General features: G+C 37.6%; 1 protein-coding gene and 2 long non-coding RNA genes across 5 annotated transcripts in view; 2 read left to right on the top strand and 1 right to left on the bottom strand.

Annotated features, from left to right (window-relative positions):
- The first annotated feature begins 17,840 nt into the window (after positions 1-17,840).
- On the top strand, positions 17,841-19,766 carry LOC137489367 (uncharacterized). 2 transcript variants are annotated; one of them, XR_011008793.2, is made up of 4 exons: positions 17,841-17,861; positions 17,961-18,036; positions 18,111-18,287; positions 18,634-19,766. It is a non-coding gene; the product is annotated as an uncharacterized lncRNA (long non-coding RNA). The 2 variants fall into 2 exon arrangements; XR_012400445.1 differs by lacking the exon at positions 17,841-17,861 and having other exon boundaries at positions 17,932-18,036; positions 18,634-19,764.
- Positions 19,767-43,255: 23,489 nt separating this feature from the next.
- Positions 43,256-45,116, bottom strand: LOC141380998 (uncharacterized). The gene is made up of 3 exons (XR_012400444.1): positions 44,866-45,116; positions 44,726-44,768; positions 43,256-44,379 (listed from the first exon to the last, which is right to left on the bottom strand). It is a non-coding gene; the product is annotated as an uncharacterized lncRNA (long non-coding RNA).
- A 160-nt stretch (positions 45,117-45,276) lies between these two features.
- ciartb (circadian associated repressor of transcription b) overlaps positions 45,277-56,530 on the top strand; it is a 14,052-nt gene continuing 2,798 nt past the window's right edge. For both annotated transcript variants that reach the window (XR_012400443.1, XM_695543.11), the window contains exons 1-6: positions 45,277-45,419; positions 47,852-48,335; positions 48,852-48,927; positions 49,418-49,496; positions 55,572-55,707; positions 56,483-56,530. The exon at positions 56,483-56,530 is cut by the window's right edge. Coding sequence is in view for 1 of the 2 variants with exons in the window: in XM_695543.11 (XP_700635.5) it covers positions 47,892-48,335; positions 48,852-48,927; positions 49,418-49,496; positions 55,572-55,707; positions 56,483-56,530 (783 nt within the window). In the remaining variant the exon portion in view is untranslated. The remainder of the gene's footprint in view (positions 45,420-47,851; positions 48,336-48,851; positions 48,928-49,417; positions 49,497-55,571; positions 55,708-56,482) is intronic.

Below are 56,530 nucleotides of genomic sequence, written 5' to 3'. Positions count from 1 at the left end.
GTGTATAGGTATATGAAGTGTTAGCCTACAAATGTTTTTTAATCAGCACATTTTTTTAAAAAGTCAAACTATTTCATGACTGGCATTGTGTGTTTTAGGACCACATGAACTGACATCACTATAAAAAAAAAATAGTTTTTTTTTAAAGTGAAATAAGATATACATTTTTACTGTAAAATCCTACGTAAAACAGCTTTCACAACTTAATATTTAACTCATCCCAAATGTATCTTATTTCCTCTTTCTAAAAGTTACCTCTCGTCTGACCTGTCTTCCCCTGAAATCTGTGATGTTTGTGTATGGTGTATGGTTCACATTTTGCTGCATGTAAAAGTGTATGTGACATAAAGACTTCATCATCCTCATCATCTACATCATCATCCTCATCATTTAATCTTACATTACATCTGCAGGAAAAAAAACTGAGGGAGATATCTGTTTGCAATTAGTGTTGATTGAAAATTAAAATGGCTGTGCATTACAGCTAGCACAACTATTTTCATTACATGTTGACATTAAATCAACAAAACAATAGCTTTAACTAATTGGAATATAGACATCTAAAATACATTGGCTTGATAATAGCGAGATGGTCGAAGACAGTTGTTTAGCAATTGAATACCTCAAGTAAAAACAAATAAACTGAAATAAACATGCTTTGACAACAGTCAGTTGTAATTTAATTAATTCAGATTTTCATGGAGGTCTTTTTTACCACAGAAGCCACATTTCTATTGGAGTATGTTTTTTCTTTGGATTTCCTCCGTGCAAAATGGCATTTCAAGCCTTCTGGCCATGGTCATGGCTAATCAATTTTTACAACATATTTACAGAAATGGGCTCTTATTTTGAAAATCAAATAGTGTAGCGTGACACCAGGTGCTAAGACAGGGGTCACAAATGCTTTTTGAAACTGAGAAATGCTTCTTGGGTGCCAATTAATGTGAAGGGATACCAGTTTGATACACACTTCTCAAATAACACATTTGCTCAATTTACTTTTAATTATATGTTAGTATTAATAATTAATGATATTCATAAATGTGAAGAGACTGATCATGTTAATAATTTCTCACAATAAGGTAGGAAACAGATAAATATTTATTTGCAACATTTAAATTCTTTAAATCTCTACAAGTATTTACATTTTCAAAATGATCACTTCTACAATATTTTTACTAGCCATTAAAAATGTTTAACAAATCATGCATTACAAAGTACCATGTTTGTACAGATTATTAATTGTGTAACATAAATCAGCTTTCAGATTTTACTGAAATTATCACTAAATCTACAGTATTTTTAACATTGCCAACACTCTTCTAACCATTGTAGTTGCCCCGAGTTGGACATTGGAGAGTGGAAATTACTTCTATTCTCGTCTTTAAGCACAGTTTTGCCTTCCCGTCAGAAAAATGCATTGTTTTCTTATTCAAGAAATGTGTACCGTAGCTCTAAATGAGGCTTTGGTTGCTTTTTGGTGTTTTTTTTACCGGTCTCATGAAAAAAAATGCTGTTTTCACAAACCTTGCTTTAATTCGCTGGCTTTTTCCACTTGTAGTGCGCTGTTTAGTTAGCATTACAGCTTGCGTAACACATTTTAAAATGTCTCTTAACAGTGTGCTGCTTTCCCATCAGCAAATGAAGTAAAAATTAATTTTCCTCCTATTCACTGTAAAAATCATGTTTCTTTCTTTTTTCTGTCATGCTTTCAAATCATATCCTCCTCTTTATTGCACCCGTTATCAGTTTCCTTGGCACCTACAACCATTGCTGGGGAGACCAGCTATGTCATTTTTAAATTTACACCAAATGCAGGTGTGATTTAAAAAGAATAGCTACAAAAAGCACTAGATTATGCTTACTGGTAAGTGGCGCTATGGTATTTTTACAGTATATATTAAGAACAGGTCTTTGGGCAACTTGTGATTCTCTCGAGATACCTGATGCCCACGAGCACCATGTTGGTGACCCCTGTGCTAGGAAATTATGGATAGGCTAATCGTTCCCAATTTCATGCAAGAAGACAGCATTGTGATTTAATAATGTTTAAATGCTTTTTTTTCTCTGACCTTGGCTGAGTTTTAAAACAAAAAAATATAAGTGAATTTTAAATGTCTCTAGAATTATTACATTTCAAAATATTTATTTGTTTTTCCAAAGATAAATTGGTAAATTGCTAAATTGTTTATAGGATGTTAACAAAGCAGATTAATAAATAAATAACACCAACTAATAGGGTATATGCCGAGCTAGTGCTGTTCCCATGCTGATACACTTCCGGTGACCTGTTATTGTGAATTTTTTTCCATTTTATACGGTTCCTTATACAGCATCGATGTTGTAATGTCATTAAAATACATTCAGTTAAATAAACTTTAGCATTTATTTGGTTGCTCAAGCGTAAAACGAGACAAAAAGCTGTTTACTCGCACGTACCCGTCAGAATCGGCAGGCTAACGCAGAAGCTCCATTGAATATACTGGGGTAAAATAAATGCTCATATTATAAAGATATGGCGGGGGAAATGTAATTTAATGCAGTGATTCTTGTACAATCTGAGACCCACTTTAAATCGGATATTACTTAGCTAGTGGAGATCGCTGATTTTTTAAAGAAAACAGACCTTAAACGCACCGGATTTTGCATTGGCATTCAATTTGCCGGAAGCGCTTAACCCAGGTTACTGGCAAATTAAAAGTCCTATTAGCATGCTTCGGCATATACCCCATTGTAATGTAACATTTATCATTAACTATCTATTAAAAGTCCTGTTGAAATCTCTTATTAAAAAAGACTAAACCTTTTTTGGGCTGTTATCAAACCTTACTGCAGCAGCTTAGACCTCGCCCCCTGAAACTTAAAAAAAACAACACAATTTTTTGGTATCTAAATTATTTCAAGAATAACTCAAATGCTAAAAACATGTATTTGACATAGGATTAGTAAATATATAAATCTATGCTATTTATAAAATAAAGTGTGCTTGGTTTTATTAATGAATGTGCACATGTGATGAATTTTTTATAGTAAAAAATATTTTAAAAAAGCACCCCCTAATTTACAAATTTTTGTCTAACTAGTTCAAGTATAGGTCCATCGTTGTGCTCCTCCTTTTATTCAAAATCTTTACTACACAAACTTTTTAAGACACTATTAGTCTTAAAATTCTCTGGTTTCAAATTTCACACAATGCCACTTATAGACTTGCCACTAAGTTTTTTATTTTGCTTGAAACATCTGATCTGATTTTATCTGATTTTATCTGATAGATAAAAAGGTAGCTCTTTACAATAATACCGATCTACTACTTACAGTTAGTTAATTTATTTAGTACAAATATGAACTATGAAAAGCACTTGTAGAGCAATAATTAACCATAGTCCAACATTTACCCATACACTAATAAAATTGAAGTTGTGCTTGTTAACATTAGTATGCACTGCACTGTTAGTTAGCATGAACTAACAATGAAAACTTTGTTTTTATACTACCTCTCCAACTACTTTTTAGGCTACTACTACATTTCTTTCTACTACTTTATGCATATCTCCACAAGGCATTTTGCCATATGAAAAATGATTGTGCTTACTGGGCCAGGTTTCTCCTAAGGTTTTTTTTCTTCACTTTCGCCCACTGGTGAAGTTTTTTTTCCTTGCCACTGTTGCCACTGGCTTGCATAGTTAGGGACTTGTAGAGCTGTGCATCGATGGATTACTCTTCAGTGTTTGGACTCCCAACATTGAATATTAAAACACATTGAACTGAACTATAATCTAAACTGAACTGAACTTAAACTCTGAAAACTGAATTACACTGTTTCAATTCACTATAATCTTCAATGTGAAGCTGCTTTGACACAATCTACATTGTAAAAGTACTATACAAATAAAGATGAATTGAATAAAATTCTTTATTTTCAACTGACAATAACAAAAAAAAAAAAAAACTAACTAATGTATTGTTCCTTGTTTGTTTGTGTTTATAAATACAGTAAAGGGGCAATTGGTGATTGTCTTCAGAAACATTTTTTTTTCTTTGTTATGCTGGTTGAAAGTCTCTTCACATTCCTATAGTAATGATTAAAGTAAACAATCTAAATGTATTTATATGTATTTTTATATTCTGGGTAAGGCAGAAAACATAAGATGAAAATTATCCATCCAATTAAAAATTACAGGCGGAAAATTATGATCAGTAAATCTTTGCACCCTGTGATTTGTCATTTGTGCATGATCTTCTGCTGCTGACAGAGTGTGACAGGCAAACTCAGCATCAACCTGAATTTCTATCCATGAAAAGAAAGATTTTTTTTGAAGGGACTTCTGTCAAAAATGCAGAATCAAAACTTTTCCAGAATTATTTGAAGTAGATTTTGCACACTGGAGGGTAATATAGTATTTTATTTCTAATGTAATTAAATCAAAATATAGTCAGTTAAATAGACCTTATTATATGAGCTGCACAATTCTCCTTAAGTGCTTAGTGAATGTAAGTAAAGAAACAAGATGGTGGTCCTGATTTCAAGAAGGACATTTTCCTGGATTATCTATGTTGATCCAGGAACAACACTCTAATCAGCCAATGAGAATAAAGGGACATGTTTGTCGTTTATGATGTACCTCTTCCTCCATTGACAGCCGGCAAGCATATGGTACCCTGTAGGGCCGCTGTCGCACGATGACTCTAGGGGTTGTTATGATCTCGTGCTGAATTACATTGGTGCACTTGGGATGCTCCCTGAACACATCCGTAAACTGACCAGGGTTTCCATCTCCATCTTCTGGCTGGCTGAGAGCTGTTCACCTAGGTGTACAGTAGAATGTGGGCTTTCTGCAAAGGTCACGAGCTGGCTGGAAGGGACAACCCAGCGATTCAGTAGGTTGATATGGTAACTCTGCTCCTCTCTGATGGACGTGATAGTTGACCGGCCCGACTTTCTTGATGACCACATAGGGACCTTTCCATGACTCTCAAGAGCAGGTTAGTCGTAGAGACACCATTGGGCGTGCTGGGCTTCAGTGAGATGTTGTCGTACCAGGGGCATAACTTATTTAATCTGCTGCCTCATGTCCCGTACATGCTCAATTAAGGAGCACTGGTGTGCGGGATCCTGCTCCCAGGCTTGTCATGCCACATCTAGGAGGCCCCGGGGTTGTCGGCCAAACTGCAGCTCAAAAGGGAGTGAACGGTAGAGGCTTGGGGCATCTTACGGATGTCGAACAGCACGTACAGGATCATGAGGTTCCAATCATGCCCATCTTTTGCCACGACCCTGCAGATCATTCGTTTTAGGGTTTGGTTAAACTGTTCGACAAGCGAGCCCATCCGTCTGAGGGTGGTAAACGGTTGTCCGCAGCTGTTTCACCTTCAGAAAAGTGCTAGAGGTCTGCTATCAGCTGGGACTTTATTAAGGTACCCTGGTCAGTCAAGATCTCTGAGAGGATACCCACACGGCCTCACAGATCTTTTGTGCCAAATAATCTGAATTCACATCCAAGGGAGTGTTTTGGTGCGTTTTTTGTGGTTCACAGAAAAAGAAACCTTACTGAGAACAGCGTTGAAGAAAATGAGCTTTGGTTTTACTCTAATGACCTGCAGAAGCATCGCAAGCTCAACCCAGTGGTCAAAATAATGGCCTCTCTTGGCCACATATTCGCCTATCCTGCCCAGCTCAGATGATTACATCTGGGAAAAATCTGCATTTTTGATGATCAGAACTGAGCAAAATAATTTCTGGACTCTTTGCATGGGTAACATATAATTTAATTTCTCAGAGGATTATCTTTATATTTTGAACCCACTAAATTTCCTTTTGTTTCTTCTACTTTTTTGTATGGTTGTAGTAGGGTAACAGGCTTAACGTTACTTATGTAATTGTATTTTGTGACTTTCTGGTGTTATTTGCGCCCTATCGTTTGTTGATGGGGCCTGGGGGGTGGCTTTACTTAGGGTTATTCAGTGTTTAACCAGTGCTGTTCTGTTCAAATATGGTGTTCTCTATATGCCAGATTCATCTTTATTGGTCCATCAGCATCCTAACTTTTATGTTTTTTTTTCATCATTATATCATTGTCTATCATTAGGCTAGAAACTTTGAATGTGATGGGTATTGGCCATGTCATAAAGAGAAAGAAGATTCTGACATTCCTGAAAAAAGCCTGCACATCATTTGCTCTGTTGCAGGAAAATCACCTGTAAGGTGATTGTTTACAATTCAACAAGCTATGTACAAATCTGGGATTTTAGGTGGTGATTTCAATTGTATTATTAATAACAATTTGGACAGATCCTCCCAACAGACCCTGACAAGTCAAAAGTCCTCTTTTACTCTGCACCATGTAAAGATTTAGGCCTAGTAGACATTTGGAGGGAATTGCATCCAAAAGACAGAAACTATACATTTCATTTTCATCCCCACAGTTTCTATTCTAGATTAGACAATTTTTTGCATCATCTGAAATTGTATATACTTTTCAAGTAATGTCTTGCCATATAGGTCCGTTTAATCAGATCATAGTTCAGTTTACTTAGATTTTGAACTTAAAATGTCTATTCCCAAGTCTAATTATTGGCTATTCAATGTTTCACACATAAACAATGCAGATTTTTGTATATAACTTAATAAAAATTGCTTATTATTGGCAGGACAACCAAAACTCTCCTGTTTCTGCAGAAACAAAATTGGATGCAGCTAAAGCAGTATTACATGGCCATATAATTTCTTATGCCTCTTTAATGAGTAAATCTAAGACTGAAAGGAGGAGAGAATTAGAAGATGAAGTTGCAAATTTAGAAAATCTGCACAAACAAATGCCAAATCAGACCAACTGGATTTAACTGAACAACTGGATTCAGCTTTCATTCATTCATTTCATTCATTTTCTTGTCGGCTTAGTCCCTTTATTAATCCGGGGTCACCACAGCGGAATGAACTGCCAAGTTATCCAGCAAGTTTTTACGCAGCAGATGCCCTTACAACCATCTCTAGGAAACATCCACACACATTCACACACACTCATACACTACAAACAATTTAGCTTACCCAATTCACCTGTACCGCATGTCTTTGAACTGTGGGGGAAACCGGAGCACCAGGAGGAAACCCACGCGAAGGCAGGGAGAACATGCAAACTCCACACAGAAACAGCAACTGAGCCGAAGTTCGAACCAGCGACCTTCTTGCTGGGATTTAGCTTTCAATTTACTATAATCTTCTATGTGAAGATTACATCTACAATTTAAAAACGTTATAGAAATGAAGATAAATGGAATTGAATCATACAGAGCATATTAAGAAATTGTTATTTTTTTAGTAAGCAAAAATATTATGAATTTGGAAATAAACCTGATCGTTCACTTGCATATCAGTTAATAATGGCACAAGACAGCATTATAAAATCAATTAGGAGGGCAGAGTTAATTTTGATCCAGATAATTAATGACACTTTTTCAATTTTTATAGGATTTTATATAAAACTGATTACTGTAATTCAAAAGCAGATTTATCAAATTTCTTGAGTAAGATTGTTCTTCCTGCTGTTTCCGAAACTGAAATTCTTTTTTAAATGCCCCCTTTACCAAAGAAGAAATTTGGCAAGCAATTCAGAATATGGCCTCTTAGGAAATAACCCCAATTTTAATGCCTGCCATTAACAATCTTTTAGATTTAAACTCAATGTCTGACTCCTAGTTTTCTGCTGTTATTAGTCTTATCCTGAAAAAAGATAAAGACCCTCTCGACTGCTCTTCATATCGCCCGATTAGTTTACTAAACGTAGATTAAAAAATTGTTACTAAAGCAATGGCTCGACATCTTGAATTCTTTCTTCTATCTATTGTTTTGCCGGATCAGACTGGAATTGTAAAACATAGACATGGCACCGATTACATCCGCAGATTGTTAAATATCCTAGATTATGTGCACATGAGCAAAGAACCTACTTTAATTGTTTCACTTTATGCCGAAAAGGCATTCGATAGGGTGGAGTGGCCCTTCCTTTTTGCTGTGTGAGAGAAGATAAATCTAAGTTGTAATTTTATTAATTTGAATAAACTCCTATATTCTCTGCTTGTGACAATACGAATCGGTTCATTTCCAAAAAGTTTCCTGGCCATAGAAGCTGCCGCGAAGGCTGCCCACTCTCCCCCTCTTATTTTCCTTGATCACTAAACCTTTGGCAGCGGCAGGGCCAAAGGTTCAAAGAGGGCCAGTACAAATTTACACAGTATCATTATTGGATCAGTACAAATTTACACAACATCAGGATTAGGCCAGTACAAATTTACACAGCATCAGGATTGAATCAGAGGAGCATCGCATCTCACTCTATGCTGACGATGTTTTGCTGTATGTTAAATATTCTGAAACCTCTGTTAAGGCAATTCTTTATATTATTGGAGAATATAGCAATTTTCAGGATATAAGATTAATTTAAATAAATCTCAGGCTCTGTATTTGAATGCCCCTTCGGAAAATACTTTTGACTCTCTATTCTGCTTGTCTCCCTCAGGTTTTCAATATTTAGGAATAAATGTTACACCCAACTTGTGTGATTTACTCAAAGCTGACTACACCCTATTAATTTCTAAAATTTCACAAGATCTGTTTAACTGGTGAGATCTTCTTATATCATTTATTGGCAGGATTAATGTGATTACGATGAATATTCTCCCTAGGTAAGTTTTTTTATTTAAAAGTCTGCCCTGCTACATAAACCCTGTTTACTTTAAAAAATTACATTTCAACATATCAAAATGTATCTGGAATAAAAAAGCCTAGAGTTAAATTTTCTACTTTACTGAAACCCAGAGAATTAGGACGGCTCTCACTCTCTAATTTCCATTTATATTTTTGATCTGCCCAGATAAAAAAATATGTTAAACTGGTCTCTTCATAGAATGGATTCTCAGAGATATAGATTATATAAGAAGCTCCCCAAATTTGTTATGTACTTTACCATTCATTAATAGTGAATATAAACTACAACGTTCAACATATTTACAGTTACTCTCTTAGCGTGGAAAGATGTGGTAAAGTATTTGAATATTCCTTATACTCTTTCCTTAAAATCTCATATTTCGTGTGACCCTGATCTACCCCCTGCTACTCAAAACACTGGTTTTTGGTCATGGAGATAAAAGTTATTAAAACAGGAATTTGATTTACCAAATAACGACATTTACAAATTTTCACAACTACGAAATTTTCTAGAATCATCCCTTAAAGGGCACTTATGGTAAAAAATCTACTTTTCAAGCTGTTTGGACAGATCTGTGTGTTGGTTTAGTGTATAGACCGTCATACTGGGGTGATATGAACACACCCAGTCCTTTTTTTTCAATTTAACTACAAAAAAAAGGGTCGGCCAATTGGAGCTGTTTTCAAATCGATCGCACCATTACTTAGGTGTGCGATCCCCCCGCCCACCGAATTTATTGACAGCTGCGCGCATTAACATGTTGCGGTTGTCAAGTGTATATGTCAACAAGACCAGGCAGACATACGCAAAGCAACCGGGAATAAAAGGTCTGTTCTGTTCGCTAGGATCAGCAATCATCATCAAATGTGATTAAGAGTAAGTTTCACATGTTTAAAGTGTTTTAAAACAGAGTATGTGTGTAATTAATTACAGCATTTTACTTCAGCTTTACTTCATCAGCACAGCCGCGTGTCAGAACAATTATAAAAGAAGACGCTTCAATCCCGGTTTGTGGAAGTTAAATCAGGTTTATTTTGTACATTAGCTTAACAGATATCCACACAGTACTTAGGTTAGCCTTAACTAAGCTAAGCGCGCTCTGTCTGTCTGCCTCCCTGCCAGCCTGTGTGTGTGTGTGTCATCTGCGGTGTGAGTGTGTGTGTGTGTGCGCGTTAACTTTGTAACGATATTGTGTGTGACTCATCAATGCAACTTCACAATACTGATTAGTAAAGGTTAGTTCTTACTGTAGTATCTCACAAACGCTACGTGAGACCTTCTTCCATTAAGTCTGTCTGTTGTCTGACGCAGCTGAGGGAGGAGGCATGTAGAAACAGTAGGCGGGAAAGACTTGTCTTAAAGGCGCAGTACGACAAAACCACCCCCTGCTGGAAATCAGTATAAAACAGCATCTTGTAAAAGGTATAATGAAAAATCTGATGGGTATTTTGATCTGAAACTTTATATACACATTCTAGAGATGCAAAAGACTTATATTAAATCTGAAAAAAGGGGTAACCTAGGTGCCCTTTAAGGTATCATCCATCAAATGGAAGATATCTTTTTTTACTCAATGTTATCTAATGTAGGGTGTTCCTTCCTTACCTCCTTGAAAGTTATATGGGAGAAAGACTGTGAAAAAAAAACACTGAAGAATAATAGCTTTTTAGTCTGTTCTGGCCTATTGATCAAAGGTGCTACAATATCAAACAATAAGCAAAATTTTCTTTTCTTTTACTGAACTTTTTACTGATTTACCAGTTCATTTAAATAAGATATTTTCCAATGTTTTTCAATGTTGATTCAAGTGCAAATCCAATGTTGGTACTGTGATGCATGTATTCTAATCGTGACATGATTAAGACATTTATTCATTCATTCATTCATTCATTTTCTTGCCGGCTCAGTCCCTTTATTAATCGGGGGTCGCCACAGTGGAACGAACTGCCAACTTATCCAGCACATTTTTACGCAGCGGATGCCCTTCCAGCCGCAACCCATCTCTGGGGAACATCCACACACATTCAAACACACACTCTTACACTACGGACAATTTAGCCTAACCATTTCACCCTGGCACGTGCACAGATAGGGCTCAACCTGTGCAGTGCACAGATAGGGCTCAACCTGTGCAGTGCACATGCTTTTTTTAGTCCTGGATAGAAAGTGCCCTTCCAAAATCATCTGAAGTGCCCCCGCGACACCCTACCACCCCCATTTATCCCCCCCAAACCAACCCCCTCCCCCCCACTCCGCCATTCAGTTTGCGTGAGACATCCCCCCCGCTCTTTAATTCGCGTGAGACATCCCCCCCTCTTCAGTTCGTAACTACTTCCCCCTACGCTGCCACCCCCATAACCCCGATTTTGACTCGCTGACATGTTTTGTGATGTTTCTGACAAATGCCTGAAATAACAGGCAAATCGGTGCTCGTGCACGCGAGTGACAACCAGTATGACTTATGATCTGTAGTATGATGTGATCTGAAAGAATTGCCGATGCCTTTGAGATATTTGGCATGCTAAATATCTGGAGCTGTCAGCGATTCAAATCATGCCATGTGAAATGACTTTTAACTAATAATTACATTGGCAATCACCTACAGCCAATGAGAGAGCAGCATTCACTAGTGTGGTTACCTGCAGGCCAGAAGGAGGCTGGGGCAGAAGTTAAAAGCGCTCATTTTCAGTTTATTTGGAGTTTTGGAAATGGGGAAAAAACTAGCAGAAATTTGGCAGAAAAAAGGAGCAACTTTGTCTGTTTGACGTGTCATCTGAGCAAAACCGCAACCGGGTTAAAAAAAAAATTTGCAGAAATTATAATTCCCTTCAAACCCAGGTGAGCAAATGTACATTTTCTACCCTATTAAAGGCTTCTTTCTCCTTATGTAGTTAATATCAAAATATATACTATGGGTTTTTGGTTGTGAGACGTAGTTTGGACAAAGTTGTCTGTGATGCTTCCTATTTTAAAGTCATGCAATGTAAAAGCCCCTGTTGCCGATCTATCTTGCAGTGTAAACAAAGCATAGAAAAAATTGCTAACCGAGATAGTCATGCAGTGTGAAAACATCTGTGACACAACTACTTTAAAAATCATGCAGTCTGAACATAGCATTAGTCATGGACTAGTGTTACGAACCCCAGTTTTTAAGGCTCGTCTAGGGAAGGGGTTAGCAACATAAAAGGACACAGAAACCAGAAATACAATTCTCTATTTATTTAGAGACCAGAATATAGGTGTCCTAGTTAACTAAGGTTGCAACAGAAATATAAATCATTAATTAAACAATATCTTAGTGAAAGCAACTACTTTAACAAACAAACAAAACATAAATCATAAAGAAAATATAGATAAAGTATAAATAAAACACAGATCAAAGAAACGGCACAACACCAGCATGGCTCCTCAGCAGCGGCTGCACAATACGCGCACAGAAGTTTCAGACCTTCATCAGGGCAAGATACGGAGAGATTCTCGGCAAGTACGGGTCATACTCTCCAAAGAGAGACAAGATCGCGAGGATCAGTCAGACGCGCTGGAAATCAAGAGCCACCCCGACACTACTTCTTCTTCTTCTTCTTCTTCTTCTTCTTCTTCTTCGTTTTATGGCGAGTTGCGAACCAACTTTAAAGGTGCATATCACCACCTACTGTGATAGAGTGTGAAGAGGTTGAACTGGTTTCCTAAATTCTGCTGTATAATCCACTATTTTTATTGAACCTTATTACTGCCTTTATTTGTCTTCCTGAATCTAAACCATCTTTTAATAAACCCTTTATTGTGAAACCCTGGTATCCTAAACTATGCAATTCCTCTTTAAGGTTTCTTCTTTCATTTTTATATGCTTTGCACCTTTTTAAAACATGTTCTACTGTCTCATCTGTTAGACATGTGTTGCATAAACCTGTCTCATGTTTCCCCATTATGTGTAATGTTTGATTTAAAAATGTATGTCCTGTTCTTAAACGTGTTAAAATAACTTGTTCTCTTCGACTAAGATTGTGTGATATTTTGCTTTTCTTTACTGTTTTTTGGATCTTATGATAATGTCTACCTGTGTTATTGGACTCCCAAACTTTCTGCCATTTCCTATAACAAGCTTCTAAGATTAAGCTTTTTCCTTCTGCTCTGCTTAGTGAAATGTGTCAAATTGGTTCATTTTGTTGTAGAGATTCTTTAGCTATTTTATCTGCCTCCTCATTGCCCTGAATACCGACATGCGCTGGAACCCACATTAAATGAACTATTACTCCCATCTGTGTTAGATAATTAAACTTGATCATAATTTCTGTTAGAATGTCATTTCTTTTCGATTCCATTGATTTTAAACTCATCAAGACAGCCATTGAATCAGAACATATTAGAGCTTTATCAGATCTGGTTTCATATATCCACTCTAATGCCATCAAAATTGCAACCATCTCAGCTGTGTATACAGAAGTTCCATCTGATATCCTTCCAGGCTTCCTCACTTCAAGCTCTGGGACATAGAATGCCACTCCTGTCCTTCCTGATTCCATACTCTTTGAACCATCTGTATATATTTGTAGATATGAGTAATATTCATTAATAATGTAGTTCTTGACATATGTGTTTGTGTTAACAGCTTCTTCCATCTCTCTTTTGTTTTCATGTAATTTTAAATCTACGTTTGGTTGTTCAAGTAACCAAGGTGGAATTGGTGACATTATATTTATTGATGCAAAAGTTAATATATCTAGACCGTTCTCATTTACCCATTGTTTGATTTTCCAGGCAAAGCCCTTTTCTTGTGTATTTATAAGTTCCCAGGAATCATTCAAAACATTTTTTACAGGATGATTCTCACTTTGTCCCTGTAGATTTATCCAGTACGCCATAGCCAGTTTTTGTCTTCTTATATAAAGTGGTGTTTCTGATGTCTCTATTTGAAGAGCAGCTATAGGTGTTGTTTTCACTGCCCCTAAAATAATTCTTAACGCCTTAGTTTGCATAATGTCTAGTTTCTTTAATAATGGTAATGATGCTGATTCATATACAATGCATCCATAGTCAATACTAGATCGCATAAGTCCATCATAAATTCCTTTTAACGACTGTTTGTCAGCACCCCAGTCTTGTCCTGACACTGCTCTCATTAAATTTAATATCTTTCCACATTTCTTTAATATATAATCTATATGATTCTTCCATGTTAACTTTTGATCAAACCATAATCCTAAATACTTAAAATTTTCATCTTTCTCTAAACATGATCCATATAGTGTAAGCTGTTTATTCCCTGTTATTTTCTTCTTTGTAAAAATTTGATAACATGTTTTTGATGTTGAAAATTTGAAACCCCAATCTAATGACCATTTCTCTGCTGTATTTATAGCTTCTTGAATTTTATACAAATTAAATGCAATATTCCTTCCTCTTTTCCACATTATTCCATCATCTGCGTACAATGCTCTATTAATTCCTGGATGAACATTTTTAAAAATATCATTAATCATAATGTTAAAAAGTATGGGACTGATTACACTTCCCTGTGGTGTTCCGTTTTCTATATTCACAATTTGTGAAACTTCACTACCCACTTGGACTTGAATTGTTCTATCAAATAAAAAACTCAATACCCAATTAAACATTCTTCCTTCTATACCAATTGTTTTCATTTTAATTAATAATCCCTCTTTTCAGAGCATATCATATGCTTATTCCATATCAAAATAAATTGCTACCAATCCCTCTTTAACTGCTATAGCTTTTTTTTTTTTTTTACTTCTGTTTCCAATTTAACTAATGCATCTAATGTTGACCTTCCTTTTCTGAAACCATATTGATATGGTGCTAAAATTTCTTTAATGTCAAATATATAATTAAGCCTATTTACAATCATTTTCTCCATTAGTTTGCACAGGTTTGATGTAAGAGCAATTGGTCTGTAATTCTCTGCTATCGAAGCATCTTTCCCTGGTTTAGCTATGGGTATTATTATAGCACGCTTCCAAGACCTTGGTAATCTCCCTTCTGTCCAAATTTTATTATACAAGTCCAATACAAGTTTTAGTATTTTATCATTTGCTTGCTTAAGCATAATGTAATAAATTCCATCTCGTCCAGGTGCTGTATGTTTAATCTTATTCATAACTTGCTTAAGTTCCCACATTTTAAACTCCTCATCTAATGCTCCCTCTCCTTTTTGTCTTTTATTATAAATGTCTTCATGTTGAGTCAAAATTTCTCTTCTTTTCGTTCTATAATTCTCACTGAGGTTTTCTTTACGATGAGCTTTCTGAAAGGTATTAACTAGTAACTCTGCCTTCTCCTTTTCTGTAATAGCCGTTTTCCCTCTCCTGATATTACTGGTATATTTCTAGTTTTATAAACTCCAATCATCTTTTTTAACATATTCCATACTTCTCCTAATTGTGTTTCCTTTCCAATAGATGCACAATACTCCCTCCAATATTTCTTTTTTGCTTGTTTAATTGTTCTTCTTGCCTTTGCTCTCTCCCTTTGCTCTCTCCCTAGATATTCTATTACAGCTTCTGGTGTCAAAGTTCTTTTCAACATTCTAAATGCTTTATATTCTACATTCGTTATTCCACCAAGGCACAACCTTCTTTTTACTATTCCCATTAGTTTTCGGTATACATTCTTCTGCAGTTGTGATTAAAATTGAACTTAATTCCTCTGTACATTTGTCAATGTCATCTTCTGTAGTATAGTTCTTTACTTTTTCTTCACATATTTGATTATATTTTCCCCAATCAGCTTTCTCAAATTTCCATCTATTTTGTTTTATCAATATACTCCTTTGCATTTCTAATCCTATTGTACATATAATTGGAAATTAGTCACTCCCTACTGTTGACTGCTCTACTACCTCCCATCGGCATTTAACAGATATTGCAGCTGACACTATTGTTAAATCTAAACATGATTTTTCTTGTTTTCTAATATTAAATCTTGTTCCCCTACCATCGTTTAAGCATACTAGTGAATTATCTTCCATATAATCTTCCACCAGCATTCCATTTGTGTCTGTGTTCATACTACCCCACACCACACTATGTGCATTAAAATACCCACACACTCTCAGAAAAAAAGGTACAGTGAAGGTACAATTTTGTTCCTAGAGGGAACAAAATATATAAATGTACCTTTAAAGGTCCCATATTGGTCCTTAGGGTACAATTTTGTACTCAAATGGGCTATAAAGGTACAAATGTCCAGATTTAGGTTTGAAAGGTACATTTTTGTACCTTTTATAGCACATTTGGATACAAAATTGTACCGTAAAGGACCAATTTGGAACCTTTAAAGGTACAATTATATATTTTGTTTCCCTATAGGAACAAAATTGCACCCTCAGCTCATGATAAGATCAAGACACTATATAACACTAATTTAAATGCATTAATACTAAACATTAATACTAAAATACATAATTTATAAATATAATAAATAAATAAATTGATTGAATTAAATATTTTAATAATTAAATTTTTTTCATGTAATTAAATTAAAAAAATTCTCAAAATCGTTAATAATTTAATTTATAATTGAATGTAATTTTAATCATAAAAAACGTAAATACTGGTCTTTGCTAACTGTTTAATAGTATTTTTAATATATGTTTAATATATTTTAATAGTATATGGGATGTAGAATAAGAACCATGCAGAGTGACAGCATCTTCATACAGGTGGTGATGTTGCTGTCTCTTTAAGAATTTGGCTTGTTGAGACGTTATAGTAGTGTTTGTTACTGAGGCGGTATGCTATCGAGTATGCTGGCTGTTTACACAGAACTTCGCACGATTTTCAAAGAAAAATCTATTTTGGAGTCCACACTTTTCAGGTAAGAATGTATTAAAGATGTACGTTATTTTCAGTCTCATTTTTACAAGTGAAGCCGTGTTCTGTTGATTTTGTCTGACTCTCGGGTCTCGGCTTTCCCCCGCTTTAAGTGCTCCGGGCTGGCTGGTGTAGTTACGTTGGCTTGCAGGATGGAGTTTGCTAAGATGTCTGCAGCTTATTAAAGAAGTTAATACAATATGATATTGAAGTCACAGAGGGACATAACGTTATAGACGGTGAGTACTATATGCTGTTAGTTTTCTCGGTGTAAAAGCTCCCTTTATCGCCTACGTTACGTATTCGCTCCTTATATGTTACGTAACTGCTTTATTAATAAGTGTTGCCACGGCAGAATATCATCGCAACCCAGATAGCAAAATACACTTGGGCCAGTTGCGGCTAGATTCTCGCCTGCCCGAGTCCGTCTGCTGTATCGTTACTGCCGTAACCGTGCACCGGAATCGGGCCGTGAGTAATGTGCGGTGTGGCCCGGAGCTGGCGCGACTAAAGTCTTCATATACCTTGATATAAAACCTTTTGTTATTAATACTGGAATTTGTAATTATCGATAATGTTTTATATTTTGAGGCCATTTTCTAGCCACGGTTGACCGCGGAAATGTAATTTTAGACGGTTATATACACCGCCATTTTGTGAAGAAAAATCACAATTTTGTCACCGGCAAAGCGACAGATTATGTAAACGTGGCTAGTTACAAACGTGGCGTGTGTATGCTTGTTACATATCTTCGTTTCAGTGTCTAACGTTAAGTCATATTAATGTTGAGGAGTGTCCACAAACTCTCATGTCCAGAATTGTTGGTGCTTTACTATCGTTTAACGTTATACTTATGTTAATGTAGAATAATTATTAACATACCACGTTGTATAAAGCGACGTTTTAAGTTATACTTTGTTCTTTAATGTAATAATTTGTCTCATCTGTTCTGAAACTGGTAACTTACCTTGAGCTATTTTACCTATTTTATTAATATCTCAAAATAAATAAATAGTTATTGCTTTAACTTATTGCTTTCCAGAAGTTTATGAAGTTTCCAATTGTCTTTCAGGACAAGATTGAACAACATAATGCAGGCTAACAGCATCAGAGCAATGAAGGCATGTCATATGAAAGCATGGCTCAGTTACAAGATGTAAGTATGTCTCATTATCTATACCATGGTTTTAATGGCTTACATACTATTTTAAATTTGTAGGTTTTTACTTACAAACAACAATAAATGTACACCCACGTGTTTAAAATTATTTTCTAGGTTTTCATCGAAAGATGAGAGATCAACTAAAGAATCTATGGACCTGACTCTAAGGTACTCTTTCTAAACTTTCTCCACTTGATTAATATTATTAAATTCTAGCTTTGGATGGATTCCTTCATATTTGTTTGTATGCCACATCTTATGTTCCAGGAATTGATTTTACAGCAGCACTTCTCATGTTGCCAGCCTTGTTAAGCGAGACACTTCAACATTTCGTTGTGCTCCAGTGCATATGTTGTTTTCTGTTTAGTATATGCTGTGATAAATGCATTTTATAATTCTTGATATTCTTTATATTAGGATGACGCAGTGGGTAGTGCTGTCACCTTACAGCAAGAAGGTCGCTGGTTCGAGCCTCGGCTGGGTCAGTTGGCATTTGTGTGAGGAGTTTGCATATTCTTCCAGTGTTCGTGAGGGTTTCCTCCAAGTGCTCCGGTTTCCCCACAAGTCCAAAGACATGCGCTATAGCTGAATTTGGTAAGCTTATTTGTCTGTAGTGTATAAATGTGTGTGTGAATGAGTGTGTCTGGATGTTTCGTAATACTGAGTTGCAGTTGGAAGGGCATCTGCTGCATAAAACATATGCTGGATAAGTTGGTGGTTCATTCCACTGTGGCGACCCCTAATTAATAAAGGGACTAAGCCGAAAAGAAATTGAATGAATGAATGAATGAAATTTATATTAGTCTTTTAATCTGTGATACTTTTTTTTTTTTTTTAAATCAGTGAATATTAATTATTTTACTTTCTATGCATGTTGATTTTCTCTTCATCAGTGATAGAGTGACTGATATTAATGTAATTATTGCTTTGTCATTTACAGTGAACCATCTTCACCACATCCAACAGTTCAAGTACAGGAGGAGGCCACCGACTGGACAACTGTGTTAACAAGACGAGTCACGGCAGTCTTCAGAGTTGATGGGATTGCGATTGGCCGGGCTAATGATGTGGACGAATATACATTTTTGACATATCCATCTTATTAGAAGAACACCTTGATGTTTCTGCAGTGGAATGTTTTGAATGAATGGTGGACGGTGACAAGCCTCGATCTACTCCAGTTACCAGAGTGATCAACCTTAATTTTTGTTTCTCTACATGCTCTTGGGATAATCACAATCAAGTTAATCCAGCACACTGCTGTCATTCATGCATAAAGCACATTTTTAAATAACTTGTGGTCCTTATGACTATCAAAGAACATTTTCCAGATATGAATGCTTTACATGTCATGTTTATCAAAAGCATAAACACATATTTTGTTACAACAAATTACAACTCCACTTGAGGATGATGAGGAGTAATCTACTGATGTTGAGGAAGAGGCTACTGATGTATTTGGTTTTCTGCACTGTTGAAGCAATTTATAGAGAAAGTTTGCCTTCATCCTGAAATTCAGAGAAAATGTTGATGAAATTATTTATTATGACCGAGTATTCTGACTCAAGACAAATACTTTGGACTTTATAAAGTGAAGTACTTGATGTAGCCTGTGTAATGTGTTTATAAGTCTTAAACAGTATTCTTGTGGTCTTTGTATTAAGGGTAGATTATATACTGTACAGTGAGTGAACAATTTTTATTTGTTATCTAAATTGTTCTTTTTACTGTTTACATGTCTGCTTTATACTTACTGTGTAATTTTATTTCTTGACACATTCAGTTGTGAGTTGTAATGAAATATTTCTACATTAATAAATAAAAATGGACATCTGTGAACCAAAATATTTTATTTATTTATTTGTGCATGCAGTCACCAAAGGATCAAAATGCCTGGGTCAGTACCCTGAAAATGCTATATAATATAAAAAGGTACATTTTTGTACCTTCGGTGGGGGTACAAAATTGTCCCTTAAAGGGTACAAATGTAGAAGGTACAATTTTGTACCTTTAAATAGAGGTACAAATTTGTACCCTTAAGGGTACCACCCCAGTGACGGGCCATTTGTACCCTAAAAGGTACAATTTTGTACCTTTTTTTCTGAGAGTGCACCATATTCCTATACCTTCATCTTTTCTCCAAATATTATTCAGCTCCATTAAGGATATTTGCTTACATGGATTCTAAAAATGTATTATTGATACTTTCCCTAGTGCTGTCCACACTTCAACTTTAACACATTCATATTGTGAATCTATACTTATTTCCCTATAAGCCACCCCATTTTTTATAAATGTTGCACACCCACCACCTGAAGTTCCTGCTCTGTCTTTTCTAATAGATACATACACTGGAATGACAAAATCCAATCTCGATTTAAGCCATGTTTCCTGAATACATATTAAATCAGGCACATTTGTCATTTCATGTATAACTTTCTTAAATTCTTGGCCATTCGCGATTAGACTCCTGGCATTCCATTGTATTATCCTGAATGTCATTTTATTTTATTAGCCTTTGCTTGTCTGGGGGTTCTTGAGGGTTTGAGTTACTCTCAGGTTGCCCTAGTAGAGACTGAATTCCCTCCACTGACACTTCTGTTATTCCAAGATGACGAGTTGCTGCAGATATTATGATTTTAAGTTTCTCTGTTCTTTTGTTAGTTTGAGCTGTACAGTTGATTACTTCTGCAATGAATGCTATAAAATTTACCTTGCTGACTATGAGTAAATCTGCATCCTGATTTGTTTTGAGAGTTTCTATTGATTTATTCGATCTTTCATTTGCATTCATAACTTGATAGCTCTTTGTGTTTCTTTGTTCATCTTGAACTTTCTTTACAGCTTGAGCATATATTATACTCTGTTTTGTACTTCATTGCCTCCACAGCTTGTTTTTGAGCATTACATCCTAAATACGCTGCACTATGAGGACCTCCACAGTTACAGCACTTAGGTTCTACTAGTTCCCCACACTACCATATTTGTGTTCACCTCCACATTTACAACATCTTTGCTTTCCCTTACAAACTTCTGCAACATGACCCAGTCTTTGGCAGTTGAAACACCTCAATGCAGGTTTAATGAATGTTCTTACTGGATAACAAACATATCCCATTTTTACATTATCTGGCAGTTGCTTCCCATTCATTATTATCATCACTGTTGTACTTGGCTCTCTTTTCCCACTTCTATTTGTTGTCAACCTTTTCACTTCTATTACCGTTTCACTTAATAACCGATTTCTTAATGTCTCGTCTGATAAAGACAGCGGAACCCCAGTTATCACTCCTTTAATGCCACTAACCTCTCCTGGTACGTGGCTCTTTCATTTTAATCAGCATTTCTTGTTGTTTTTTGTTCAGACAAAATACAAGAACTCGGTTGTTTGATAAATATCTGGCTGAATTTATTGCCCCAATAGCTTTTTTGAGCAGTTTTGTTAATCTCATGGGATTACTCATCTCACCTATGCTTGAGAACATCATGATAACTTTATACTTATCCTCCATCCTAATTGTTTTGCTTACTCCTTCTACTCCTCCTGCTGCTACCTCCTCAGAATCTGAACTTCTGTTCTTGTGCTTCTGAGATCTCTGTTCAACCTGAGACCAATCATCTTCTATATCTAGGTTGGATGAATCATCATCATCGTCTAAATTTCCACCTTCACTCTCTTCATTCACACCACAGCTGTCGCTAAACCCGCTTCAGCATCTTTCCTTCGCCATTGTCCGCCTCGACGCCCCCGTCGGTTTTAAAGTTTGTCATACGCTCAGACAGTTAATCCTACTACGCCCTTTTTCCCCCACCCCGACACACACTCAGGTTCAGCTTATAAAGGCAACAAGCCGAATTAGTGGCAGGTGCAAGGCGGAGGCAGCCTCAAAGAAAAGAAACAGCAATTAGTAATAATCTCCACCACAACACAAAATCACGGAGACTAATAATAATATAGAAGGAAGGCTAAATAAAGAATAAACCGTGACAACTAGAATCTGTTACACGTTGGTACATATCTAGCAAGAAAATGTATTCTTCTCTGATCGTCCTCTCCTAACATTCCTTCGGTCAATATGTGGATAGATCAGATTGCCATTTTCTGACCCTTGGAAAAACTGACTTATGACTTGAGTCAGAAATCTGATGATTTCTGGCATATATGGAATCCTCTGTGGGGGTTTTTGGAGAATTTATCTTGATATACTTTATTTTTATTTATTTAAAATAATTTATTTTTTGTTAATTTTACCCTTCACAAAAGACTTGAATTACTAGCCAATAGATGATTGTATAATAGATGGCTATAATATTGTATATGATGACATGAGACCTATACCACTGTTCTGTCATTGTAAATCTTTAAATAAATCTTTAAAAAAAATAAAAAATAAATAAATAAAAATAAAATGCTAGAAATTCTAAGGACACCAGCTGGATACAACAAGAATAATAAAATCCCAAATATATGCATTACTATCTATCTGACTGTTAGACGAGAGGTTATTATATTACTGTTATTTAGTATGAATGCAAACACAACATGTAATAGATGTGCTTTACATGTTTTATGTATGTGCCATGCAAATTAATAAATCCAATAAGCAGTAATAATCACTTTTTTATGTTTTGGTAAGTAACCAGAACAAGCAGAATGTAGTTGAATACTAGGAACAAAGCTGAACTTAAATCCACAATTTTCTCTATCTTGCTTGGTTAGAAAATACTGACATATAATAAAATAACTTGTTATATAGCAAGTTTAGGACATTATAATCCTAGAGTGTTTCTTTATACTAATCTAAATTATGATTTCTGTCTATCTTTATGGCTTCTTCTGAATCTCTATCTTGGATTACTCTTTATTTGGCACCTGCACAGCTGCACTAGTATTGAAGTATACTTTCATGTATTCACCCACATGCATGAGTTTATGGCCTTGGTGAGTGTCTGTTGTGTCTCTTGCCGACTGTGCAGGTGTCGAAGAGCCTTTTAATAATGCACAGTAAGCCTGCTTTGAAGCTGACTGCTCCTAGTGTACAATATTCCCTCACTCCCTGTGGATCTCCCTGTCAGTTTCTTTGCCTGTGGCCATGTTGCTTCAGCCACCAGCTTTCCAGAAGTAATACTTCACAGGGTGTGAATAAAGGGGCAGGGCATTCAGAAGACTTTACATTCACTGTTGATGTTAAAAAACTGCACAGCCACAAGATTATTATTATTATTTCTATTAACTTGCAGTTACAATTTTGCAACAAACTGTAAGAAACTGGTAATATTGTAGAGTGATTTACCCTTGTGTTCATATTAGGGGTGGCATTTTGTTCATAAAACAGAAACTGATGTGTGTGAGGTGCATGATGGGAGTTGTAGTTCATTAAAGTGATGTTTTCTGAAGTTCTCCAGCGATCTGCAAACTTTAGTTCAGCAGGCACTGGTGATTCCGAAAGCTCTAGGTTGGAAGGCAAGGGCATTTCACCCAACCCCAAAGGGTCAGGAGGTTCTAGGTCAGGAGGCACTAGTAGTTCAGTTCAAGTAACTAGTAGTTACTTGCCCTTCAGACAACCCCACTGATCAGGAGGTTCTAGGTCAGGAGGGTCTGGCAGTGATGAAGGCTCTGGCTGCTCTGGCAGTGATAGAGGTTCTGGCTGTTCTGGCAGTGACCGAGACTCTAAAATCTCTGAAGGTGGTGGTGGCAGCTTTGACAGTACTAGCTCTGATGGTGGCAGAAGCTCTGACAACTCAGGTGGTGGTGGCCATTCTTGTGGCTCAGGTGATGGCATTTCAGGAACAGGAACCATGACAGAAACTATGACAGAGCAAGACTTGTAATAGGAAACATCTTCTGAGCCAATGCCAAATTAGCGGTGAGAAATAAGAAATAGCTCAACCCACAGCAGTGCAATGCCTGCAAAGAATTCTGCACAAATCACCAAACTCCAATGCTGTTTGTGAAGGCTGTTTCTCAATATGCACTCTTCAGCAGGCGAACTAGCTGCAGCCATCTTGTGAACTGGTGGACTGGCAGTAGCCATTTAAAATTTTTGTAGATAAGTTGGCAGTTTTGTTCATAGCATCATAGCATTGCACAGCAATTAAAAATTATGTTTCATATAGACACAAATTATATACATAATTTTGTACAAATAACGTTAATGGTAATGATCCTGATACTTTAGGGAATTTTAATAAAAAAGAGCTTTTTTAACAACTAAAACTACTACAATGAAACCTAAAACTAAAAATTAATTAATTATAAATAACAATACAAATTGATAATATTACTGAAAATATTACAGTTTACAGCATTGTAATCTGAGACATGACCCTAAGTAGGCTTTATCCTCTCATTTAGCAGTGAAACTTTATGAAAGTCACACACAACAGGCACTGTGGAGAAGCAATCAAGTGACTCACATTTACAAACACTCACATATGCAACAGTTGTTCCCCTTAATATGTAATATGTTCCCCTTTCGGATGGGGAACTTCACTGCTATAGTCTATTTAATCCACTTATGGAGATTTTGTTCAGAAAGCCAATTGTCTGAAAGAGTATATAAACGGGCCAATGAAATGCCAATGAATTGGCAGCGTTAGCTTGTGCAGCTGATGCATGTTGCAATCAATTTAGCAATAAAAGCACAGCGAGAGCAAAGTGAGGCATCCCTTTTCGCTTCAGAGACTTCACAGCCCTCTGAGAGAGTCGATGAGGGATCCTTCTGCTGATATCCAGGGATTTCAAACGAACGAAAGCGGTCTTCCAGTCTAGAGTGTGGTACACACAGCAGCAGAAGGTCGAGCTGGGCTTTCTTCCTTTTCAGGATGGCACTCCGACTGTGTGTTTTTGGATGCGGTCGTTTCCTGTCCCCGGATGATGGGCACGAGCACTGCCTTGAATATGTGTGGGGGTCCAGCATGTTAATGAGGTGCTCGCGGGCAGTTCATGTCGTCATTGCGATGGCATGTCTGTTGTGCAGATAAGATCGCAGCTAGCTCTTGCAAAAGGGCGAATCATCCCAGTTGTCCCTTGCACTGCAGCGGGCACTTGGGCAGGTCTGAGGGTTCCAGTGGGAGATTATCTGTCAATTCCGGGCCCGCAGACCTCCCGCTCCATCCCAGCTTCGAGCGGAGGAAGTGATCCGTTTACCCAGATGGTTGCCCTTACGCTCTATGACACAGGGACCAGACGTTCACTGCTGCATCGGATGGTGGGCTTTCATTGTCTGAAGAGGATCCAAACCCACTCACCCTCTCTGGCAGGTGAGCGCTGTCACGGATTCCAAAATGGACATGTTAGCCATGCTTTCCTGGGCTGCTTCAGCCGAAGGGTTGGAGATGGTTTATCCCCCAGCTATGCGGCCAGATCAACTAGATGGGTGCTACGTTGAGGACAAAAGGGCCAAGCCTTTGAAGCCTCTCGTCCCCTTCTCCCCGGAGGTGGAAAGTAGGCTCACGCAGTCCTGGAGGGCACCTTCTTCTGCATGTTCTGCGTGGCCCTCCGCCCTCACGACTCTTGACGGTGGAGCAGCCAGGGGAATGAGGCGATCCCTCAGGTCGACCGCGTCATTGCGGTCAATCTTTGTTGGCGTGGTGCCTCCTCTTGGCGCCGTTAGGTCCGGTAAATGGACCGCGAAGCGTCCCTGAGACAGGCCATATGGAAAATAGGGAATTTGCTCTTTCCCTGCTGGAGGGCCGGGGCCCATTTCCAACAGCACTTTACTTTTCAGTGCCACGAAAACATTAATGTAAGAGCACTTTTCCACTTCCCTGGAAATGACAGCTCAAACTCTGCAAGATTGGGATGCTATGCCTTCCAGCTCGCAGGTTCAGTGCATTTTGCCAGTGGTTCACAGGTTCTAGGAAGACGGTCTCCTGTCTCCCAAGCCTCGAGCCCCCTCTGCTAAACTTGAGTGTGAGGTGAGAGTGAGCTCCAATAAGCCAGCCCTTCATAGTGGTTCATACACACAATCAGATTCGGCTATGTGATTCAGTTCGCGAAAGTGTGTATTTCACCAGGGTCAGTGCACTGTGCGCCCTGTCTTGCGAGAGGAGATTGCTGTCCTCCTGGCGAATGATGCAATCGAGCTGGTCCCTCCAGCCGAGATGGAGTGCGGGTTTTACAGGCCATACTTCATTGTGCTCAAAAAGAGCGACAGCAGTGGGTCATGGCCAATCCTAGAACTGCATGTTTTGAACTGCTGTCTGCATACAGCAGACTGCCGTTCAGAATGCTCACGCAGAAATGCATCCTCCGGTACGTTCATCCTCGGGATTGGTTTGCAGCAATAGACCTGAAGGACGCATACTTCCATGTCTCCATTCTTTCATGCCACTGTTAGTTTCTGCAGTTTGTGTTCAAAGGTCGAGCTTGGCAATACAAAGTCTGCCCATTCGGGCTCACTCTGTCTCTGCAGGTCTTTACCAAGCTTGCGGAGGGTGCCTTAGTGCCCCATCTGCTCGCGGGCATCCGCATGCTCAATTATCTCGACGACTGGCTGATTTTAGCCCACTCTCTGGAGCAATTGATGGAAACCACTTCAGCACTGGCTTTACAATCGAGCCCCGGACGTGCATGGCACGCAGGAACACACAACCCCTCGTTCCTACAGGCTGGAGTGCCTCTAGGACAGGTGTCCAGTCATGTTGTTGTTTCAACAGATGCTTCCAGCATATGGGGGGCTGTAAAAAGAAACCAGGTTGCATTGGCATATCAATCGCCTAGAGCTGTTGGCAGTGTTCCTTACTCTCCACTGACTTTTTCTGATGCTGGAGCAGCAGCACTTGCTGGTCAGGATGGACAGCACGGCGGTGGTGGCATATATCAACTGCATAGGGGGTATTCGTTCTCGCCACATGTCTAAGCTCGCCCACCGTCTGCTCCTCTAGAATCATACTCGGCTGAAATCGTTGCACGCCATTCACACTCCAGACAAGCTCAACCGTGCAGCTGGCGCGCTCTCAAGGCAGCCTTTACGTCCTGGAGAATGGAGACTCCATCCCGAGTCAGTTCAGCTGATATATGCGCTGTTTGCTTCCCCCGAGAACGAGGTGCCTGCTGTGCATGATCCCCACTAGGCAATCCCATATGCTTTTTTAGCCACATTGGAAATGCTATATCATATCACCATAATGATTGTTCCTTAGCTGTGAGTATCAGTCTTTTCAGCTTAAAAAGAATGCCTAACTTTGCTCTCGCTGTGCTTTTATTTCTAAATTGATTGCAACAAGCATCAGCTGCACAAGCTGACGCTGCCAATTCATTGGCCCATTTTTGAACAAAATCCCCTTAAGTGGGTTGAGTTTCCCCCCCTCGGGGTACAAGGTTTATTTAGTAACCAGAGCGTTTTTATCTACCGATAACCTTCTGGTGAACGGTATAATGTAACTTTTTCAGTTTTATATGGTTCTTTTTACAGCATCAATGTTGTAATGTAATTGAAATATAACTAATTAAATAGACCTAAGCATCGCTACCCTTTTAGCTGTGGTGGATTAGAAAGACATACCCACTAGCCACTTTGGCTGGCTGGAAATCATTTTTAAATTGTAGTTTTCTTAAAAGCAGGGTTCAACAATAGGGATGGCCCAATGTTCTTGCAAATGTGATCTTACAAGCGAGATGCAGCACGACTGACAAAAATAACTGTTCACACAATTAAAAGATATCAGATGAATACGAATGAGAGGATGATCACTCGTGCTCACAGGTAATGTGATCCACGTGATTGTCCTGTTAACTTGCGCGAAGCAACTATGCCTAGAGGAAACGCAACTGGTGGAATCGCATCTCTTTGAAGTGATGTTTGTAAACAAATTTCAGGAGGAGCATGCGCAGAAGTTTCAGTATCGAATATGTCATCGACAATCATCCCATTATCAAATCAGTTCTTGAACAAACCCCTATACATACCAAAGCTGTCTTACCTGCAGCATCTCACGACTTTAGCATCCAACCTTCGACGCTGAATCATGTCAGAGATTAATCTCTTCGCAAAGGATGACGCCTTCCTTGCCGAGGACCCTCTGAGATCTCCCGCCGGCACCCAGAGCACCGCAGCCCCGCAGAACACATCAGCTCAGCCCGCGGCTCCACCCCAATCAGCCCGAACCACGGCCGCTCGATAAGTTTTAGTTATTTTACTTTGTGATAAACTCATAAAATGTTCAGAAAGAATACTAGAGGGATGCCCACAACTGAAAAGAGTGGTTTAGCAACTCCTTTATTGTCAGATCAGGATTTCAAATCGCTGTTAGGACAGCAAATTAATTGTAACAGAAATTTAGCATTCAACCAGATAATGTTTGGACATTAGAAGAATGCAAGAAAGTGCTTGATGCATGCATTCACAAAAACAATGTGAAATGCATTTTTTGCTGCTACAGAGAATTCAGTGTATCTCTAGCTAAACAACAAGCTCAGGGTATATCAAAATTAGAGAGACAGATCCAAGAGCTTCATGCTAAGATAACCTCATTGGCAAAACAACTGAACCTCAAGAAATCAAAAATGGACATTAAAGAAGTTAGTCAGCCTAATAAAAAACATCCTGACTTACAAACTGTCTTTGAAACAGACATTTCCATCCAGTCAGATAGTGATATCCTTATAGGTTCAGTGGAGGTTTGTGGTGCTAGGACAAGAACTATATATATAAACAGAGTTTATGCAACAACACTTCTGTTGTTCAAATTCGAAAAGTTTAGCCCTAAAAGCCCCAAAGAAATTGACTGACTGACTCAAGGTTTACCTTTAGCATGCACACATTATTCATAGTTTAGAACAGCACTCATTATGCGTCTTTATGACATGAATTTATGACAACAGAAGTCACCCAGCTGTTGTAATGTTTCAAATTCTCACTGAATCTGAATTCAACAGTTTTGAGTGTGCTAGGACTTCTGAATTCCAACATGCCAGGTAAGATGATTTGAGAGAGGGTTTTGGAAGCAAAAAAAAAGCATGTCAATAAAACATAATTTGTGGCATGCTGTAATAAACAGTTATTTGCAGTGATATAGACCAAACGCTGTCAGGTTTATCATTGTACTGTTTTAATTTAGTTAAGGGTGAATTACTCTTAAAATGCAATGAAATATAATTTTGTTTATAATTATTATTGAATTTATATTTCTCTTACGATATAAAATTTTAAATGGCCTATTTTTCTGACCTTTTGTATGAGGAAATATAGAAATCATTATGCAAAAAAATTTATTTAACAGGTTAATGTTATTTTAATGTTTAAATGTTATTTTCGCTCAGGACACAAGAAAAATGAAAAGAAACTATTGCAAAGAAGGGCTTGAATTATCCTGTTGATCCAGAAAAAAGTGGTTGGTGTCCTAACGTTGAGTTACACTGATTTTATACAATAACATCAAGAACAACTTAATAAAAAACAAAGATTTCCAAAAATCAAACAAGATAAAAGAAATCAAACTGTGCTGTGGTAGCTGCAAAGAAATAAGGAGAGTGTATGGAGATTTTGGTGTTTATTTTGCGACTGCCTACATTGATTCATGTCGGTATGATGACTGAGCTCTGTTGATTGGGTGCGGGAGGAGGACAGAGCAGATGCAGTGTGAAAAAGAGAGTGGGAGGTTAAGTACAAAGTGCACATGTCCAAGACACCACAAGCACATGAGGTTCTGAACATTAGTGTCAATGAAGAATGGCTTAATTAACAAACAGTGTTACTGGTGAACAAAGGGTGGGGCCAAGGTAATAGTGCAGATATTGAGGTCATTTCTCTTTTCCAGGAATAATGTGTGAACAACGTCTCACACATTAAAAAAATAATGAGATTTGTTTACTGAGTGTTACAACCTCTTTGGTAAAGTCTCAGGAGATCACGAGAACATAGAACGTGTCCTATGGGAAATGAGATGCTGTGTTCTTCCTGATGGTCACATGACCTTTGCGTGTTTTTAATGGAAAATTATATAAATATTACAGCTGTCACCGACTTGTCCCAGCAATTCCCCTCACTGACCAGCAGAAGTCACTATCACCGGCTTTCTAAGGACTCCATCCTCCAGAATTCCCCGAATCTGGTACTGATTACCCTGCACCTGATCCTCATCCACACACACAAATTAGCAGCTCTCACTCTCCTTTCAGTGCAAAGTCTTGTTTTGCCCTGCACACATTTCTGAGCGTTATTCCTTGCCTTCTGATCGTTCTCCCATTGCCAATCCGGACTGTTTACCGACCCTAATTCATCTCGCTGTCTGCCCAGACCTGCGCCTGCTACTGGACTCTGATTCTCTGCCACCAGCCCCGGTCTCAGGCTGTACCCTGATGCCGAACATTATCTGCCCGTCTCCGAGCTTGTCACTACCTCCCATGCACTCGAGTATTCCTGTTCTTGCTACTAGGCTTGGGCGGTCTCCAAATATTAATACCGTCAAACCTCCTCCATATTTTACCCTGGTATCCGGTATCACCTTGCATAATAAAAAAAGAATATGACGTAAGGCTCAGACAGCATCACCAAACTGTTAACTTGTGCCTAAACCATTCAGAAACTGAATACCTTATATGCGACCTTAGGTTCGCGGTCACCTGTTTGTCTTATTTGTATTCTTCTGCGCGGGACACTCCTCTCATTCGCACGCTGACACACACACACACACACACACACACACAGAGAGAGAGAGAGAGAGAGAGCGAGAGAGAGAGAAAAGGGACACACAGCACCTCTCTCTCTCTCTCTCATTCTCACAGACATAGAGGGAGAGCATTGCTCGCTCACTTTAGTTACACCAGAGTTAACAACCGATCCTGCAATTTATTCTGAAATGTACTTCCGCATTGCAAGAAATTTGGTCGGCTCCCGCGGTACAGCAGTGGGAATGCAGAGAGCTGTAATCGGGCCATAAAATTAGGCCCGATGGGGCCCGAGCCCGAGAGGTACATTTTGATTGACAGCTTTTTAAATGCCCAAACCCGTTTACAGCCCGACATTATACAAATGTGCACATGCACACAGCTCTTTTGCCTTTTTTTCAAGAATAACTCATTTATATGTTTTAACATAATTTATTCGTAACAAACGTAGACTATATGCAACTTGGAAATTAAAACATAGAAATAAAATAAGTCCTCTGTAACATCGTAACATCTCAGCTCTCTAAATAGGGCTAGGTACATACACTTAGCCTTTAAATTGGCCACCACACCAATTTTGGCAATAGCGAAATTAAGATAAAGGCTGTGCAAGATTTGTTTCGCCACTTCTCTTCACAATCTGGCTTTAAGTCGACGGTGAAACTGAATATTAAACGAATAATGCCAATATTAGCCTGTATACTCTTTCTACATTATAATTTTATGGTTTAATTAATATTCATTTATAATTTAAAAACCCTTTACTCACCAAGATTAGGCTACGTGTGTTAGTGGAGGAACATTATTGAATCCACTGGCTTTAGCGCAGTTCTGCGCTCAGGTGCGTCCAGCACCACTGAAAACTCTTTTACTGCTGCTGCTACAGGCCGGGATGCAGAGTTCTGATCTGGCTGCTTTTGCAAGTTTTGGGTAGGATTGTTTGTTCATCTTCTACCAGCCAGGAACATCCATTTAATTTTCCATGACAGCAGTTTCAATGTAGCGAGTCACCTTGGCATACTTCCATACTATATAGTACGCTAAAATCAGTATGCGAGCCGAGTAGTATGTCCGAATTCATAGAATTCGAAAATCAGTAGGCGAGAAGTACCCGAATGTCTTACTACTTCCGGCAAGATTCTGAAGTGCGCATCCCATGCATGCTGCGCTATCCCATAATGCCCCCTGAAAGAATTCATGAATGGAAGTGAGGCGACGCAACTGACACAGGTAGGTCAAGTGACCCTGACAAAATGGCGGATGTAGTACGTCCGAATTCCATTAATACTTTTCACATTCATACTGTATAGAGCGTACTTTTTTAACGGCCGAGTAGTACGTTTAAATTAAAATGCAGTACCTACTGAGTAGTAGGCGGTTTCAGACGCAGCCCTTGTCTTTTTACCTGTCAGTTAGCGGTTTAGCGCTCTACCTTAATACGCAGTGTATGAGTGACCGCCGAAATACCTTGGCGGCTAGTATGACCGTTCCTTCTGGACTAGTAACTGGCTTGACCGCCATCAAAATTAGATTTTTTTTTTACTTCTCTGTCATTATTTGTTTCACCGTTGCAGGGATGAATTTTTGTGCAGGGATGTGGATTTTTTTCGGGTCCGGCCAGGTTCGGGCAAAGATCTTCAGCTCTAATGCAGACCTCTAGTTCATATTTACCATGTCTCCCTTATCGTTCAGTCGAAACCAGAAATACTGCCAAACTGCAGGTCATTTTGGAGCATGACTCGTCACCTCACCTCCAGGGGCGCCTCCAAGGGGTGGCCAGGGGTGGCCACGGCCACCCCTCGGTAAACTCTGGCCACCCCTTTGGCCACCCCAATATAATTTTGCGGTTGACATTATTGATTTAAATGAACTTATAAATTTCCAATATTTAGATAAATAAATAAATACATAAATAAATAAATAAAATGCAGTCACTAAATTATTGTTGGTGTTACTGACGTAGCTCTCCCCCTCTGATTCAATGCTGGTGAAAGCAAACTGACGCATGCGCGTGGAAAACCATTCCCGCGCGCCTCACGCAGTCCTGTGTGAATCCCGGTTGGTTGTTTGCATGCACGCCGACATAATAGGCACCGCTCATGCGCCGTGAAACCGGAGTAACAGCCTTTTGTGCAGAAGTGTCGGCACGCAGCGAGTTTTGAAAGTCGTTTAAAGTTTATATAATATAATGATGATGATGATGATGTTACTTTTACTAAGCATGCCTTTAAAGCAGAAAGGAGGGATAATGAGTCAGGGAGGTAAGACTTCATAACATGATTTCTCAGCCATGATCTGGTCTAAGACCACAGATAATTCTATAATACATTTTTTGTATTCTTTAGAATTGTCATAATTAATTTTTATGCAAAAGGTTTCTTAAGTGATGTTGGCATATCACTCCAGTTGTTGTTTTCCAGTAATATTTAGGACTGATTTCTGTTATTTATTTAGAATAATAATTGTTTATTAATATTAATTGTATTTATTTAGAATAAATATAAATAAATTGTTATATTTATTGAATAACAAATCTAACAATTCAAGAGAGGTGGGGGTGTATAGGGTGGTTCGCCCAGGGTGTCATTTAAACTAGAACCACCACTACCCTCCCCGATCGTCCTTGACAGCACGCACACACCTTCAATAGACAGCAATGGCTATTTAATATTTACCTTAAGCTACAGTATATCAATAGAAGAAGCTGCATTAATAAAACGGTTCAAAAAGCAATATGGATAAATAATATTATTAGGTATAGTGAGTGTGTATAGTAATGCCTTTTGTTCAGTTTGTTAATTGTTTGGGTAATTAATAAACTCATTATTGTTTCATTCATTTTCTTTTCGGCTTAGTCCCTTTATTAATCCAGGGTCACCACAGCAGAATGAACCGCCAACTAATCTAGCACATTTTTACACAGCGGATGCCCTTCCAGCTGCAACCCATCACTGGGAATAATAAACTCATTAATCTTCATTAATTTTAGACATGGCATATCTCGTATGATGTACAATAAAGGCACGTAAAAAAAGAAGTCATTTATACAGTATATGAAAAGTGTTTTTAAACTAAACATAGATTTTTATTTGGTTTGCACATGTACTTGCTGAATTATTTCAAAGAATAAATTGCAATATTTCAAGTAGAATTAATTAAATGAATAAAACTACATTATTTCGTTTACCAGAAACAAAAATATAACATTACACTGAATTCATTATTTTTTTTTGTGTGCCACCCCAAGATTTGGTGCGGCCTCTTCTGGCCACCCCTAAGAAAATTTTCTGGGGGCGCCACTGCTCACCTCTCCCTCGAACCCTAACTTCTGGGACTTCCCGAGTGAGTTTTGCACTCAAGTCTGCATTGGTGCATCCTCAATATTAAGAACACATCCGGGAAGTTTTATGCATCCTCTGTTCTTGTGGTCTTGAGTATGTATTGGAACTGAACTTTGGCAGTTGATGATGACGTTATACGAGGATGCAAGATTGCTGAACAACGCATATTGAGAAACAGCCAAGATATTTTATATCCTGGGAAGGCTGATCAAGCTGGTTTAGCTGGTCATCTCTCAGCTTGACCAGAAAAGACCAGGCTGAAAATGGCATAAACCAGCCATGTCACAAAAACTGCCTTCTTTCATCTGAGAAATATCACTAAGTTACGAAATATGCTATCCATCTCAGATGCAGAAAAGCTAGTCCATGCTTTTAGGACTTTTAGGCTAGATTACTGTAATGCTCTGTTCGCTGGCTGCACAGCATTCTCTATTAACAAACTTCAGTTAGTACAAAATGCAGCTGCCATAGTTTTTACCAGGTTTAGAAAATATGATCATATCACCCCAATTGTATCCTCCTAACACTGGCTGTGTCACGTCCTCTGTCTGATCACCTGGGTTTGTTTGTGTTTTGCACTTGTTTACATGTATTTCAGCATGTGTGGTGTTTTGATCGCTCTCTCATTACATGCTTGCTTTGACACGTCTCCACCCATTTTCCCACTCATCCCTATTATTCAATTAAACCAATTTCACTCACCTGTCTTGCCGTAATTTTCCAAGTGGTGCTCGCTGCAGAGCCATTTGAGGAGAGGTGAGCTCCAGAGAGGGGGAGCTTAAGCTTGAGCTCCACCTTTTTTGCACTTCTTCTACGAGTGATGTCACTGGGGGTAGGGTTAGGGGTGGGGTTGGTGTACGCATTAAAACAGCTTACAGGAGGAGGAGCGACAGCTCATGCTCCCCCTCTCTGGAGCTCACCTCTCCTCAGATGGCTCTGCAGCGAGCACCCTCTCTAATTTTCCCTCTATTTAGTTCGCTTTCCTTTTGTTGTCATTTGTCAGATCATTGTCGTTTGGTTGTGGTCAGCGTGCTCTGTTTCACTTGTCCAGTCCAGTCAGTTCCTGTTGTTTCGAGCCTGTCTTCTGGTTGGTTATTCCTTTTATTTCTTACTTCGTTTTTGACCCCTCTCTGTCATCTCCAGGACCTGTTTCCGTTTTGTTTATCCACCGTGGTTGGCCGATTGTCTCCGATCTCCAGCATCAGTATCCCGTCACCTGTTCCACTCTTCTTCTCCCTCTCAGCTCTGCCGCCCGCCGGATCCAGTATACCAATGTATCGCCCCCTGCCGAGTGAATTTAAAACTACACCCTGAGAGACTCTTTTTTTTTTTTTTTTTTCCCCCTCTACAGAGCGGTTTTTGTTGACAGTTTTTTCAGCTCTATCTTCTGAGCAATCTTGAGTTTTGTTTTCGTTTCATTTTGTTAATTTTATTTACTTGAGCCCCTTTAAATATGCCAGTAAGATTTCTATCCTCTTCGGAGCAGTTTTTGTTGAACTTTTGATTTAGAATTTTTGATTAAATTTTTTCTCCCTGTGCTTAAGCCCTATTGGGTCATTTTTGTTTTACTAATAACTTTTGAGAAAGACCTGGGGCCTCATGTATCAACGCTGCGTACGCACAAAAACTTTGCGTACGCCAGGTTTCACGCTCAGAATCGCTCACGTTTGGATTTACTAACAATGAACTGAACGTGGGAATGTGCGCAGGTTCACGGCAGCATTCTGGCAGGCGTACGCACATTTTTTGTGCGTGTCTGTTTTATTTCCATTGGCGACTCCTAGAGGCAGTTGTGTTAAATTCTTCTCTACAAAGTGTCTGATCCTTGCAATGGTGTCTGTATGAGACGGGTTCATATAGTAGGTAGACCGGAGAAAAGCGGTGTTATTTGCAAGTTTGTTCTCCGGAATTAACAACAAAAGAAAAAAATAGAGTCGGAGAGTTTAGCTGATGCGGTCAACACAGTTGGGTCTGAACATCGCACTGAGTGCATTAAAATAAAGAAATAGTGTGGTTTATATCTGTAAAATGTTGCGGGACGTTTAACAGTCTCAGTGGCGCTACTCGTAAGACGCATGTGATCATGAATTGATACATTCGAGCATAAACTCGGCTCGAATCCAGCGTCTGATGAACTCTTTCTTGTTTTTTCCCCCGCTACATATCAGATTTTGCCAACTATTTATCACGAGAAAGACAAGTAGGAATCATCAATAAGTTCATATCAATAAGCATCATATTTTATTTGCACATTTATTGAATGGAAATGTTTCTGATTCACGCATGCAAATTCATCTTCAGATAGTGTCTTTATAGCAATGTGCGTGCAGTAGATAGCTCAGATTACATTGGGAAAACAGGCGACTGCTGCAAATTGTGCTTTAATGTTTAGCTGGTCAAATGTATGGTATGGAAACCTTATATACCTACTGAACCCGTCTCATACAGCTGCCATTGCAAGGCTCAGACACTTTGTAGAGAGGAATTTAACAGAACTGCCTCTAGGAGTCGCCAATGGAAATAAAACAGACACGCACAAAAAATGTGCGTACGCCATGCATAAAGCTGCTGTGAAGCTGCACACATTCCCACGTTCAGTTCATTGTTAGTAAGTCCAAACGTGAGCGATTCTGGGCGTGAAACCTGGCGTACGCAAAGTTTTTGTGCGTACGCAGCGTTAAAACATGAGGCCCCTGCACTTGTGTCCGTTCTGTTCCCTGACAGGCTGCCTCTTAAGTTTTGTATTGCTTCCTACCTATAAAGCTTTAAATAATCTAGTTCCTGCTTATCTAACCACCATTCTGTCTCACTACAGTCCAACTCGCTGTTGATCTTAAAACTCTTTTTGGCTTCTGGTAGTACTTAGAATAGCAAAGTCGAGTAAAGGGGGTCGAGGCTTCTCAGTTATGGCTCCTAAACTCTGAAAAAGCCTTCCTGATAATGTCTGAGGCTCAGACACACTCTCGCAGTTCAAAACTAGATTAAAGATCTAGGTTTTAAGTAAAGTATACACTCAATGCATCACATGATGCATGAATGTGCTTCACGCATCTTGTTTATATGAACAGCGGCAATGCTAATTATTCTCTTTATTTTCTATTTGCATCTGGGGATACTCATCCCGAGGTCCCCAGAGACCATGCAGTGCCTCTGATGTGATCCAAGCTTAACAACGATAGGATCCCAAGGTTTCCATAATCCTGGACCAGGCTGTATTCTGAGCAGCTGCTGTGGTGGTCTTGGAGGAGTGGAGAGCATGTGACTGATTCCTGTGATGCTCCAGGGACAGACGAGTCCAGCGTCCAGTTGCAGACATCCAGCATTCTCCAGCCTTCCGCACCTATATTGCAGCTTTGCACAAGATGTTAGGACATAGGAAAAATGGTCGTGCCCAACTTAGCCCGGTTTCTCTTAAGGTTTTTTAATTCTTCTGTTTGCCAATTGGTGAAGCTTTTTCCTTGCTGCTGTTGCCACTGGCTTGCATGGTTCAGGACATGTAGAGCTGCGCATTGATGGATTTGCTCCTTTGTGTTTAGACTCTCAGTATTAGATATTAAACCACACTGAACTGAGCTAAACTGAACTAAAATTCTGAAAACTGGACTGGACTGACACTGTTTTATTTTTCTATAATATTCTATGTGAAGCTGCTTTGACACAATCTACATTGAAAAGCGCTATAGAAATAAAGGTGAATTGAATTAAATTGAATTGAAATGGCCAGAATTTCTTTAAAACCAGGCTGGTTGAACAGCTAAACCAGCCAACTAGCCTAGGCTGATTAAGGCATTTATTTTCAGCAGGGATGCGTTTAAAGCACTCAAATCAAAATAAATCAATAAATCAAGCGAGCGCTTGCGTTGTTCTGGCGTAAAGCCGCCTGAGGCCGCTGTCGAGCGACTATCTGTCTGACTGACTAAGCGAATGACTGAAGGATTGACTGGGCGGCCGGCCAATCGGACGAGCTAACCGGACAAACTGATCGCAGCGTGAAAGCCCTCGTCACGGAGGTGAGCCGTCAGCCTGTGAGCGTGAAGAGGAGCGGCGTCATACCACCCTGTAGCGTTTGCTTGAAAAAATAAAATGCAGCCATGCGTATCTCCGGCCATGTAAATCACAGTCTCCACAAACATCTGCAGGGCTACGCTTTCAGAATGAGCTTGGGTTGTCATTTATATTATTTTCCATTTGATTTAGCATAACGTTAACGTTAGTTCATGCCCAAATCTAATTGGTCAACAGTGAATGTTTACCAGTCACTTATTAAAAAAATTAACTGTTAATAAATGCTTTATTAACTTAACTTTGTGCAGTTTTGTGACCTAATCCTAAGTGAGAACTATTTATGCTTTGCAAATCTTTTATAATTGACAATTAAAGGCTCAGCTATATTGTAAACATTTATTCATTCATTTTCGTTTTAGCTTAGTCCCTTCAATAATCTGGGGTCGCCATAGAGAACTTAAAACCACCAACTTATCCAGCATTTTTTACACAGCGGATGCCCTTGCAGTCGCAACACATCACTGGGAAACATCCACACACACTGATTCCAATATGGTCAATTTTAGCATACCCAATTCACCTGTGCTGCATGTCTTTGGGGGAAAACTGAGGACCTAGAGGAAATCCACCTGAACACAGGGAGAACATGCAAACTCCACACAGAAATGCCAACTTACCCAGCCGAGGCTCGAACTAGCTTGGTTTGCCGCCCTCACTGTTATGCCGCCCTAGGCGGCCGATTAGGTCGCCTCTATAGATGCGCTGGCCCTGTATATAGTATTAACAAGTGCCTGTCCAATAATGTACACTACTTGAGAGTTCTGGTAACTTAAAACAAATCTATATAGTATACATGATCATTTACTTCAAATGCTTTTCCTAGTTTAGGCTACTGTGCATGACCAAATTATTTTAAGTTAAACACACTTAGCGAGTATTCCTAACTACTCATTCATGCAAGCTGTACTAAGGTGATGTTTTCTTAATTCAATTTGCAATTACCGAGTTTAGTTTATTTCAAAAGCAATCGATTTTACTTGCAAAAACCATGCAAATTGATTGCCTTAAAAAACAAGTTAGTATTACTCCAGAACTTTAGTGCTATCAAGCCTTAATTGCAAATAATTGAGAATACTAGAAGGTATCCACCTCAGTGCTTTTAAGGTCTGTTTTCTTTTAAAATCAATGATCTTTACTTCCTAATTGATAAACAATATAAAGTGTGTCTCAGAATGTACAAGAAGCACTGCATTAAATGTACAAGAAGCAGTGCAATATATATATATATGTATGTATGTATGTATGTTTTTTTTTACCCTCACAATGTCATTAAAATATGGATATTTCTTTTACCCTAGCATTTTCAATGGAGTTTCTCTGCTTGCCTGCTGATCCTGGAGGTGTGTGCATGTAAATGGTTTTTCATCTTATTTTATACTTGAACATCTAAATGAATGCTTAGTCTATTTAACTGATTATGTTTTAATTACATTACAACATTAATGCTGTATAAGAAATCATATAAAATAAATAAAGTCACATTATTCGTTCACCAGAAGTTTATCGGAAGGAGAAAAACAAGAAAGGAAAATTGCAAACACTTTAAATAACTGCATACTACAAATAATTTATTAAGCATTAGCATTATTTATTATTTGTTAAGCAGTGACTCTTCATTAACAGACCTTATAAAGCAGTTTATAAACACAGCAACAAATGCTGTATTCTTGACTTATAAGCACATATACAGTATGCTGTGCTTAAAGGGCCATGAAACCCCCTGTTTCAGCAGGGTGTTTTTACACCTCTAGTTTGGAAAAAGTCAGGAAAGTGGGTGTGTCTAGCTCTGTTTAGGTGGGAGTGTCGGGGGAGGTAAAGATTTGGATAAAAATGGGATTTTCCATATGTGCACACACTGATTTTCACTGAGGCAAAACAAACACACAGACGCAGAGGAGAAAGACAGTGACTGCATTTAATGACAGTGGAATGTTTGATACACACTTCATATAAGAGAAAAAAACCTCGGCATTTCTCTGTAACTCTTATGCAATCAGTAGGTCTGAAAGCTGTGTGTGTGTAGACTATCCTGTTACAAAATGCAGCAAAAAAAATAAATAGAAATAGTTTGATTGCAGTGCTTACATGTTTACACTTGGACAGCAGCATTTACAGCAGATCTTTCGTGGCCCTATCATACACCCGGCGCAATGTGGCGCAAGGCGCGACACAATTGTTATTTGCTAGTTTCAGTTCGACGCAAGAATCATTTTGACATTTTGTGCCCTCCTCATATGTGCGCCCATAGGCGTTCTGGTCTAAAAAAGCCGGCGTGTTTTGGCGTGTTGCTATTTTGAGAAACTATAATACTCTGTTCTTTAGACCAGAACAAAACCGGTCTTACACACTGCTTAATACACACAAGATGTAGAGCAATATGCAAATATCTTTACATATGAAAAATAATTTAAATATTAAGGATATATATAAGAAATGATAAGGATATATATATATATATATATATATATATATATATATATATATATATATATATATATATATATATATATATATATATATATATAGGATGTAAATATAAAGGATTAAAATATTACAAAACATATAATTTTCTAGCCTACATAAATTTAAAAACCACTGCCTTGAATCCTTCTTCATCTCGGGAGACCTTTTCAGTTTATTCAATTTGCTTTTTGTATAATGTTATTATTGTTAGCAGTACTATTTATTATATAAATATTTATATTTGTTTTTATTAAAAACAAGCTTAGATTTGTCCACCTGTGAGGTTTTAGACCATATGGGGCATAGCATGTGTATTAGGATATAACTCTGTATTTTGACCACACTTCGTTATTATTGTTCATTTATTCGTTTGCTGACAATTAGAGCAAAATTTAAAAAATAGTTTGCAAACAAATCTTTGCGCTTAACAAATGAAATTAATTATTTATAGGCTAATTGATGTCTGTGTACAAGGTTTCCCTATCCACGAGAGCAAAAGTGAATTATGAGATGCCTTATCTCTCATTCTCGCTCTGTAGATACTCTGTTTTAGGTGTTTTCTTTATAGTGAAATGCTCAGTTTTTCCACTTACACTTACTTTACGTCATGTAAATAGCAAATGCACTTATGGCGCGACGCAACTGGCTCTTAAAGGGAATGGGAGATGAGACTCTGATTGGTTTATTCTCAAAACACGCCTATAACTCATTAAGAAAATAAACTCAACCCTTTTAGACCATGCGCCACGGCGCAAAGTGATAATCCTCACACGAAAATACAACTTTGATCACTTTTGTATCTTAAAGCTAACATTAGGGTATAAACGGACTAGTGTCTTTAGGGCATTCGCCTGTGACGTCAGCACTACCCTGCTACAGAAAACTTTTTAAGCTTATTTTTAGAAATATGCTTCATGACAAAGAGGTAATCTCTCTGTTTATTAAATTATAATGCACGCTATATATTATAAACAAATTAATATGCAAAAAAGCATAAACCTATGTGCCTTTTGGATCGGTTTTACGTGGGAAATACATTACAGTTTTGCTTTATGGTTGTTGCAAAAGTTTTAAAACTGTATGTATAAATGTGCCCACATAGTATTATCATCAGACATATGTAAATAAGTGTATTGCACAGTGAATGCACACAGCCCACTTACCTTAACAGATTAAAGAAATGAAGCATGAGGGACATGTCTATCAAATGCCTGCAAGTTTCATAATGGATCGAGAACAACATTCAATAATATTTGTGTCATGAAGTACAGCGAAAAGCAACCCATACAGTCACATATGCTATACATTTTAACGAGGAGTGTAAATATTGCAGTTATGGCAGTTAAATGTGTTCAGATGAAAAAAAAAACGGCTGTAGTTTTATTTCAAACAGTTAATGAGATTCATTATATAGACTTAAAAATGATATCCAATAGACTGAGACAGATATTGCTAAAAGGTGGACAGGGTGGAAATGTTTAGCTTGACAACATTCAGTTTCAAATACAATATGAGGAAATAGGAAACATGAGTGATACTTAATGTGTTCACATCAGATGTTTTAACCTCCTCTGAAGAAAGGCAAAATGGGCATGAGGATGCCAATGAGTATATCAGAGGGTTTCTTAAAGGGGCATTTACCACATTATGTCAGGGTTGACAGCAAACTCAAGGACACATGCAAAATGATTAGTAATATTATAAAAACAAAAGTTATTAAATTTACCTATTTTATCAAATAACTTGTCAAAGAATATAAGAACGGTTTAAAAAATCTTTTTTTCATTTTATCTTATTTAGCTACTTTTTAGACTCACTGAAGTTGGCTGAGCAATGTGTGTAGAGGTTTAACCAATTATATTAAAACACCAGAATTTAGTTATTTCACAATATGTACATATAGGACTGACTCAATCTTGTGGGACATCAAATGCACTTTATAGTGATATTGACCCATTCACAGTGAATGGGTCTTTGCATCTAAAAAAAAAAAACTAAACAGTTTAAAACAGTTGACATGTCAACTTCTAAACAGTAAACAAAAGCCTGCAATGTTTGCCCCAAACTTCAAGCTTTTCTGATTGGCCCACTGCTCTAGAACTAACATGCATGTCAATCAAGTGCATGTTTACAATGGAGTAGATGATATTAAAGGTTGAAGATGACAGAATGACAAAAATAGAAGTGACATATTTTGTTTTAAAAAAACACCCAAACTTACAAATAATGGTGCTTCTGATAATGACCATAGGGGAATTTGTAATTCGCCATCTGAAGAGACCTTAGTTTTATATGTTATTATCTGCATTTGTAAAATTGTTATTGTATAGTGTTTCTGCTGTTTTGTACTGTATCTGTTTTTTATGTTGCCTCTTGGCCAGGTCATCCTTGTAAATGAGAACTGGTTCTTAATTGACTTACCTGGTTAAATAAAGGTTATAAGACCTCCAGTGACTTGAAGTCCTCTGTAAAAAATATCTAAACACATTCCCTGTAAAGCCTATGGGACAGAGTTTGCCGGTAACAGCGTTTGCCACATGTAATGGAGTAAAGTATATTAAATTTATGCTTAAATAGGGACAACGCCATCTACAGTGTGCGTGGGGTAATAGAGTTAATGAGGCATTGCTGTGGAAATGGTTATTTTCTTTATTAACCAGAAACTATTAACACACACTGTCTCCATTGAACAGTAAAAAGACAGCCCAGGCAAGACAGTCACACACATCTACACAATTTAAGTGGGAGAGGTTAATACTTCATTTAATCGTCAAGATGCTGTCAACCCTAAAAGTGGCAGCTAAATCGAAAATTTACACTGCATACACCATTGCAAAAGGGCTTGCATTCAATAGGATTATACTAATATTGCAACTCATGAAGAAAAAAAAAACGCATTGTGGCTAACATGATGTGTGCAAATAATAAGTTATATGCCAATATCATCTGTGCAATATCAGACAACATCCATAACAATGTAGTTAGATTATCATCAATCCAGTTGATCTCATTCATGTCCAGCAGTGCATGCAGGGATGGTGGGTGCATGCAGATTATGTGTTTTTATTTTTATTTATTTTATATGTATATATATATTTTAGTGTTGCTTTCAAATGCAATTAATCTGTTATAGTAAAATTTAAACTATCGTTGCTCTTAATTTTTGGTGGGCGCATCTTAAAATGAAATGCAACAAAATTGCTCAGTCTTGCTCATTATTACACAATTTCCTATTCTCATAGAATTTTACAAAATGTAGGCATAATTTCACATTTTTGTCTGGGACACAATAAACTTTGATCTGTTATTTTGTTTTTATATCAAATGCCCTATGCCATATATTCTACATTTTGTATAGCCTATATAACCTCTATAATTAAAATAGACAGTTACAGATCAGTGGTCTATACAAAGAGTAGAAAAAACTTATATCAATTTAGGTATATATATATATAGACCCATTGCCTTAACATCAATTGGGATGAAAATTTACAAAAATTTTGTTAGGTCTGAAGAAAAACCGAGTACACACTGTTTTATGTCCATTTGTTGTTGTTATGTGAGCTTTTTTGAGTGGCACTGTTGTGAGATGAAGACTCTTGACTGCAAACCAAATCTACCTTCGAGTATAAATAAAGTAATCTTAACTGACCTATGAAATAGAGCTTTTATTATGATGTTTTTATAATTTTATTTAGCTTCCACGTCAAACAAAAATCTCCAGGTTTGTTAAATACAATCAGAGAATGAGAGAAGAGCAAATTTTTCTCTTTCTTTTTTTTCCAACAAGTGCTCACGGTTTCCGGGGAGGTGTACTTTGACTCATTGGATCCAGGCATTGAATATTTGTCTGTACTCCAACAAGTATACCCCCCCCCCCCCCACTTGCAAACAAACAAACAAAAAAGACACCTATTAAATTATGTACGACTTTAGTTAATTTTAGTGCTTACTGGATCATTGGATCCATCAATATCATATTCAACAATTTGCTCTCCACAATGGCATGAGCATGAAAATCTCAGTGATGCAGACCAGCCTGTGTTTTAAATAACAAAAGTGCACTGAGCAATATGGGATGGAATATAGGAACAAAACTTCACCTGCTGTGGGTGTTTAGAGAAGGTGCAACATTCTTTGCTCAGTAAATGAACCACTTCAGTACGTTTTTCCTTCTACCTCCTTACCATGAAAATTCCACAACCTGTGTAAATACAACACAACTGTAAAGGCATCACGTGTGCAACTGACACAAAACAGAGAATGGTCTCAGCCTCACTCATTCAGTTTGGTCTGGGGCACATAAGGATAATGTTTATCCAATGCAACAGAGAATCACTACAGCAATGTGCACATTGAATTGCTCTTTAGACACATGTGCTGCTGTCTTGTGGTGCATGCAAATGTTTTTTTTTTTTTTTATCCAAATGTCATTTATCAAAATATCTAATATAGCCTATAAACTAATTTTTATATAAATTAATTATAAGCAAAACGATTGTAAATAAACTGATACAAGACAACTGTCATTACTTTTCAACATAGCCTACCTTCCGAAACGTATCTGAGAAGAGAAATGGCAAATCTGGGATCCTGCAAAAGGAAATATTTGCTCTTAATTCGTTATCTTTAGATTAGAATCTTCTGAAATGATTATAAATGTGAAAATACACGTATTTTTTTTACTAACTTTATACCCCCTTGTGGGGTTGCGGTAACCCTTCTAAAATCCCCAAGAATTCACACTCCAGCCGTAACACAATCGAATAAAAGTCTTACTTAATTAAACCAACATAACACTAACATAGAAGCTGGAGTCTGCTTCGCTTGCGTCATCCCATTCGAGCGATGACGTACAACATGTATTTAAAAAAACTGAATAAAATTCCCTCGGCGTTGACATTCTGTCCGCCTGCTAGAATGAAACAGATCCGCGTGTCCACGTGTTTTGTAAATTTACATATTATTTAAATATGTAGGCTTGTCTCTCCTATCAGCAGAAGCTCGCTTTCAACGCAAACTCTATTTGCCAGATTCAGATCTGGACGCACAAATCGGAAAGCCCAGCGTTGTTGTACCGCCCTCACAGACACGTTGCCTTGGGAGAAGTAACACGGGGCCACACAACTGCAGGGCTACATCACTAAAACCACGTACACCTCATCAGATTCTCGATCAAGTTGCCTGTGGATATTCTTATTGAAAACAAAGGATAGAGTGACTATTCGTCCTCTCTGGCTTGAGGTAGGATCAACACTCTATATTAACTCTCTAAATGTATTTGTTTATTAGAAAATGGCGCTGCTTGATTGAGGCATCCGCCTTTTGTATAAGGAAGAAAATTGTGCATTATATTATTTGTTTTATGATTTAATGTTAAACTGAGTTCATATTTACTAATCTATTTAATGTATTAATGTATCCAATTCGATTGGTGAATTTGTCAAGCAGGTATTTAGAAATACCTAGTCCGTGACTGCAATCGTCTCCGTTTCGTACTTGTAACTTATTCACTTATTCACTAGAATATTGAACAAATTCTGTAATACGTTGAATAGGCCCAAACCACGATGATTTCGTCATGGAAGAGTGCATTGAAGTAGTCATTGTCAGGGCCCCACCCTTATTATCAGACAGGTAAATTTATTCTCCAGTCGCTTTATTGGTACACATGTTGCTCATAGCAACCGATATTTATTTACGGGGCGTACTCGAAACACGTCGTCTTGTTGTTCCACAAAAAAACGTTAAACTTTATAGTCACGTTCATTATTTGCTCTCTACGTTAACAATAGTAAGCAAACGTAAATGGTGAGAAAATAAACATTTCAATGTTTTGTAGTTTTTTTCTGTTTCTTCAAACTAATAAAGATTTTCTCAATACTTTATCTAACTAGTTTTTTATACAAACTTGATCTGATGTAACGTTGTGCACTTTATAGATATGATATATAGTTCGTTTGCTAGCGGTAGTCGTGCTATCTTGCTAGAACATTTTTTTGGTGAAAACAGAAAAAGACTGGTCAGCAATTAAACCCATTTAGAAAAGCTGATCTTTGTTACCGTTCTAAAGCCAATTAGTCCCGTGCTTGAGGTAAAGTTAAAGCTATTACATAATGCGCTTTATTGGCAGGGAAGAACTCTTGTTCAGCAGTCCATTTGTTTACAGCCATACCGACCAGGAATGGACAAATAAACAGGTCCGTACCCTTGGTGGTTTGGTTCAAAAGACCCAACCCCCTACTGACAAAGGTCCAGTATTTGTTACATGTATATACATTAGCTTATTTGTACATATGTTTACATTAGCTTATTTGTCCTATTTTGACTGTTGTGCCATCATAAATTATCAAAATATCCCATCGAAAAAGGCTTTAAGACCAAGTGGAATCTGATGCAAGTAAAGTTGAATATTATTGTGGTATTGTTAAATAAAACATTTTACAAGTCACTTTTATTCTAAATCTTGTACCTTATTTTAAGCACCAAAGGTGGCCCATATCATAATACTTACTAGGCTGTTGTTGTTTTCAAAGGTACTTTTTTAAAGGAGAGGCTAGAAAAAGTCACAAAGCTCTTCATTATTATTATTATTATTATTATTATTATTATTTAAAAACTGCATTCTACAGTTTTTAATTCACACCCCTGATATAGTGAATTTGTGTTTTAAAAGTTAGTAGCCTATTTTTTATTTTTCTTTATTCCAAATCTTTAGAAAATGTTTTGGTACATCCAAGTGTGACCATTCGAAAAGCTAATCCAGCAATAAAATGTCACTAAAACACAGTATTTAAACATTATAATTAAATAGAAAATGAGTCTAATAGCTGCAAAAGTTATAAAATAATATAATATTTCTGTTGGCAATCTGTTGATCATTTGATGAAATGTTATGTGTAGTATTAGGTCTAATTAAAAACTAGATTTTAGTATCAAGTAATACTTTACATAATTTATATAACTTTGACAAATATTTTTTTTTTATTCAGTTTATGGAGTATTCATTTTCTAAGATGCATAATGCTCACCTCTTCAGGAGCACAGAGCATTTGTTTGTGTGTAACAAATGCATTTTTTAACATACTCTTGTTAAAAATAATTTTGTACAAATTCATTTTGTATGTGTTCCTCGGGGTATGTTTATTATGAGTTTTAAATAACTGATGAAGTAATGCAAGCAGAAAAAAATATCTGCAGAAGCAATGGCAATATCAAAAAGAACTTCGTTCTAAGGCCTGTGTTCTGTGACCACCATGCCTGCAACATGCAAGTCTGTAGCAAGTCACACTGAATAAACAAGTGGGACTCTGTATGTGGGTTTTGTCACCTGCTTTAACACAAAAAATGTATGTGTACCTACATTTACAAGTGTTGTTTTTAGTTAGATGCAGTCAAAATAAACAATTTGCATTTGCAATGAAGAGTAAAATTTATGCTAAACAGACTGTAAAGTGTTTAAGCTTAATCTTTTTTATTTGTAAATAAATAAATGCTGCCTTCTTACATTCCTGCCACTGCATACAATAGAGTGTGAATATCAAATTACAATTAAACAGTTTTACACAAGCACAATCTTTATTGTGTAATGTTGTTTTGTTTATTATCAACATTTCTATAAATAAATTAAGCCAAAACTATATATTGAAATTACAAAGATTTTTTTTTTTTTATAGGTCAGTGATGGTCTGTGCTGGTTAGACCTTGCATCATAAGATGTCAGCTTCAGATTCGGACTATTCCATTGACTGGCTGGCTAGTGATGATGAGGACCATGATAGCGAATTAGAATCAGATTGTACCACAACACAGGGACAAACTACCATACCAAAATTCCCCTCCCCAGGGGTTATCCAGCTGCCCCAGACTTACCAGACACTCTTAACAAGGAATGGAGATACAGGTGAGGTGATGGACAATGAAAGCTTGAGCTATCAGGAAAGTTTTTCTTCCAGCTGTGATAGTTCTTACTACATCAAGGATGGTGGCTATTTTCACCTGGGACAAGAGAAACAAACAAATTACAGATGGTGCCCTGAGAGCTCTATAGACAAAAATAGACAGGCACAGAAGAGAACACGGAGTTACATGGTGCTGGAGCAAAGGGAGAGGCTGCTTACACCTGAACAAATGGAGAAAGACAGACTGTTTGCATGCAAGGTGAGACGTGCCACTTTTTTGGCTAACCAACATGCCAGGAAAGAGACGTGGTGTTCTGAAAGTCCCCTTATCTTCTATATAATCTATCTCACCGAGCAGAGTAAATTAAAAAAAAAAATCTAGAAACAGAAACACTTCCAGGAAGACCCCTCCTCTGTGTTCTTTCTAGGTGAAAAGTGAGTCACACAAAGCCATTTAGATTAGAGAAGATTTGTGTTTTCCCCTGCCCTGTAGAGCTGCAATAATTCTTTTTTTTTTACACAAATGTGTGACAGAGAAGATTATTTGTTTTGTTTTGCATTAGTGTTTTTGTTTTGAAGAAATTATGAACCAATCAAAGGAATGTCTTAACTTGATAATGTTGATTTTGTTTGTTAATGGATAATGGCAAAGTGTACTGTCAACATCCTGAAATGAAAAAAATGGAAATTGAGAAATACAAATTCTGTAAAGCTAAAATAACAAGTAATGGCGCAAAAGGAGATGGAATACCAATTGATTCTCTTTGTTTTGCAGTGCTTGGAGCTACAGTGTTACATTCACCCTCTGTCCTCAATCCTTAATGGTCTCCGATCAGGCAGATACAGAGAACGTGAGTAATCTTTATATTTGTTCCTATTAGTCTTATATTTTACTGAATCTGACTTTATTCAAAAAATTGCCTAGAAAGATGGTATGAAATCCACATAATATTTTGGTTAATTGACTGTCATTTGTCATAGCATTTTTATTTATATGTATTATTAGTTGCATTGTGACTATGAGATATGCAGAAAAGTTGCTTGATCTTAAAATGACTGTAAAGCACCACAAGATGTTATTAGCAGTATTGAGTACAAAACAGGTTTTTGGGTAAAACTCTACAAAAAAAAAAAAAAGACGTGTAGAGCTGCTCACAAGTGCTTGGACTGGTAATGCTGTCAATACAAGGACACTGGTTGACACCAGACTTCCTGGCCACAGAGACAGCAAGTCTATCTTCCCACATGCTTCACAAGAACCCATCTGCCTTGCACACATGGCACAGCCTGTCCGTTGCTTGTGAAATAAAAAGCTTTAAGCATTATCTTTTACTTTCACAGGCCTCAGCACTTTTCAAGAGAGTGTGGCCATGGACCGCATCCAGAGGATAATGGGGGTCCTGCAAAATCCTTGCATGGGGTAAGTTCTTAACTGTTTCTCTTAACCTCACTCATGGACCGCCTGAGGCCCCGTTTACACTAGTGCAGTTTAGTTTTAAAATGGCATTTTAGAATGAAAATGATCCGCGTCCACACTTGCATTTTACCTAGCGTTTCTGAACGGCTCTTCGTCCACACCAAAATGCTGAAAACGCACATCACGTGACCACACACACTCTCGGGCAAGCGCTGCAGCCCATCTACCCAGATGAGAGCTGTGCTGGTCTGACTGCTCATCAAGCATCTTCCGCTGGATGTAATCTCACTATATTTATTAAACGTGACATTTTATTCATTTTGTTGTCTTTATCTAACGACATATTCCCTGACTTTGGTCATTGGAATCTATTACTTGTTCTCAGGTAACGTGTTTTGGCTAAGCGCAAAGATAAGTTAATGATTAATGTAACCACGTAGCCTACATTTTGTATATTGACTGATCGCATGCCTTTATTTCCTATAATGTATAAACTTATTGTATGTTATACTTTTATAATGGCCATTATCAATTATTAAAATATATTCAGCAGAAGAGAGGGTGTTTCGTATTTTCACTGAAATTGAAAGGAGGCAGTAGTTATAGACCAATTATCAACCTACTTCACACATGACGTCACACGGGTCCCCGGTTGCAAAAATCAGACAGGCTACAATGGGAAAGATGTTGTGTTTTGTGGTAGCATGCTGAATTCGAGTCCAAAAATAAAAAACTTAACTTTTACCATACACCACACACTGCTTTAATACCGACTGCAGATGTCTTTGGCTAAATGGGAGCTGAATGAAGTGAGGAGCTAATTAGAAATGCTGGACTCTGCAGTTCTCATGTCATATCAGGTCAGTTCACGCTATGCTAAATCATACTCATTACTCGTTTTTGATTGCAGAAATGATTTCAGCAAAAACAGTTACATATGGTTAATTAAACTGCTGACACTGAATGCTAAGAATGAAACGTGAAAGTAACGTTTATTAAGGTAAACTTAATTTTATATTCACACATTCATTCAGTGACAACTTGTACTTTGATAGTCATTAGCTGTTACTAATATGATTTCGCTATTTAGAGTTTGCAAATAGTATTTTTATGAAATTAAATTATTAAGGAGAAAGTCTGAATGTGCGAATATAAAACCAACTTTATCTTTATGTGTAGGTTCACATACCCTGCCGTACAGGTGAAGTTCACTGTCAGAATGAAGTCGTTTTGCGTGTTTGTGATTAATTACCCAGGCCTTGTATAACGTTAGCTCCGTCTTGTTTCCTTGTCTTTGGCTTGGCGGAATCTCTGTGTTTAGCTTTTGAATCTGGTCATCATGGAGCAATATATATTGCACATGACCTCAAAGAACAACATTGTTGGCATCCAAAGACTTGTAGACCTTTAACTTCTCTCTTGTAAAATCACTCGGAGCTTCATTGAGATTGTATATTTCGGGCTGGATGCTTGGTCATTTCGTCTTATCCAATATTTATTGGGAGGGTGCTATCGCAATCGGAGCTGTCAGAAGAATGCCGCTCACTTTAACATTAATTTTGCTTAATCACTGTGCTTGTCACTGGGTGACGAGCTGTTATAATATGCTGTAAGCATTATGTAAAAAATATATAGCGGTTCTATAGGCTCCGTTTTGTTATAAATATCCACACAGTAAAGATGACGCTCATATATGCAGCACGACGCCACAACATTTCTGCTGTCTGTTAAGTTGCTAATATTAAAATGAAAATAGACAGTTCCTTAAATCATGTTTTAATTTTATTGTTGAGAAAGTGAAACAATGTAGCCAAGGTGATGTGAATGAAGTTATAAAGTACACTGTTCCCTTTGAAGATTTACCCGTGTCCTCGGTAGTCTGTTATCCCTATCAAACTGAGGAGGGGGAGACTGCAGCCTTGTTCAAACTTGCGAAGTCTAAATTTACAAGGAGAGGATGCAGGACTGAACTGTGTGTGTAGGCTACTTAATATTGAGGAAAAGCCCCAATCAGATAGGTGAATGTCGGCAGCCCCGCCTCCGTTTTCAGATGTCTCTGTTTTTACTCATCCACACTGAGACGGAGCACCAGCGTTTTAGAATGAAAACGGCCTCTTTAGCGTTTCCAAAACGCTCTGCTTTCGGCGCTCGAAAACTCGGGCGTAGTGTGGACGGATGGCGTAAACGTAGCAAAACTTATGCGTTTTCAAACTAAAATGCATTAGAGTAAACGGGGCTTGAGAGTGAGAGTGCTTTAGTCCACAAATCACTCCACTGTAATTTGATCAGATGGATGTTGTTATTTTGCAAAAATGTGTTCCACTATCTACTACTTTCATCCTTGTGGAGGAATTTTGTTTCTGCGCCTTAGCATTTGTGCACAGAACTGACAAGTCAGCATTAAATTCACACATGTCATTTGCAAATTAATTTTATGCTGTCTAATCTGCTTTGTCTGAGGAAGTTTTGTGATGTCATGTTTAGGAGTCAGTGCTTCTAATGACCTCATAATGAGTCAGACTGGTGCATTGTTTACTTTCTTATAATAGCACCTTGCATACAGACCAAATCTGCTTAAGCCAATGCCCAAGTCTAATATTCACTTGTAAGTGCAAAGTCTTGATTATCCAGACTGTTGGTGTACTTTGGGATACATCCAAGTGTGTTAGCAGTGGTGGAAAGAGTAGTGAAAAATCATACTCAAGTAAAAGTACCATTAGTTGCCTAAAAATGTCGTGTAAATAGAGTAAAAGTATCTGTTGTAAATATTACTCAACGTATGAGTAAAAAGTAGCCCTTTTTTTAAAAGTATAATGCTGTGAAAAGCTGATGTGTGTACATGTAATTTGTACATGTGTGTTTGCAAATGTAACATTCTGTAGTGCATTGAGGTTTTAGCCCTTTTTTACACAGTGATACTGGTAAATATATGGAAAATATCTGGAACGACTTAACTGGTAAATTTAAAAAAGCGCTGTTCACAGAGGCGAGGACGTTATGGAATTTTTCCAGAAAAGAGCATTCACACATCCATTCCAAAATACAGGTAAATTCTGACATCATTAACCAGAAATGAGCTCTAAATGGCTACGCTTGTATTTTGTAAACATTTGATTACATCACAAATTCTGTGGATGGATCAGTATTGTGAACAACTTCAATGAAAATATATAGAGAAACACTTTCGCATGTCGAGATGTTAATGATATGTGTGTGTGCTGGCGCTCACAGGCTGTTTCATGGGCACATGCAAAGCTTGAAGGTAAACAAACAACGGCTTATCATAAGCATCCTATTGATAATTAATTACACGGTTGGCGATAAGATGAACATATAAACGTTATCTGCCTAATTTCTAGCAGCTGAATGTGTCTGGAAAAATATTCAAAGGCTTTTATTCTCATAAACCGCGCGGACATGAATGCGTCTGACTGTTCTGATTGGCTAAATCATTGTTTAAAGACGTCTCACATCAGCACGTTCTAGACGTTCATGCGCTCTTTCCGGCAATCTTCCTTTTGCGTTCACACAGTGCAGCATTCCAGCAAATTACCGGTAATGTTACAACTTCTTTTTCCAGAAAATATATTTAAAAAATATATATTTTAAAATAGTATTTAACAGTATTTTCAAAAAGGGCCAGTTCACACATACACACCTTTCCGGAAAATTGCCGGTAATTTTCCAGAAAGGTGTGTGTGAAAGGGGCTATTGCCCAGTAGGCACACAATGTCATAAGACGTTAATATTAGGTTAGATTCAGGTTGTGGCGTTAGGTGATCAAAATTCAATGTCTATCCAGCGTCTAAGAACAATGTTATTTTGATTTCTAGTAATGATGTCAAGTGACTGATATTTGGTTGTGTTAGACCAAAAATACAATGTTGAGCCAACATCATTTTGACTTCAAATTTATTCATCAGGTATGGCAACCAAAATCCAACATCTGATAGACATCATTGTGGCAACGTCCACACAACGTTAAGCTGTAACATCATTAGATGTTGATATTTGGTTGGTTTTAGTACATTAGACATTGATGATGGCCTGACATTGAGTTCTGACGTCAACCCGATTTTAATGTCTAAAAAAATGCAATGTCCCCATGATGTTAAGATACAATGTCAATTTGATGTCATGGTGACGTTTTGTGACTGCTGGCTGTTTAAGGCCATTTCGGTCATCATACAGTAAACATCCGTCTTCTCATCAGTGCCATGCATCTAATGTCTCTAGGTCAATGCTACGAAAGATCTTCTTGGATATTTTAGTGCTTCCAAACAGTTTGCTTCAATTATAAACGGCCATGTCTTCAGGTAGTCATTATGATGCGATTTACCTTCTATGTGCGATTTGATTGGACCGGAATCACAGGACTGATTTTTCTAATCCCCATAGACAAGAAAAAATAAAGTAGTGATGCAGATTAAAGGAAAGTAGTGGAGTAAAATACAGATACAGCAATGAAAATGTACTCAAGGGAAAGTAAAAGTACACGTTTTTAAAACTGCTTTGTAAATTACAATTTCTAAGAAAAACTACTCAAATTACAGTAATCTGAGTATTTGTAATTAGTTACTTTACACCACAGGTGTAGTAGTTCTTTTTAATCCACATTTTCTTGGGGTGCTTTCACACCTAGACTTTTGTTTTGGAACATGTCTCGTAAGCATGTCCAGTAAGCGCAGTTCATTTGGCAAATGTGAATCCAGCAATCGCGCTAGGATCCGCGCCAAATCATCACTCCGAGATTGCTTGAATGAGGTGGTCTCGGCTCAATTAAAATGCACTCTGGAGCTCATAGATTGTAGTGAGAAAGCGATACGATCCGAGCCCAGTTATATCACAGTGTTTTATGGATATGTAATGGGCATACGGGTATATGAAGAGAGAATAATGATTAGGGCGGGAGATCATTCCAGACATACTGTCTACCGGAAAGTCTCCCGCAAATGCACAGAGAAATGAGTGATAATCACCCAGAAAACGCACGTCTTCTCCCGGTCCTCAAATACGTCACACACCGTTCTCACCCCTCCCCACCGCATCCCTCCTCGCTCTTCAGACACGTCGCGCGCACCTTGTCAAACACCACCAAACCACCACCTGACAGCTGAGCGGGACTCTGCAAAAAAACTGAAACTCTGACCAATGTGAGGAGAGTTTACTCACACATGACTTGTTTAAGCTCTTTTGGTCCATTTAGAAATTTTGCCGTGTGAAAACGAACTGCACCAAGAGCAAAGAGCAACAATGTAACAACAGTAATCTTTGTTTCGGAACAACTGAATCAGTTCACAGGTGTAAAAGCACTATTAGTCAACATTTTTACGTTACAATATCTCCCCCTCCCCCATATGGTTTAAATCTGTGCTTCATGGCATAAAACATGCCTGAAGTGGATATTCAGTTCCTTGAAAAATAGAGAAAGTTTTTGGTGGGGTCCTTAAATTTAGGGTTTCTGACTAAAGCTCTTAGTCAAGCCATTACTAAGTTTACTTGCCATTACCTGTTCATTTTTCATTAATTTCACCATTCTAGCTAGAAAGTTCCTTAATTCTAAAGCACATCAGAAATAAAGAAATGTCAGTAATCCCTTTTATGGCAGTTTACACTTATATTTAGAATACAGAGAAGGGTGCTGTAGCAGATACTATGGCCATGTGCTTTGCACTAATCCCCATTAACCATCTGTTGGGGGCTGGTGAGAGTCAATGGGCATGTGTGCATGTGTCTGCATCACTGCTCCTTAGTGCAACTATTTATTTTCTCTGTGACGTAAGCACCAGTGCCACGCTACAGGATTATGTCTATATTTAGAAGTAAGGAAAAAGGTTGCACTCGATGTTATGTATGTGAAAAAATGTGTGAATCAACACCAGAACTGTACTAATTTTGAAAACTGGATTTTGTGTCCAAATGCATGTTTTGTGTCCAAATGATTGTTTATTTATGGTTGTTTTCTTTGAATTTGCCTGACACAAAATTAGGTTACAAAACATTAGACTCTAATTTTTAGTCATGTCAGACTCATCTTAACCAACATGCTTAAAAAATTGTGTTTCCTGTGCCATACAGAGAGAGATATGTCAGTATCATTCTGAAAATGGAGGAAATGTTGAAAAGTTGGTTCCCTAATATAAAACCTCAACAAAATGACCAAGCCAATACTGCAGTGCTGATGGAGGAGACAAAACCATCTAAGAAATCCAAGGTAAATCTCTCTAAGAGCTGTTTTAAACATTTGTAATACTATAGTCTGATTGAAAAGTAACAATTAACGAACACATTATAATGTTATTACTGGACCAGAAAGGAACAAAAAAGGATTGACATCTATATTTAAATTTTGTAGAGGTATAATATACACATTTCATGTTTGCCTAGAACACTGAGAAAAAGATAACTGGTTTACAGGAAAGATAATTGTCACCATAAAGGAACTTAAAAAGTTTTATGTTTATTTATTTTTAAAGGGGTATATATATATATATATATATATATATATATATATATATATATATATATATATATATATATATATATATATATATATATATATATATATATATATATATATATATATATATATATATATATTTTTTTTTTTTTTTTTTTTTTTTTTTTTTTTACAAATGAAGCATGAGCTCACATTGCTTTGCATCTTATAAACGCAATCAACCCTTAAAAATATAGTATTGACCACCCCTTTAAAGTTAAATTTTTTTTATACCTTTTACAAAAGAGGGCTGTTTTGGAAAAGTGTCTGCTAAAATAATACATGTAAAGTCTCTTATAATAATAGTTTCTGATCAATGGAATTATGTAAGGTTATTTTTCTAACATGTGGCATAATACACACACAGTGTGTGTGTGTGTGTGTGTGTGTGTGTGTGTGTGTGTGTGTGTGTGTGTATACAAATCCTTTAGAATGATTGCCTCTGAAAGCAGAAATCTTTTCTTATTATTTCTCTTTCAATACATTTCAGTTGTCTCCAGCTACATCTCCCCTGCTCACTGAAATTGCAAACCCTGCA

This window comes from Danio rerio, chromosome 25, assembly GCF_049306965.1.
Source record: "Danio rerio strain Tuebingen ecotype United States chromosome 25, GRCz12tu, whole genome shotgun sequence".
Lineage (NCBI taxonomy): Eukaryota > Metazoa > Chordata > Actinopteri > Cypriniformes > Danionidae > Danio > Danio rerio.
The sequence above is the reverse complement of the archived record's forward strand: the minus strand, read 5'-3'. Positions and strand labels throughout refer to the sequence as shown.